This window comes from Chenopodium quinoa, unplaced genomic scaffold, assembly GCF_001683475.1.
Source record: "Chenopodium quinoa cultivar QQ74 unplaced genomic scaffold, ASM168347v1, whole genome shotgun sequence".
In the NCBI taxonomy this organism is placed as follows: Eukaryota; Viridiplantae; Streptophyta; class Magnoliopsida; order Caryophyllales; family Amaranthaceae; genus Chenopodium; species Chenopodium quinoa.
The window spans coordinates 98124-170212 of NW_018742903.1; the positions used below are offsets into that span (position 1 = coordinate 98124).

Genomic DNA, 72089 nt, shown 5'->3' on the forward strand with positions numbered 1-72089 from the left:
CTATGCCTCAGCACCTTAACATAACCACAGCCACAACACAACAACATAACAAGCCCACTAGCAACCTGGCTAATTTCACCAAGCAGGCAGCAACGACAACAGAGAAGGCAGCAAGCAGGAGAAAAACAGCACCTTCAGCAGGTCGCCAGGAAGGCAGGCAGCCTGTAGAGGCCGTGAGGCAAAAACAGTATAGGCAGTAGCAAGCAGCTAGCAGGGGGCAATGAAGGCAGCAGCAAGCAGAGGGCAGTGAAGGCAACAAGCATGAAGGCAGCAGCAACCAGTGAAGGCAACAGGCAGTGAGGCCAGCAGCAGCAGCATGCTGCCCAAGCTGCAGCAAGCTGACCAGGCAACAATAGTGGAGGCAGCAGGAGCAGCATGGTGACCTGGCAGCAACAGCAAGCTGACCAGGAAGCAACAGTGAAGGCAACAGCATCATGGTGACCTAAAAGCAGCAGCATGCTGACCAAGAAGCAACCAGCACGAAGCAAGCAGCAGCAGGAGGAAGGCCAGGCAACCTAACTGCCAATTTTAGCAAGTAACAGCAACAAGCAGCAACCTTGAACTTAAGCAGGAACAAAGGCATTGAGCATTGAAAACAAGAACCATACATGGGCCAAAATAACAGCAACAGGAAACTCAGTACAATACACTGGTGCGACAACATCATCCAACAATACTACAGAAACGACATCAAGCAGCAGCTAGCGCAGAGGTACTAATCAGCCTTACATAGGCAATATTAGGTGATGTCTATCGATATCTAAGCATCTACAGGCTACTTTGAACATAATGTCTTTGAAAGCTGACTCAACATCAGGGAAACTCCCTTCAAACATCGTCTTGTTTCTCTGATTCCACACACAATACACTGTTTCAGTAAGCAACATAAGGTGCAACCAGCTAGTAGGAGAAGTTTTCCTAAGATGTTTAGTCGCCCAATCAATTTCTTAACTGAAGCCCTGAACCAATTTTTTACATCCAAGCAAATCAAGGGCCTTTTGCCAAAGTCTCCTATAATACTGACATTGAAAGAAAAGGTGTTGCACATTTTCGTGCTCTTGCAGACAAAAGAGACATAACGGATCACAATTCACATGCCAAGTAAGGAGTCTATCTTTTGTTAGTAGCCTGTTCCAACAAGCCAGCCAAAGAATGAAAATGCTTTTAGGTGAAGCCTTGTTATTGCAAATGACCTTCTTTCAAGGGACTTTAGGGGCCTGAACTCTTAACTAATCATAAACCTTCCTTATCTACAGTATGCTTCCTTTTTGCACAGGACCCCATCCTCCAATATCATCGATAATCACCCTGCTTTTCAAGATCTTCTTTAAAACCCATGTGCATTTCTGAGGAATGGCAGCCGACCACACATCCTTGTTTTTCAAATTGTAGACATGGATCCACTTCACCCACAAGGAATCAGGTTTGTGGTTGATATCCCACAAGATTTTGCAAATTGCTGCTAAATTCCACTCAACTAAAGAAGTCACATTCCACCCTCCACACACCTTAGGGAGACAAATATTTGCCCATGATACCAAGGCTTTCTTAGTGGGATTAGAGGAACCGGTCCAAAGGAAAGCTTTGAATCTGCCTTCAATTTCTTTCAAAATCTTTTGGGCAACACAAAAATCTAAGACTAGTATGTTTGAATGCCAAATAGCACACTTTTAATAAGCTGAAGCCTACCAGCATAAGACAAATGCTTGACAACCCAGCTATCAATTCTACTAGTCACTTTCTAAACTAGAGGCCTGCATTGGCAGATAGTAAGCTTCTTGGAGGAAAAAGGAACTTTAAGATATTTAAAAGGAATAGTGCCAGTATCCATACCAAGAACCTGCTAAATAGCTTCCTGCTCATCAGAACTGATACCCCTAGCAAAAAAACTCACTTTTATCAAGATTAACAGTTAGACCAGAAGCCCTAGAAAATTTCCTAAAGGCTTGAAACAGAAGCTCAATAGAAACATAATCAACTCTAGAGAACATTAATAGATCATCAGCAAACATTAATTGCGTAAGAGCTAATTTTTCACACTGGGGGTGAAAATTGAAATTAGGATCGGAAGTCACCTCATGTAGACATCTAGACAGGTACTCCATACCAATAGCAAAGAGGAAGGGGGATATTGGATCTCCTTGGCGTAATCCCTTTTTAGAAGGGAAAGGAAAGGTAGGAACACCATTTATCAAAATTAAGAAGGAAACAAAAAAGATGCAAGCCATAACCCATCCAACAAATTAAAGAGCCTAGGGAACCCCAATTCAATCAAAATAGTCTCTAAATAACTCCACTCAATGGAGTCATAAGCCTTCTTTAAATCAACTTTGATCATGCATCTAGGGGTGATGTGCTTGTGGGTATGCCCCTTAATGAACTCAGTAGCAAGCAGAATGTTATCTTTTATATGCTTCCCTAGGATAAACCCAGCTTGAGCAGAATCAACAACTTCACCAATTACAGAAGCCAATCTAGCGGTGAGGATTTTAGACACTATTTTATACAACACAGTACAACAGGCAATAGGTCTAAAATCTTTGGCATAAGAAGGGTTTTTAACCTTAGGAACCAAGGTGAGAATAGTGCAATTCCATTGTTTAGGCATAATCGAAGAAGCAAAGAAAGCATGAACAACTTCCTTGATATCAGATTTAACAATAGCCCATGTATGATTATAGAATATGGAATTGAATCCATCAATACCTAGAGCTTTGTCTTCAGAAATACCTTTTATTGCACAGTCAATTTCAATATCAGTAATAGGAGCAACCAGAAAATTCGAGGCAGCCACTGACAACTGTTTCCCGGCCCTAACAATAGCAAGGTCAACACCCAGCAGAGAAGGAGACCTAGTTCCCATCAAGGCTTTATAAAATCTGACAATTTCCTGCTCAATATAATCTGGTTTCCTTAGAAGTTGTTGCTGCTCAGTGAAAATAGAATCAATTCTGTTTATTGCCTGCCTATGCTTCATCATTGATAAGAAATACTTGGAGTTTGAATCACCAAGATGCACCCAGTCCACCCTAGACTTCTGCTTATAGATACTCTCCTGCACATTCCTCAAATACTGTAGTTGCTGAATAGAAGCTTCCAGCTCAATCAAATTAGCATCATCAGGAGACTCCATCAGCCTATTCTGAACATCAACCAACTCATCAGAAGCTTTGTTAATCTGAAGCTGAACATTACTAAAGGACTTGGAGCTTATCTTTTGAGTTTCTCTTTGATAGTTTTAAGCTTATTCCATCTGAGCATCGCACCACCACTAGCTTCCTTCCTCCAAGCATCCTCAATCGTAATCTGAAAGTCCACATGAGAAAGCAGACAATTGAGAAATTTAAAGGGTTTACCTTTGCCGGTGGAAGAAGGAAAAACCTCATAAAGCACTGGAGTATGATCTGACAGAGAAGGTGCAAGATAAATGGCTTCAACATTTCGATACTGAGTTAACCAAGCAGCATTTATAAGCCCCCTATCAATCCGAGAGTACACACGAGGCCCATTACGAGCCTTATTAGACCAAGAGTAGTAGGAGCCCTTACTCTTAATCTCTACAAGCTCCATGTTCCCAATGAACTTTTGGAAATCCTTAGTCTCGTATGCAGAGATGGGATTTCCATTAATTTTATCTTCATCATCAAGAATAGCATTGAAGTCTCCAGCACATAACCAAGGAATAGGGATGACCCCTAGACTCTGAATAACAGCCCACATCCTTTTCCTATCATGGACAGAATGGAGGCCATAGACAAAGGTATAAGCAATTTGGGTTTGCAAATCCTTAGTACTAATAAGGTAATGTATAAAATGTTCATGGACAGCTAGCACATCAACATGAAGTCTGTCATTTTTCCACCCTACCCATATCCTGCCTCTAGTAGAAGCAGTATAATTGGCAATCCAAGTAAACCCAACAAATTTCTTTTGAATAGCCTCACATTTCTTCACTTTAACTTTTGTCTCAAGCAAGAAAATATAATCACTCTTTGTTCCTAAAAGTAGTTGCTTAACATCAGCTACCTTGCTAGGGTCATTTAGACCCCTCATATTCCAGGTAACAACAATCATTGCATCCAAGGGGGCCCACCCCCGCTTGGATCTTTGCTTGCTTGCTTGAACCCCCTGATCACCACTGACCGACTCAGATAAAACGGAAAACTGATTAGTGTTGCTAGTAACATTTTGAGAGACAGCCACACCCTTTCGTTTGTTTTTCACCAATTGCCATTCGTCAAGATTTGCTGGCTTGTTGATAGCCTGAGAAGTAACGACTGCCACATTCAAAACTCGAGTATTCTGTTGTAAAGGCTGAGGCTTCTTCATCACTTGCTGGGCATACGACATAGGCTTATCTTGCTGTCCAACACAAGCATGCCCAACCTTCTTACATTTCTCACAGAAAGGGGGTATCCAATTGTATTCAACTGTTAGCTCCACTAGCTCACCTCCCAAGCTTTCAACCCAAACAGATTTAGGCAACGACTTTGTAACATCAATTTCCATAAGCAATCGGGCAAAAGAAACCCTCAACTTCCTAGTTGTACACTCATCAGCACAAATCGGAACCCCTAGCAGACTCCCTATCTTACTCAAAGTCTCCGTCCCCCAGCAATTTAATGGAAAATTAGACAATCTAACCCATAAAGGAACGTTACGTAAAACCTCAGCACTAAAATAAAACTTGTCTGACCACTGTTTCACAATAATCGGTTTACCATTGTACATATCCGGTCCATTACACAAAACAGAATTTAAATCAACATGTGAGCAGAAATTGACAATAAAGTAGCCATCATCATGCCAATAAACTTCAGGCTTAGCAATCCTGTTCCATTGTTCAGCAATAAATCTATGAATAGCAGCAATTAAAGGAGAAAACCCAACAACATACAACACAGCAGCATTACTCCATTTTTTAGTATTCTTAGCAATTTCTTCAGTAGGTAATATAGCAATGGGCTTACCTTCTTTTATCAACGGCACCACGAAACTCAGAGCAGCTCCCTTCGCATTCAATTTACCCGAGTATCCCCACCTAGCACCTTAGGTACAACCACTTGGATAGCTTCTGAGTTGAAAGAAGGGTTGGAGATGAGTTCACGGACTGGCTGGGACACAACTCCGATTGCAGCGGAGGCCAAGTGACACTCCAATTACAAATGAAAGGTCAAGACTAAAACTAGCAAAAATAACTTGAACTGAAGACCACAAAAGGGGGCGCTCCTCGTGACTGGCTGGATAGCTCAAATTCAAACATTTATAACTTCTTCGTTTTTTTGCTCAAATTAGGCATATGACCTATCCTTATTTTGCAAAGCTCTCATACTCTACTTTCATCTCCAATTTGAATCAACAGAAAATTTCTTGTAATAAAACAAGAAGATATGGTTGGTTGAATTTGAATAATTGGTCAGTTTTCTCTCATGGCTAACACATGAAATCCTTGAAGCTTTATTCTAAGCAAACAAAAGGTTACTCGAATTTGATGGTGGTTAACCCCGAGAGGTGACCACCAAGGAGTTTAGCACGACTACGTGTCACAACTCATGGCACTTCTTCAACTTCCTCCACCAAGTTCCATGCACCCGCATCAAACCCATCCTCTTCAAAAGAAATTGCCCTTAATTTCGGATCATTATCACCAACATATTCCTCAAAAAGAAAAGGAGCAAGATCACCAACATTAAAGGTAGAATAAACTCCAAAGCCTCCCAAAAGTTTGAGCTTGTACGCATTAGGTCCAACCCTCTCCACAACTTCAAAGGGGCCTTCAGATCTTAGCATGAGCTTGTTTTTTCTCTTAGCCGGAAATTTTTCCTTACGAAGATGGAGCCTACATTAAATTCCCTTGGCTTCTTGAATTTGTTTGCTACTACTACAAAGTTGGGCTTAAGTAACATCCATTAGTAACACTTTATAAATTTCATGATTGTTTGATTTTTAAGTAACACTTTTGTAACACTGTGGTATTAGGTAACATTTTTTGTAACACTTTGATAATAGATAACACTTTAAAAAAAACTCACAGCCTCACAACTCTCTTCCTTCCACGTATTTCTCGGTTTCTCCATAAAGCTTTCACTTTCTCTTGAAATTGCACCTCGGCACCTCCTTTCCACCGCTACCCCCTTCTCGCTCCCGGTGCTCCACTGTAGCCCCCGTTCACCGCAGCTTACCTCCATCGCAACCCGTGCTCCAATTCGAAGACTTATGCAACCAGTGCTCCTAGTTGAAGAGACAGCGGTGATTGCCACCTCCAAAGACAGCGATTGGCGCGGCACATCCTGGGTTCCATCTTCGGCGGCTTCAACCTTAAAGTTTGGGTTAGGGTTAGTTTCGTTCCCTTTCCCTTCCATTATCAACAAGAATTAGAGTTAGCTAAATTTAGGGTTTCAATTCCCTCTCTCTAATCTTGTTGATGATTTCTTAATTTGATGTTGAATTTGCCTATTAACATGTTTAATTTCACTGTTTTTTCTTCTTTTTGATAATTGCTGATTTGATTTACTTTGTAATTTGATCTTTGTTGACTAATCTGACTAATTTTAATTTAATTATTTTCTTTTCTGAATTGATTCCTCATAAGCTGATAAGCTTGTCGAGAATTTAAGTAATTGTGGGCAAAAGAGATGTAGAAATTAAGGCAATGCCAGTTATAATCAGAGGAATGGTGTTTGATATTCAAGCTACTGCTACTATTCCTGCTACTGCCAAAACCACCACTCCTGGCAAGGTTTGTTTTTTTATTTTTTATTTTAATTATATTAAGCTCTAGTTATGGAATTGGGTTTTTATTTTTCATTATTCCGATACTTAATCTAATTAATTGTTACTTTTGTAAGAAATTTGTGATGATTGCATCAGTTGCCACATTTTCCAGGCTTTAATTTTGTGGGGTTAAAATGATGATTTGGCTAATTTTCCGTAATTACCCCATTTTTTCTGGATTTTGCTTGATTTTTTTTGGGATTTTATGTGTCCCATGAGTTTAGCTTTAAGTTCACTTCAGTCAGAAAACTCGGTGATACTCTGTTTATCTCTTTCTCATACATGCATAATCAGTTAATTATGTACAAACCGGTTATCCTACTCTGTTTCTCTCTTCTCTCACCATTATCCTGCTCTCTCTGCATTATGCTTATCCTCCTCTTGAAATTTAAGTTGGAAAACTGTTGTTAGTTGGGTATAATATAATTATTGTTGTTAGGATGCAGTTGTATACCTTCCCTCACCTTACTTTTGTCCCTACTCTTAAAAAGTAATGCTATACTTGACTGATGATAATTTAGGTAGATTGTTCTTTTAACTTGACAGTTAGGATGATGCATTATTTATAGGTTCAGTTTATTATTAAGCTCTAGTTAGGATGATTATGTAAAAGGTTCAAGAAAGTTTACTATTAAGCTTTTGTGCAAGTCGTGATGTTTCTGGTGCTGCAATCTTTTGCTATATTCTCTCTAAGTTGTGATGTTTCTGGTGCTGCAATATTGAGCTCTGGTCTTAAGTGTTCCTTGTTTTGTTAATCAACAAAGTGCATCATGTTTTCACAGCAACAACACATGATCAAGATATCTTTAGTTTCTACTCAGATGAAAGAGGTTGTAATGGATTTCAGGAAGTCTTATCCTAGTACAGGAAAATTGTTCCCCATTTACGACTTGCGGTTTTATCATTTAATATGATGTTGTCCATCGCCTCACTCTCATAGTATTTCTGTTATATTGGCTCCTTTTTCTTTTATTGTTAGATTTTCATGATAATTCAATGGCTCCCTATCTATCTCTCGATGTGGCAGGACCTACATCGTTTGCTCTTGTAATTGAGATGGCCATGAGAATTGTTGAGGAGAGTGGAGGACAATACCATGTTTTATTGATTATTGCACATGGGCAGGTATTTGCTTTCTTTTAATTTGAACTGTTGACTGATCAATTTCTTTGAGCTTCTGTTTTTTGCACTATAAGATCTTAATGGCCTGAAATGTTATGTAGACAAATGAACTTGCATTGCTCTTGGTATATGGTACTCAATTTATATCCCCTAGGGCTGTAATGCAATATGACCCAACATGATCAAGATAGATGTGGAAGGTTTGACGTTGTAGGCTTATGTATACTTTCTAGATTCCATTACTCACAACCACATGACCTTACAAATTTCTTGATTTGGGTCAAATCTAGCCTAGGTTTAGTAACTCCCATCTCTAAAGTTTAAAGAAGTTATGGACGAGGAGAAGCCACGTGTGTTATTAGGCTTTAGCTAGGTGCACTTGAGTATGGTAATGTCCCATATTACTTGTTACTTCTCAATTACCAAACTAAAATCTAGCAATCTGTTTTGAGTGTAATATGTTTTATATTTGTCCAACTTACTTGTTCCAATGGGGAGAATACAATTATATAAAGTGAGACATAAACCCATTTAACAGCAGGAATCCAAGACTTCTTAGGAGCAGCTGCAGCAGCCACAACCACCTGCTAGCTGCAATCGAATGACTGACTACTCTTCTTCCCACCCAACAAGAAAGGCGAGGTAAACCTATTTAGTACTACTATAGCAGATGTTGCTGCCATTTTTCTTGTTTCTTACCTGAATCTGCTGTTGATTCACGCTGTCACTCCTCACTCACCTAATAACTCGGGCTGTGTAATTGGTTTTCTTAAAGAGTATATCTAATATCAAGAATTGCTAATTCTGTCCATAACTATATAAAGTTCTTCAAGACCCCAAACCTTGGTCATTCCTTCAAGAAACTTAAGTAATAAAAGGCAAGAGAGAATTTACAATCTGATCTGCCATTCATGGATCAGAACTCCTAAGTTTGCTTTTTTTTTTTTTTTTTTTTTTTTTTTTTTTTTTTTTTTTTTTTAATATTTATTGTCTTTCTGTGGGAGTAGTGGACCTGAATTATTTTAGATGAGATATAACGTGCTATGAACCGCTTTTATTTCATTTGAGATAGATTAGCCTTGATGTCTTCCCTTTTTTTTTTTTTTTTTTGACGGGAGTTCTCTTCCTTTTATTTCAATAAAGGTAGAATTTTGATATTGACTATTGTTGGTTTCTATTTCTACAGCCTTGTTACTGCTGCCGGCTAATGTCACTGTCGTCTTCTGCTGCTGATGTCTGCTGGCCTAGTACTGCTGTCTTCTGCTATTTTCTAGCTGCTACTATATGGGCGCTATTATAAGCTGCTGTTACTGCTGTCTGTTTGCTATTGCGCTTACTTATTTTGCCTTTTCTGTTTTGGAATTTGGTGGTCTGATCTAGAGACTGAAGTTGAGTTTCTTTTTGTTTTCATTATTAGATTGTTTAGCCAAACAAACAATTTGGTGTTTATGGATGTTTTTTGTAAGTAACTATGAAATTATATCAATTGAAATTATTGTCTATTGTATATGTTAATTTTACATTTGTGGCTGTTGTACCTGTTAATATTATTTTATATTTACAAAAATAAAAAAGTTCCATATTTTAAATAATCATTGTAGTATTTGTAATAACAATGATTAAAAAAACAATAAATAAAATATTAATAAATGTTACTTATTAATTGACAAGGTGTTACATTGATTTGCAGAAAGTGATACATAATGTCAAATAAAGTGTTATTATATGTCAAAAGATAATTAAAAAATGTTACCTAATTATCGACAAGGTGATACATTAGTTCGCAAAAGTGATACACAGTCAGATTAAGTGTTACTATGTGATTGAAAAATGTTACCAAAGATAAGTAAGTGTTACATAAAAAATAAATAGTAACACTTTAAAAATGATACAAATAATATAAAAAGTGTTACATAAGAGGGTTTATGGTAATACTTTTAAAAGTGTTACTATACGTTATTCAAAGTGTTACATAAGACCTTAGGTAACATGGGCTGAAGTATCACCCAATAAAGTGTTACCTATTGTCTATCATAAACTTTTAGCATTTTATGTAACACTTTTTGGGTGTTACTTGAGGTTAGTTTTGTACTAACTCTCATTTGCTTTCTCAATCCTCTTCTTGACATTTTCAATTTTCATGAAGCTTTTTCATCATTTCAATTCTATCTTTTGCCTCAAAACTCAACTCCTTTTGAGGAATATTAGGAAACAAGTCGAGTGGTAAGCGGGGATTGAAGCCATACACTACTTCAAAAGGTGTTTTTCTCGGTAACAATGCAATGAGAGCACTTACAAGCAAATTCAGCTTGAGGTAGTTTAACATCCCAATCTTTCATGTGTTTGCTAATGATAGCTCGGAGAACAGTGGACATGGTACGATTAGTCACCTTCGTTTGTCCATCGGTTTAAGGCTAACTAGGAGTACTAAACAAGAGCTTGGTTCCTGGAAACTTCCACAAGGTCTTCCAAAAGTAGCTCAACAACTTAGGATCCCAATCCGAAAAAATGCTCCTTGGAATACCATGAAGCTTCACCACTTCTCTAAAGAACAAGGTAGTCATATGAGAAGCATCATCGGTTTGTGACAAGGAATGAAATGAGCCATCTTGCTAAAACGATCCACCGCAAAAAACACAGAATCGTTTTGCTTTGGAGTGCGAGGGAGAGCAACCATACTAAAATCATCCCGTCCATGGGTGACTATCTAGGAACCTGAAAAGGAGAGTAGAGTCCCTCATGGAATGGACTCTTAACCTTATGACAAGCCCCACAACGAGCTATTACATCTTTCACATCACTTAATATTTTAGGCCAATAAAACAGTTCGCGAAGGATATCATATGTTTGTACAACTCTAAAGTTTTCGGCTAGTCCTCCTTAATGAGCTTCTTTCACAAGTAACTTTCGATAAGAAAATTTGAGAATGCAAAGCTTGTTTCCCTTGAAAAGGAAACCTTCTTGCATCATGAAAGAACCATTGATCCCATCATCACACTGCTTCATCAACTAACCAAAATCCTCACCATCACTATATACAACTCTTTGAGCAACTCAAACCCTAAAAACTTTGGTTCAATAATAGTGATCATACAATGCCTCCTAGAAAGAGCATCGTTCACAACATTGCTCTTCCCTTCTTTGTACATAGAAGAGAAAGTGAAAGATTGGAGAAATTTAATCCATTTTGGCATGTCTTACATTGATTTTACGAGAACCATTGATGTACTTAAGAGATTCATGATCGGAATGTAGTACAAAAGGTCTAGGCCTCAAGTAATGTGACCAATGACTAAGAGCCCTCACAATTGCATAGAACTCCTTGTCATAGGTACTATACTTTGTTCTTGCCCCACCAAGCTTCTTACTAAAATAAGCAACCGGCCTCTCTCCTTGAACAAGTATCGCCCCAACTCCAAATCCACTAGCATCACATTCAAACACAAAGGGTTGATCAAAATTTGGAAGAGCCAAGATTGGAGCCTCACACAACTTCTTCTTAAGAGTATTAAAAGCCTTTTGAGTCAATGGTTTCCACTTAAAAGTTCCCTTCTTCATGCATTCGGTGACCGAAGTCAAAATGGTGCTTAAATTTTTCACAAATCCTTGATAGAAAGAAGCTAGGCCTTGGAAACTCCAAACTTGGGTGAGAAAGATAGGAGTAAGCCAAGATTAAATGGCTTCCATTGCTATGGTCTATTAAGATCCCTACATTAGAAATCACATAGCCAAGGAAAACAACACTATCCATCATAAAAGTACATTTTCTAACTTGGCAAAAATCATCTTACTTCTCAATGTTTCAAATACTTGCTTCAAATGTTCAATATGATCAAGTTCACGTTTGCTATAAACAGGTATATCATCAAAATAAACAACAAATCTACCAAAAAAGGGCAAAGTACCTCATTCATGAGCCTCATGAAAGTGCTAGGAGCATTAGAGAGCCCAAATGACATTACAAGTCACTCATACAAGCCTTTCTTTGTCTTAAAAGAGGTTTTCCATTCATCTCCTTCACGCAAATTTGGTGGTACCCCATTCTCAAGTCAGTCCTTGAAAACACCTTGGAACCATGCAATTCATCAAGCATATCATCAAGTCAAGAATAGGAAATTGATACTTGATGGTAATATTATTAATGGTCCTACTATCCACACACATCCTCCATGTACCATCATTTTTTGGAACCAAAAGAGCTGGAATCGAACAAGGGCTCAGGGATTCCCTCACAAATCATCTTTCCATCAACTCATCAACTTGTCTTTGAATTTCTCTTGCCTCATTGGGGTACATCTATAAGCCGGTCCATTAGGGAGTTGTGACCCCGGAATGAGATCATTTTGATGCTCAATTCCCCTAATAAGTGGAAAAGTGGGTGGGAGATCATCAGGGAAATCATTTTGGTACTTAACCAACACTTCCTTGACAAGAAAGTGGATTTGGTTCTCTCGCTCACTCTTTTGTGTTTTCCTAAGAAGACAAACAAAAACAATTTTCCCTTGATTTATCTCCTTTCCTATCTCATTTTCTCAATGAGAAGGTTCTTTATGATTGTGTTTCCTATACCCAATGGTTCTTTGTGTTTAATTGTGGGGGACAAGGGGTACAATCTTCTTCTTATCCATCGTGAGTTAATAAGTGTTTTTCTTCTATCATGAAATACATTTCTATCAAATTGCCAAGGCCTTCCAAGTAAAACATGACAAGCATCCATAGGCAACACATCATAAAGCACCTCATCCTTATATAATTTGCCAATTGAAAAAGAAAGAACACTACAAGAATACGTGCATTTACCGATTGGAAATACTGATGGCTTGGCCATTAATAAAAATAAAATTTACCAATGGTTTTGTAAAGCCATCTAAAATTTTAGAAATAACGATGGTTAGGCTATCGGTATTTATTTTCCGATGGCTTTTGTCCATCGGTAAAAAAAAAAGAAAAAAAAAAAACTATGATTTTTTTACCAATGGCTATTAGCCATCGGCAAAAAATATATACCAATGTCTTTAAACTATAGGTAAACTTTTTACAAAAATTTTAAAAAAAAATATCGGATGAAACCCTACCCACCCCCATCACCCATCACCCATCCCCCCTTGTTCTCTCTTTCTCGCTCCTCCTCTCACGTGTCTCTCCTCTTCTTGTTCTCTCTTCCTCTCATGCTTCTATCTTCTCTTCCTCTCACGCCTATCTCCTTCTTTCTCTCTCCTCTTCTCTTTCTCCTCTATTTCCTTTGGTTTTATTTCAGATCTACTCCCTCTCCTCCGTTGTTCTCAGTTTCTCAATTTTTCCTCTCTTTCTCTCGACCTCTTGTCTATCTCTCGGCATTGGTGTTGCAACCGGCAGTGTTGCGTTTTTTTTGCCCAAATTTGACCAAAAAAAACTCCTGATCAGGAGTATTTATGGTCGAATTTGACCATTTAAACCTTAAGAAGATGAAAAATGGGAAGGTAACAGACGATGGTTTTAGGCCATCAGTAAAACCGTCGATATCACGTTTACCGATGGCCAATACATCAGTATTTTCGATTTTTTTCGACGAATTGATCTCCGTTGACCAATTACCGATGGCAGCCATCGATTAATGTGATAACGATGGTTTTTTATAATTTTTACTGATGGATTTTGGCCATCGATATTAGGCTCAATTCTTGTTGTGGAAGAGTTTGTTTTGTTACCTTCCCCTCATTGTGATTGTTAAGCCATTGAAACTTATAGGTAGTAGGATGATCGATAGTGTCAAGATTGAGCTTGCTCACTAGTGTTGTTGAAGCCACATTAGTGCAAGAGCCATTATCAATGATAAGATTGCAAACTCGATCTTTGATAGTGCAACGAGTTTAAAAAATGTTCTACCTTTGCTCTTACGCCAAATGAGTGGAAATGGAGTGAAGTGTTCTTCTAACAACAAGGATTTGACCCTCATCGGCTTCTACTACAACCCTTCTCATCTTCTCATCTTCATATCATCATCATCCATTTCATCTTCTCCTCGTCATATATAGGGTCCTCAAAATCCCTCTTCTCTTCTTCATATTCATCATCATCCATTTCACGAATCAAATAGCTCTACTATTAGGACACTCATTAGCAAAATTTTCATAGCCTCTACAATTGTAGCAAACTTTCTTGATTTTTCTTTGGCCATCCTTGCTAGAAAAATGCATGGGATTCTTTCCTTTGTCATCCTTGACAATGGGCTTGCTTATCTCACCCTTTAATTTGGAGCAAAAGGATTCTTGAAAGTAGGTTTACGGTACCTAGTAGCACTACTCATCTTGTCATGCTTCTCAAACTTAAAAGTCTTTTGCATCAAATGATTAAAACTTGCATGGGCATGAACATCAACCTTTAGCCCAAGTTTCCTCTCAAGACCACCAATGTACCTAGTAATCTTATGCTTCCGGGCCTTTTTAATTCCACTCAAAATAGAGAGTTTTTCAAACTCCCTAGTATACTTCTCTACCGACATAATCTCTAAGCACAAAAACCTTATTCATATGTTTCTTCAATTTCTCCCAAGAAGTGATATTTGATTTTCCATCTTAATTTCCTCTTACGATTCTTTAAATTCTCATACCACAAAGAGGCATGTTTTTTAAGTTGAAGAATGACCAATTTGCAAAGTTTTTCATCATTATAACTCTTATACTCAAATATATTCTCCATACTTCTAACCTTAATGAACAAATTCATTAGGATCAAGATTACCTTTAAAATTCAAAAATTCCAACTTGATGTCTCGGTCACGGTTTTCCTCATGGTGTAGTTGGTGGGTGTTCCCTTATCCAGTGAGGAGAGTGAGAACCATCTTCTCCACTTAGACTTCTCCTTCTTCTAGGGCTTCTTCTATTCTCTAAGACTTCATGAAGCCTATTCAACTTTCTTTCTAGAGCATCCAATCTAGAGTGATCATGGTAACTTTCTTCATCTTCATAAAAGTATTTATTATCCATGTTTCAAGATGGAAAGTTTGTATTTTTGAGAGACAAAAGTTCAAATTTTGTGGGAACAAATATGAGATCTTTTGAGAGGGGAAAGGGAGATTAAAAAAGGTAGGATCTTTCTAGTCTAATAACCTAGGCTCTAATACCAAATAGATATAAAATAATCAAGAAAAGAGAGGAATATCAACTAATAACAATTCTATTGCAACAACACAAAATAAACATATCTCAAAAATCACCAAGTTCTATGAAATAGGGGTTGTTAATCAAAGCTAATACCAAGTAAAGCTATGATTAAGGTGTAACCACAAAGATTAAAAAATAGCAATCACAAAGATCTCAAATATTCACCAAGATTAAAGAGAAAGAAAATATCATTGATTTCAAAATTAGGCAAAAGATGTTCCCAAAAGCAAGCTTAGCCCTATTTAAAGGCTTTACAAACAAACCTAGAGTCTTAATATTACACCCTTTGATAACTAATGAAAGGCCAAGACTAAAATTAGCAAATATAAGTATAAAACAGACAAAGTCGTCTACTTAAAACATTAGGGCTAGACCGGCTGCTCTAGAGGGTAGCACCGGGCGCTCCTCACTTCTGCCAAACTTGAACTGACGACCACGAGAGCGGGCGCTCTTCGTGACAGGCTAAACAGCTAATATTCAAACATTCATAACTTCTTCATTTCTTACTCAAATTAGGCATATGACCAATTATTGGAAAACTTTCTGACTCTAATTTCATTTCCAATTTGAATCACTCGAAAATTCCTTATAATAAAGAAGATATGACTGATTGAATTTGTGAAAAACTGACATGTTTCCTCTCTTGGCTAACGCAAGGATCCTTAAAGTTATTCAAAGAAAACAAAAGATTACTCGATTTTGATAATGGTCAACCCCGAGAGGTGACCACCAAGGATTTGGCACGGCTAAGTGTCACAACACGTGGCACTTCTTCAACTTCCATCACCAAGTTCCATGCACCTGCATCAAAACTAAAATAGCAAAACATTAAAGAAAGTTTAAGACTGGAATTTTTGCCAAGAACTATCACTTAAAGTACCTGTTTTGCAAACAATTACCAATTAAAATATTTTTTTTTGAATAACTACCACAAATAGGAAAAAAAATATATAAATAGCACTACCACTTTAACTATTTCGTCTAGTGTTGTGATTATTAAGAAACAGATGAAATAACAGAGAACTTGGGAGGGAATTAGGCATTTTAAAATCTACCTTGACCCTTTATTAAGCATCCTAAATATGAAGTAGATAATAACTCAATTTTTTATTGCAATTCATATCAAAGTATCAATAAACAATGAAGATACGATTTATCAAAATCCACACAAAATATCAATTTCAAATACGTACTTTACCAATTCAAACAAACTTAACCTGATTAGGCCCTTTTCTTTTGAGCTGCTCTGCTACACTGAAATCTGCTCTGTATTATTCTGAAGATTAAAAAAACAAGGCCTTATTCAAACCACTCAAGGGGCAATGTTATACCCCTTTATTTTTATCCCCAAAAAGGGAAAAAGATGTGTCTGTCAGGTTGGTTCTTCTATTTTTCAAATTATTTAATTACTTATAATATATATTTTTGGGACAAAATATTTTAGTTATGGATTTTAAATAAAATGAGTTACATATTTGATCAAGACTTACTCAACCAAATTATACCTTGTGTCCATATTAAGCCCAATCATCCTTTTTATTTATTTGGGCCAATTATTTTTCACTCATATTATCTCTTATGAGACCCAAATATCTCTAATCTACCTCACTCTATAAATACCTCTTCAATCCCCAAAATCTTCTCCCACACAAAATTCAAATGGTCCAAGTATATTATTTTTTTTTATTTTCCCTTTTTCTTTCTTTTCCTTTTCTTTTTCTTTCCTTCTTTTCTTAATTTTCTTTCTTTTCTTTTTGGTTCTTTTTCCTTGCCCTTCACGTGAGGTTCTCACAAGGAAAACTTGATGCCCATGCTTCCTCACGGCCCCACCCATCGAACCCGCCACCGGCAGCCAGACCACGACGCCGGCGACCATGGGCGGCCACCACCAGCCGATCAGCCACCATGCATGACCCTCCTTATCTCTCCTCTTTTATTTTAATTATTTTGATAATGTATTTATGGGGTTTTGATTTTTAAATGTTCAAAATATATTTAATTAGTATCAAAGTCATGTTTTAATGAATTAAAAAGTATAATTTTAGATTTTAGCATGGGTTAATTTTCAGATTTTTAAAGATTATAAAGTGATGGTTTTAATTTATTCAAGACATGATGTTTAGGGATCTTTTATAAACTAATTTGGGGATTTTTTGTAATCATTGATTATAACTAATAATTGAGTATAAAAGTACGTTTTTAATGAAGGTTTAAGAGGTTTTGATTAGTTTAAAATGCTAGAAATTTGTTCTTAGTGCTACCTATAGAGTTTTGAAAAGGGGTTTTTAATTAACCATTATAAGGGAGATTATTTAAGGGTTTTAAAATAATTTTTAGTTTATTTAGAATGATTAAAAGTAAGTTTAAGTTGCTGGAAATTGTGTATACAAGGGTAATGAATGTATTTTTTATTGTCCCTCGTCTATGTAGGAGACTTTGTTCTACTTTGTACGACTACTTTAAGAGCTTATTCGAGGTACATACGCGTACTCGGAATTTATTAAGCGTGTAGAATCATGCTAGGATTTATTTTGATTATTTCTAAGAAATTAGTATCATGCTAGGAATTGGTTGGAATTGTTGGATTGAATTGGTTTTGTGGAATTGAATTGGATTGGTATTGGTTTGTGAGGCATGATTATTTAGAATGAATTATTGTTGGAATTGGTGATGTTCGAATATTGTATATGGACCACACTTTTATTATTGGCATGATTAAGAGCGTGGTTAATTGAACTAAATATTTAATTGAGTTTGGAATATTGAAAGGGAATTTTATTATGCTTTATTGATGCATTTAAGCATGGGAATTAAGCTACATAAGTGTCTTAGCACACAAGGATAATTTATATTGTTGTGCCTACGTACACTTATGGTTTTTATACACCGAGGGATAGGATTTGCGGTGCTTTATGCGCTTAAGGTGTTTCTACAGTGAGGTAGTTTTAAAAAGGGTTCAACATTAAATTAGATGTGGTCACTAATTATTCAAGATTTAAATTGGAATGTTTGATTGCTTGAGTGATTCATGTTGATTGATTGTTTTTATTGATTGTTTTATTGATTGAGAGTCATCACCAAGTCTAAAATGTAATTAACGTAGAGTGAAAGAAGTTACGCACCAAAACTCTTGGAACGTATATAGCTTGAATATGAACATATGGGGAGAATTATGGTGTTTTATATTTAACCATAGCTTCTATTGGGAGTACAGGACGTTGTACTTTCCTTTTATTATTATTATGCGCAGGGACGTCCGTCACTTTCATGTGACATTGGTGCCTACCCGGATAGCTCCAGGAGTAATTTACCCCAATTCGTTAGGGCAGGGATTTGGTTGGAAACATGTTCGATGCGTAATCAAAATAAATAAAGTAATGTGTCCATGTTTTGTCTATTGTTGTATGTTGAACTATGAGGAAAGGTAAGTTTTATTGTTATTGCTAGGATGCTATCATGTTAGTGTGTTTTGTTTACGCTTATCTACTCGGCATTACTAATTGTTGAGTTTTGTGTTTATGTTGGCTTTGTCTTTATCTTGGCCCTACGATGACCCATATCTTATGGCGAGTAGTAGGAACAGTTTAAAGAAAAGTTTTTCAGGTGTTGCAGCATGTTCATGTTTGGGATTGAGCAAAAAGCGAATCTTGTTCTAGGTTCTAGTAGAATATGAATGATTTATTTGCTTTGAATATTTATTAATTAATTGATGACACTAACGCATTGGTTTTAAATACTCGCTTGATTTTGAAAGGGCCTATAATGGCTTCAAGTTGTAGATTTGACTTCGTTTTACTTTGGTTTTACTTTACTTTTGTTTGGTTTGAATATTGGACTTTTTTCTAATTTGAAAAGGTTTTGAAAATGTCTTCCGATGTATGTCTTTGATAAATGCCTTAGCCGTTATCACGGTAGCAGTAATGCCTTAATTATTTCCTATTTCGTATTTAAAAATGACAAAATAGGTATTTTAAAGGAAGAAAATTTCTAGAGTGTTACAGGCAAGATCTATCTACACTTAGTAATTTGACTTAAGTAATTTAGAATCCTTAGCATGAATTTACGTGGCTACCATCAATACAAAAAAATTTCAAAGCAACTTAAAGATTTACTAAAAACCTTATTCTTTCCCATAATTACTTAATAAACCATTGATAAGTGCGTAATATATCACATTTTATTCCTAATATTAGTCTTATAACGACCTTATAATAGTTTTTTTATGAATTTATTTACTGTAGTCATTTTAGATTTTATTTTTAAAGAGTATTTTTATTTTATAGCTATTTTTTACAATTAATACTTAATATTATTTTTATGTGTGTTTTTGTAGGAAGACAAGAAAAAGGAAATAAAGAAAAGCACGTGAAAGATAAGAAGGAAGTCATCAAATAAAAAGACTTAGCAACAAAGACCACTAAAACAAGGAAGAAGCAAACCAAGATAAAGAGGAAGTAGCAGCTCTTCCATGAAAACCGAAGTCCAGCAACCTTCATCTTCATCTTCATCATCAAAAAAATAACCACTTATCCTATCTAAAAGCAAGGGGATCCTTATCCTAATTAAGGATTTTTCCTTCCAAATCCCAGAAAATTGGAGAGATTAGAGGGTATATTAAAAACCCCTAAACATACGAGAAGAAGAAAAAATACGGAGGGAAGCCGCGAAACAGAGTACAGTGCAGGAGGAAGATGAGTTCATCTTGATTGGGAGTTTAATTCTTCCTCATTCTTTTTAATTGTTAAACTTTGATTAATTATTATGTCAAGTATTAATTTGTCATTGTTATACAATTGGGTTGAATTGATTTTCATGGCTTGCTAGATTTCTTTGTTCTAGGTTAAAAGTGTAGTCTTTTATTAATTTATCAATGGATTGAAGTATTTTGTTTGGGTTTGATTTATATTATTGCAATTTGATAATCTTGATTTTAATTTGTATAGTTTATCTGGCCAATTGATTGTACGTTTAAGGTATCAAATTATTAGCGGGAGTGAAAGTTTAATATTAGTTCGTGGGATTATCAACGTCAAGTAGAATAAATTTAGGAATAGTTATTCATTTGAGGTGGTCTTTTATATGAAATCATGTTCTTAATGAGTTTATGATAATTGTTATGATCACGGAAGTAGACATAAGATTGATATAGACATACGTATTCTACCTTGGAAGAGGAGAATATATACTATAGGAATTTCGATCATTGCAATATGTTATTTCAACCCTACATTTAGTTTATATTCATTGGTAGAAAAGTAAAAGGTGAACCCAAAACCTAGAACTCCTCATATTTGATTATTATTCCGGCTACATATTTAGTTTTTAGTTTTTAGTAGTAGTATTTTAATTTTAATCCAACCATATTTTTGTCGTCTAAATAATATTATAGTTTCTTAATTTGGTATTTGATTAGACCTCCTTGAGGATACGATACCTTGCTCACCCTATATTTACAGTAATTGACCCGTCCACTTGCGGTAGATTTAGGTTCGATCAACCATTAGCAAGCATAGTTAGATTTTCACCCCCAAACCCTAACTAAAAGTGTTCTGAGGATCCATTTGGGTAGGAGAAGGGGAGCCCACTGTTCAAATAAAAATCGTAATCCAATCTAATATAATAAAATTAAATTTGGGTAAGTTACTAATTCTTATTGAACTTATTATAAATCATGTTACAATCATATATTATAGGCTCACTACCGGGAATATTAGGCTCATCAAAAAAGTCACACTCGAGTTAGAGAAATCGTGACAATTTGTATAAAGTGTCCTGAATATGAGTATTTCCATGATAGCCTGGACTTCACCATTAAACACATTTTCAACCACTTCCTCAGTATACTTTTTAAATCACAATAAATAATCTCACACGACCTCAAATACCATAGCAATGTACTGTAATTTAAAAAGTTTTCAAATGTATCAAATTACACTGCAAAATGGTTTATTGACACATTGAGAAAAACAAATAACTTGCGTTTCATTTGAAAGACACAAGAAAAGGGAGTTATACACAAAGGTGACCTAAACTCATCTAATCAACACTAATCAATGTTCATATAAGTCTCCAATAAAAGCACCATTTATTGACAACTATACCTAATAAAAACAAAACCTAATTATCACTAGACAATGTTAAGTGACAAGCAAGGATCATATTTGATAAAGTTAAAAACCAATCTTGCTTAAGCTGCAGATCGAAGTCTGTGATTGGTTATTAATGAGTTGATCTTTTTACAAAATCCACATGGAGTCAAGCAAACTATATAGCATGATGTACTCCGATTATGAAAAAGCTACATCAAAAGAGAAGAGCCTGATTAATTACCGACAAAATAATAGTAAATACTAAGTTAGGTCTTGTGCCACGCATGTACAGTGATTTTCAATATTATTATCAATTTAGCACTATTTTAATTAGTGTAAAAAAAAATCAAAAATAGTGTGAACTAAACTACTAAATATTTACTAAAATGAAACATAATCTTGAAAAGGCAAATTAGCTAAATATGTACTTAAGAGTTATTCATTTAATCATATGATTATATTTATGTATAAGTGGTACTATTATAGTATTACTTTTCTTGTTAATTAAATGAAAATTTTAAAGCTATGCAACTAACCTCGCGAATAATTTTTCTTTTTACACACTTTAAAATCACTCTACTTTTTTATCTAAAACCATACAACCTAAAATAAATATTATTTCATATCTTTCCAGCAAAATATTATTTCATTATTTAACTTTTCTCCTGTTATGAACTCTAATTAAATATCATAATAACTTATTTGGCAAAAGTAATTAACCAAGATCTTTTTTATTATAATTATGGATTGTAGTGTAATCTATATGATATTTTTCCTAATAATGTAATTACTTTTTTTTTTATTCTTTCTAAAATTAAAGATTTAAACAATAATTAACATAATTTCTACATTAAGGTCATTTACATTTTAGTCAATTTTTTTTTTACCTAATTATAACTTTACTTACAAAAATATTAAAAATTAAAAAAAAAAAAAGGGTTTTTCTCAAAAATAATACAAGAAAATTAAAAAATTTAAAGACACGCCAGGAGATGACACGTGTCATTGATGGTGTCTTTTAGTACTCCCTCCGTCCCATAATATAGTTCCTGTTTTCCTATTTTGGAGACCTAAAATGTTGATCCTATTTCTATTTTTAGATAGTATGTAAGGTCATTATACCCTCATTTTTTTTACTTTATTCATTGTACTACCTACATTACCCTTGAATTTTGCACATGCCTTGTACTCTTTTCCACTTTCTCTTTCTAACTATTGTCTATAATTGTACTTTTCACTTTTATTAATGTACTTCATCTACTTTCTCCTCCTATTTCTTAAATATCGTGACAAAACATAAACAGGAACTATATTATGGGACAGAGGAAGTATATAGTTATTGAATGAAGTAGAAATAGAAGAATGTTATGTATTTGTTGGTACATAATATGACAATTTGTAAATATTTTAAAAATTAACATTAGTACCACTGAGATGTGAAATGTATCATTGTTATTACAATAGTACTGTAAATAGTTAAAATTACACTAAAGATTGTTACAATGGTATATTTTTGAAGCTAATATATGTACCACTAGATATTAAAATTATGTCAATGGAGTGTAAAAATATAATAGTAGTTGTAATGGTATTAAAATCACTAGTGGTACAATTAAAACCTGAAAATTAAAGTGATAATAGGTTGTCTCATCACTTTTTTATTTTACTAAGTTACCATTATGCCCCTATTATGTACCAATAGGTACATAACTTTCCTCCCTTTAAAATGCCTCGTAGTTATTGATGGAGTAGTTTAAATGAATAAGGAAAAGCGTTAAAGATTGTGGTTCAACACTAGACCTGTTCAAAGTGCGAGTCGGGCCGTGTCAAGGCCAAAAAAATAGCCCATTCCTCAAATCGTGGCGGGCTAAGCTTCAAGCCGAAAATCACATGTCCAAACCCGCACAAAAAGGGCAGGCCATTTGGGCCTTTTCATATGGAGCCAAAAAAAATCATCTAAAAATGCATATAAAGGAGTGCCTAAGCCCATCTAAAAAATAAAAAGAACTTGAGCCATGTTGGAAAGAGCTACCGAAAGCCCGCCCAAAATTCAGGCTGAGGCAGCAGGTCAGGCTGACTTTGATGCAGCAGAAATGCATCATACTGCTCACCCAACTGAAAAAATCACCGTACAAAGGTTTGAACATATTCGGATTGTCTATTACTTGAATTTAGGTCTAACAGGATCCATATCATCAATTGAATCATGAAAATAAGTGCATTATACAAAGCTCTGGCCTTAACATTGGTTTAAGGTACTAATTTCAATTGTCCAATATAGTGCAGATCTGTGTAAAAGTACAACAGAGAGTCCCGAAAAGAGAAACTGAGTTCCACAAGATAGATTAAAATCAAGTGCCTTAACCAGTCTTACCACCATGTCTAAATTTTAGTTATTCCACATCTTCCTATGTTTTTTACAAGCTGTACCACCATGTCAGCTAGTACAATTGATGACTAGTATTGGAAATTTTGTACAACAATTATATTGAGAAATTTACCTGCTACTATTCATCAAACACTTGCAATCTGAATAGCATATCACCGTGTGAACAATGATCAAAATGAACAAATCCTGATTCAAATTTTAGGTAAACAAGAAAAAGGCAACAGCATAACAAAATTTTGCTAGTCACTACAACCAAACGGTCACTCAAAAAACCAATAGTATTATCACAAACTTTTAAAACAAAATCATCTCATACCATAAGACTACCGCTACCATTTAAATTAAGTTCCTGAGCCACTTACATGGGCCTCAAAACATAAAAAAGTAACAGAAATGGAGTGACAAAAGGATGCTTCATTTCACCAACTCAAGGCTAAGCACGTACTCTTTCTGGTAACAAAATTACTCTGAAGGATTTGTTTAGTCTCCCTTTCTCCTGAAAGAGCAACCCTCAGTAAGTCTGGCACGACCTCCTGTGGGCTGGCACAAAACTGTCTGGCAATTACCGCACACCACAACAGTCTGGGAGTGGCTAAAGACGGTGGTTCTGAATTTAAAATAAAGAACATTAATCAATATACACAGAAATCAACTTGAGAAGCAGAACCAAATTCAGACAGATCAACGTGTGAAAAGGCAGAATTCTGTTAAGGAAGTACAACCTTCCCAACCAAACAGCAATACTAATCATACATGATATGCCTACCGAGCAAAGAATCACTACCAGATACACAAATTACAAACAATTCTATTTGGGGATTTCTTAAAAATATTGTCATTGTATCATGATTGGTATTCAAAACAAATCTCACTTAAATGGCAAGGGTAAGAGATTGAAATCAGAACAGGGCACACATCATTTCCGTATTAAAAAAAAAAAAAAAAAAAAGGATACAAACATTGTGCTAATTTACACTTTAGGTTTGACAAACAGAGGCCTTATAAAGCAAGGGCTATTATAGAAGGAAAAACACGTCAAAATACAAATAACAGCAACCATCTCTGTAACTTAGGCATTCATCAGATTTGATGAATGATTAAATTGGAAATAAAACTTCCTAGCAATCCTTAATCCAAAAGAAATGGCCAAATTAAGAGTTTCAATACTTCTTTTTTAAAACCTTTCAACACACAACTCTTTCGAAGAAAGGCAAAGGCTTTAAATATTCAAGCCTTTGTTATCTATCTATTTCTACAATCACTACTCAAAAATCAAAGACGTACAATAGTGCAAGCAACAGAACACAACATTATACATCCTATTAACAGAGATATAATCAAAATATATGTTCCGAACCAACACAATTATAGACATATAACTATAAACAACAAAATTCAAACTTTAAATTAATTGAAATTCACCACCTAATCATGGTCCTCAATAACAAACTAAACACATGAAATTGCGCAAAAATGATGAAAATTAAAAACAAATATGAATAAAAGTAGAGATCAAAGACTTACATGTTGAAGCATCCCTGGCATTTAACATCCTACATCAACCCCACAAAAATAACACCAAGATATAAAAATAATTAGAAACAAATAAAATTAGATAAAATTGAAATGATAAGAAAAACAAAGGAATAAAAGGAGAGAAATTCATACCATGAAGAAGGAATTTGGGGATTGGACAAGACGCTTGAGCTTGTGCTTCTTCTTCTCAAGCTCCGCTGGTGGGTTCAACAAATCAACATCGTTTTGAAGAACCTATAAAAAATTAAAATTTCATCAAATAAACATCAAATAATCCGTAGAATACCCTAAATCCTTAAACCCTATACTTAATTTGAAGAAATAGTAATGAAATGGCATAAAATCATCGAATAGTTTAATCAAAAATTCGGCATAAACCCCTAAATCCTTAAACCCTAAACGAAATCTGAACAAAATAGTGATGAAATGAAAGAGAAATTGACGCAAATGAATATATTAAGATGAGAGGTATCGACAAAATTCACCATTTTTGCAGAGAGGAAGCGCTGAAGAGAGGAGAGAGAGAAGATGAAGGAGGTGGAGAGGTGCGAATGCTTAAAGCGGCGGAATGAAGAGAGGGTTAGAGGGGAGTAATGTGACCTAAATATAGAGAAAGTATAGGGTTTGTATCAACCGTTGGATCTTTAATTTTTACTAGATGAGTGCTTGGAATACCACATCATTTGGATCGAATGTGAAGCTTGGGCCTTTTGGTCATAGCACTTTCTTGGCCCGATTTTTACTTTTGTCCATTGGGGTTCTGCCGGGTTGTCAAAAAATGATCCAATTCGATTAGAATCTGGTAATAACCGAAGTAGCTTGAAAAAGAAATTTGTGCAATTGATTTGGAAAAATACAATTGGGGGTATCAAAACTTGACCCGACGACTAACTCGATCCAATCTGACCAGAAAAAACCCAATTCAGGTTTCGACTCATGCAGACACAATAATTTAACCTGAATAACTTTTAAATAGACTCGACCCAAGTATCTAAATTGGCACCTATAGATACAACTATACAATGGTCATGCGTAAATCATAATTTGATATGACTAGAAGTCCAAGACTAATTCAATCCGATCTGAAACCAATCTCAAACTTGATTCAACAACTCTAGGCATAGTTCTCTTTCTCCTTTGCTTATATGCTTAGTAAAGTTTATTTGTATGGATACAATTCTTAAATTATATAATTAATATATATTTTTGTTAAGATAAGAAAAAGAAACAATAAGAAACTCTCCTCACAAGAAGAGTTCCTAATAAGTTAAAGAAAGGACAGAAAGAAGACTAGATCGAATTGTTACACACTCAATATCTATACAATCTGTTATAAGGTGTGCACGATTGGCATCCTTATAGCTATGATAGATGATGTAGCTATTGAAATGAGTGAGGATTAAGCGCATGTCTTCAATAATGTACTCATTTTGCCAGAGAATATTAGGAAATCAAGTATTTTCGATGGGGAAGATGCTCTTCTTCTCGAGCCACTCATCATACAAAACTAAGAGTAAGTAAAAACAGAGGGAATTCTACTTTTTAGAGAATCATATTTTTTTTTTCTAGATCTGGAACGATAGGAAGAGACAAATATTATCTAATTTTGAGAGTAAGATGTATTTAGACGAGCAATAGACTTCAATAGGGAAAGGGCTAGTGAACTTGGAAGGGGCATTGACATACTTGCTTTCACATTATGATGATTACAATCGCATTGGGCCTGGCCTATGCATAAAAACTTGTACTCAAACCTACAAAGTAGTGTCAGATATATCGGGCCAAAGTGGGATTTTTGGGCTTTTTAAGACCAAGTTGGTGTTAAACTATAACTATGTTTTATCCTTGCCTAAACTAGCACTTTTTCGGTCGGGTCGGATCGGGGTAGCGGGTCATGCCATTGATGATCACCTCTATGCTTGAGAGACCATATATGTGGCTGGATCTTCTTGCATCAAAATTGGAGTTGTTTCACAACTATCTTGCTCTTGAACAGTGAGGTGACTAATCTCAATTGTTGCTAAAACTTCTTGAGTTTCAACACAATCCATCTTCTTTAGATGATCAAGTAATCGAGTGTTAATAAAATTCTTTCTAAACGAGCAATAGTAGTGTAGTGTTAATATGAATGTTGTGGATGTTTTCTTAAGAGCTAGAAGGACTATTCTAGTGAATCGCTAAACATCGCCCGCAATTCTCCATATAAAGCCCACAAATTTGTATTGAAGTGACCTTATTGCCCTTTTCGTTTTTAAAAAAAACCACTCTCTACATCACTCTAAAAAAACAGAAGGTCTACCTCTCTAAAAAAAATTTATTTACGACAATGTCGAGGCGGCAAGGGAAAGAGGTGGCGGCGGCGGCGGCGGAGGAAAGGCGGCGACTTGGTGGCAAGATAATTATGTAATTATTTAAATATTTTTTTTAAAAAAAATAAGCGGCGAAGGTGGGGCGCCTGAACTGGACGTCCACCCAGAGGCGACGGCGCCAGCTCCGACAGCCAAAGCCGATGGCGGGGCGTGTGGCTTGGAAGCCCAGCCACGGAGAGGCGTCTAAACCAGACGCCAGGCCATAGGCACTGGCTGCCAGATCTGGCGCCTCCGCCTACGGGTGGGCGTCCAGTTCAGGCGCCTGCCCACTGGCTATGGCTGCCGAAGCTTGCGCCACCGCCAGTGGGTGGGCGTCCTGGCTAGGCGCCCCACATGCCATATATGATTTTTTTTTTTGTAAATTAATTTTGTTTTTGGAAAATCAGAAATTTTGTGTTAATTTTAAATAATTTTGTTTTATGTCTAATTTTTTTTTAATGTGTTTGATTTTTTTTTTAATATTTATTAATTTTATGTGTTATTTTTATAAATCTAGTATATATATTTTTTATAAAATCAGATTAATTTTTTGTGTTAATGTTTAATTTTTTTATGTTTGATGTCTAAAAATTTTTTATGTCTTAATTTATGTAGTATGTGGAAATTCTTTGTGTTAATGTGTAATTGTTTTTTTTTTTAAAAATGTGTAATACATTAGGGTATTATGTGTGTATTTGTGTATGTGTAATATATTTTAATTTTTTTTTTGTTTGAACTTTTTAAAATAATTTTTTTTTTAAATCAGAAATTTTGTTTCACCTTTAAATATTTTTGTTTTGTGTCCTATTTATTTTTTATGTGTTTGATTTTTTTTAATGTTTATTAATTTTATGTTTATAAACATGACGATATGTTGTAAGTGTTGGTATTTTGTATGTGTAGGTAGTTATTTATTTTTCTAAAAAACTTTTGTATGTTTATATATTTTCTTAATTTTTTGTAGAATTCACTGGTTCATCATGGTGCGGGGAAGAATCTAGACCTTCTTAGTAGAAGCTATTCAGTGGAGAGGTCGGGGCATAGACATGTTAGATCCCGTGGTATTTTGGCCTCGGCTCGTAGAGAACGGATCCACCGTCGGGATGAGGATGAAGATGATGATGTTGAGGAGGGTGAGCAGGAGGAGGACGCATATGAGGATGAGGATGTGGACGATGGGAGTGGATCGTATGATGATTACGGTCCATTCAGTCAGAGGGTTGATGACATGTACGAGACACATATGGTAGAGGTGCGTAAGGGTAGGGGTGGTAGGTTTGTTAGTAGATCTGGCACATCATATGCGTCCACTGTGCCTGGGGTAAGCAGAAAACGGTCGAGGGCCATTAATGATTCTTGGGTTGTTAGGAGTGAGGTGCCCGGTGGGCCTGTAGACGGGAGTGTGATTCCTAGCTTTCTAGGACACATAGCACCCGTATTTGGGAGGACCAGGAGAGGCCTTCAGTGACGGGCTTGTTGAAATGTCATACCCGGGAAAAGACTTGTAGCTTTTTGCGTACATGGGCTGAGGCTTGGCCGGCGGAGAGCGAGATGTTCGAGCGATTGCAGGGCACTGGGGTGAATCACGTTCCTGCCACCATGCACGATAAGATTGACACTACGCTGATCATGGCTTTCGTTGAGCGATGGCAGCCGGATACAAACTCTTTCCACCTTTCGTTCGGTGAGATGACGATCATGTTACATGATGTCGAGGCCATTCTTGGGATTCGTGTTGACGGTAAACGACTTTGTGCTATGACTGATGCGGATCAGGCAGATTTGCTGGCGGAGTTGTTGGCGGTGGACAGGGCTGCACTGTACACCGAGGCGCTTGGTGTTTGGGAACACGGCGGTGTAAAGATCGCATCCGTGTTGCAGCGGTGTTTGTACCCCAGTGCACGTAGGACGCATGACGCACAGCTGGCTGCTTATTTTTTTCTACTCCTCGGATGTACCTTGTTTCCGGATAAGAGCGGCGGAAACAAGCTCAGGCCACGCGACATAGTTGAGGCGTAGGACCCCGACAGTGTAGGCCAGTTTTCTTGGGGATCGGCTACGTTGGCGTATTTGTATCGCCAACTAGGATTTGCGAGTCGGGCTGACGCGGCAGGTATCACTGGGTGTCTGACTTTATTGCAGACCTGGATATACGAGTATTTTCCTGCATTGCGACCACATCGTGACCCGGTTCCTATTGATGAGGGGATGTCGCGTGCTTGTGCGTGGAGTCCGCGCTCGGAGAAGAAGTCCGTTGACCGCCTCCGATCGATACGGTTATTGCTTGACAGGATGTCCCCCTTAGAGGTAAAGGTTATAAATTATTTCTATAATTTTTCAGTAATGCATTTATTATATGAATGTTACTAAATTTTAAAATTATGTGCAGGTGAACTGGATGCCTTTCGGCCCGAACCCTTGTAATAGGGTACCCAGGACCCTGTACACGGGACTCATTCAGTATCGTGAGATCGTGGAGGCGTACATGCCCCAGCGTTGTCTTCGCCAGCTTGGATTTGTCCAAGTTGTCCCTCCTCCCCCGGCATGCCCGATGAAGGCGGTCCGATCTGCATCGTCGAAGGACTACGTCGTGCGTTGGCCGGATATCATGATTGGGACGTGGGACTAGTTTCCGATGGTTGCCCGCTTATGGACTGCGGAGTTGCAGAGGCCGCCATCTGGGGTTCCTCCCATGTGTGACCACTACTACATGGAATGGTTCAACCGGTATTCGCACCCGAGGTTGATTGCAGACCTCGACCACAGCGATGCTGATTATATGCCACCACCTACTGCCGTGGAAGCGGTATGTCTCATAAAACATTTATCGTTGTTTTTTTAATTAAGTTTTATATGTTGTTATTGTATTTCATGTTTTATTTTTTGTTGTATGTATAGTGGATGGGAAAGATGATGCAAGACGTACAAAAACTCTCTGTGGAGAAGGACATCATGAGTGCACCAGTGAGAGTTGTTGTTGATAGTTTGGAACAGACCTTTGCGAATTGGGAGTCGGTGTCCAAGAGGGATTACTGATGGTTTTGGCATTTTATTTGTAGTTTCTTTTAAACATTAACATTTTAGTTTTTGAAATTGGACATTATGTTTGCACTTCGCAGAATTTAACATTATGGTTTAAGTTTGTAACATTTTAGATTATCGTTTTAGCTTTCAACATTTGACAACATTGTCGTTGCTGTTTTTAAATTTTGACATTACCTTTCAACTTTGTAACGCGCAACTTATCCATGCAAGATATAAATGTAGTAAGCAGTACAATATAAAAAATTAATGTTCTCATTAAAATAGCAACGTAAAAATAAGGTTACATAGAAATAATGTACACATGAAAAACTAAAAGGCAGCTGGGGTGTTCCATTCGTGGATCCGGTCATGATATAGCGCATCCCAACCCTCTACGCTCGCTGTGCGAATGGTGTACCACCGAGGTATAATCGGTGGCACAGGAAAATCGGATGACAGGTCTAGTTGGATGAAATGTATGTATGACGACCCAAGAAAAGCAATAGCTACCTCTCTGACCGGTGTAGTGACAGTCTCACACGAAGACCAAGGGAGAACCGTGGTACAAGGATTATAAGCTCGACTATGCAATCCCAGCCCGAAATGCATGACTGTACACTTGTAAATGTTTACAACGGCAAACAGATCTAGTGGCGCGTCAAAATAATGATCCTCCCCACCGAATATGCCGCAGAGCCCTATCCAAGTCATCCTGGTACACATGACGATAAACATCTCGGTTAGAGGCAGTTTCGCTGTACATCAACTGACGCACTAAACCGTAGTTGTCTTCGCCCATTTGAAAAACATCAGCCACGACCCGGAATCCGCAGTTACCATCTCCGAATACATCATTCCACCCTTCCAAGTACGACATGATGATGTTAGGTATCCTGTCCTTGTAAGGAAACTGATCAATATCGTGTCTTCCTATTCAACATATAATTAAACACAGTTAACAAGGCAGAAGTAATCTAAAAAACAATGTACAATGTAAATTAAAGTAAGCAACCGTACCAGTTCTCAGGGGCATATTCACAGACGAAGAAGAATGACTACGACTAGATGACGATGTCCGACCACGACCAAGACCACGAATGTACTCAAACGCACTCCTGTTCCGCCGTTGGCGACCTCGAGGACGCTCAACCCCTTCGTGTTCCTCATAATCTAAGCAAGACGTGTTGAACATGTCATGAAGTACATGAGTAGCGTCATGAATAATAGAAGGATGACTAGAGGACACTCGATCATACATCGAACGAAACTGCTCCAACTCCTCTTGTTCATGGTCGACCGTTTGAGTATCTGCATGCTCACCAATAACGAGCGTCCGCCAGAATGAATGAACCTGATCAACATGTAACGACGCCCTTTCTTCTGTAATAATGCGGTGAATGGTGCATGCGCAAGGTAATCCATGAGTTACTGAAATAGCACACCCGCACCGAACATACACTTCATCAGCCAAGTCCCTCATCCTGTTGTACTCAGTCAGAATCAACCCCAAGCAGTAGTGTGACACACGACCATGGAGAATCTTAAATATGAAATGGCTATACATCGTACCATGTTGCCGTCTGGAGTCCTCTAGAGAGTTCCTGATGCCGTTCTTCTGAGTTTCAATTGACTTGTTTAGTCTATCGAACAGTGTATCCAAAGCAGCGGTGGAAGAATCAATCCAATCCTTGGTAGCTCTATGAGCGCTCTCAACTCTACATGTTGTAATGTTCCCGAAATGAAGTACTTGGTTTGTCCAATATTTGACAAACTTTTCCCTGTGAGGTACCCACTGTTGCATCACATAGTTAACCGCTGCCGGACACCATTGGTACGAATATGTGAAGTTAGCCAAGGCTCGATCGTACTCTGCCTCTGTGGTAGCTTGTAGGATCTTCTGCCACTTACCATTCACCAATCTCTCTGCCATTTCCAAATTCTTGTTGAAAAGGTTGTAGGCTTTCACTTTCACGCAGTTGTTGATGTGCCATGTGCACAACAAGTGCTTCGACTCTGGAAACAACTCCCTAATGGGGGCAAAGAGACCTCCCTCACAGTCACTGACGATGGCTGCTGGATGAACATTAGGCCCGATGTAGTTTCTCAGCTTCTCCAAGACCCAATAATAACTTGGAGCCGTCTCATCCTTGATGATTGCATGACCAATCAGAAAGTTCTGGTTCGTTGGAGTCATCCCCATGATCTCAACCAGTGGGAACTTGTACTTGTTTGTCTTGTACGTTGAGTCGATCAAAATCACAAATGGCCAAGACTTGATCATATCAGCACAATCAGGATGCACAAGGAAAAGATGAGTCACCTCCGCTGTATCTTCATCAGAATCAAACCAGAACAGGTAACCACGTGATTGTGCCTGGTGTAGCAGCTGCTGTATAGGGTTCCTTCCCTCTGACCGTTCAAACCTGAGTTGCTGTCTGACGTTGTAGATGTGTCTTCGGTTTGGATGGTCTTCTGGAAATTTCTCTAACACAGATGCTAATATTTTAGCAGGCTTCACTTGAGCATCACTCATTTCTTTGACAACTAGTTTCGCAGCAGGACTTAAGCCGCTCAGCTGTCGTTGACCCTCTTCATATACTATCATCTCATGGTTGTGATACCCCCATTTAGAGTAACCAATCACTTCCCAACCGTCACGACTCTGTAGTTGTCGAACCTTTACTCTAAACTCACACCCACAACCTTTCCGCTTTGTATCAAACCGAGTGGCTGTACTGAAATCTCTTTCTTCTCTTTTGCGATAACGATCGCATCTCAAAATGCGATCCATTCTACCATCCCGTTGAGATTTATGAGTTACTACTACCAAGCAAAATCCAGCTGTAATTGCAACCTATTTTGCCCAATCAATCACTTGTTGAGCATCTTCGAATGGACCATCATGTCCAAATATCCCACTGTAATCATTTCCGTCTCCACCATAATCCTGCATCAATTATATATTATAATAAATATTAATTCAAGCTTAAATTAATACATTTAACACAACATTAACACATAATTAATATCTACATTTTTAATTTGTAAATTTCATTTCTACATTTAACGGATAATACATTTACTTTCTATATTTACACAGAATTAACACAAAATTAAAAACATAATTATGTATAATATTATTCATACACATACAAATTTAAAACACAATCATTTATAAAAGTATTCATACACATAAACAATTAAAACATAATAATATATATTAACACAAATCTAATTTCCACATCATAAATAAAAACATAAAATTATTAAACTTAATTTAAAAAAAAAAAACCATTTTGAATTTTCAAATTTAAAAAAAAAAATATATAAAATAAAAAAATCATTTCGAATTTTCAAATTTAATTTTTGTTTTAAAAAAACTTAATTTAAAACCATTTCGAATTTTCAAATTTTCAAACCATTTCGAATTTTATTTTTATACAATTTCGCCATTTCAAATTTAAAACCATTTCGAATTTTCAAATTTAAAACCATTTCGAATTTTCAAATTTAAATCCATTTCAAATTTTCAAATTTAAAACCATTTCGAATTTTCAAACTTAATTTAAAAAAAACCATTTCGAATTTTCAAACTTAATTTAAAAAAAAACCATTTCGAATTTTCAAATTTAAAACCATTTCGGATTTTTTTTTAATACAATTTCAAATTTTCAAATTTAAAAAAAAAACAAAAAAAAAATTACATTGCGGGGGCGGCGTCTGGCAGGAACGCCAGAGCCATGGAGATGGCGTCTGGCAGGGCCGCCACATCCATAGGACTTGCGCCTAGCCAGGACGCCTGTGTGGTGGTTCTAGCGTCTGGGATGGACGCAGGTGCCGTGGCTGTGGCATCTGGCTTGGACGTCCATGCAACGGTAGTGGCGTCCAATTTAGGCGTCGGCTCCACTACACAGGCACCTCTTTTAGACGCCGTTACGTACAACGTGAATTTTAGTGGTACTTTACCTCGTTTTCCGTCGACGACGACGTACCTCCGGCGTCCCTCGCAACTCTGGCCTGCCCTCCGGTCTCCCCCGGCGACCCAGTACGGCTCCACATTCACTTTGACTACAATTTTAGAAATGGGCATAATTGTCAAACCAAGTCTACAATTTTAAAAAGATTAGTTTTCCTTCCAAATATTTCCACTGTTGGAGAGATTAATTCTTACAATTTAATCCTTTCATTTCTCTCCCTTCCAATTTCCTTCCTTTCTTATTTGTTATCCAAATAAAAGATAATCCATCCCTCCATTTCCCTTTCCTTCTTTTCCCTCCATTTCCTTCAATCCAAACAAAGTGTAAGAGAATCAGTTTGAGATATTAAAGAAGTTTGTTTGTTTTTTATTCTATTTTTATTTTTCCAAATAATCAAAATTAAGAAATTGAATTATCTATATTTTTTAAATAAAAATTATCTACTTTTAATGTTTAAAACTTTAAATGTTTGAGTAAGACTTATAACATGTAAGCATGTTAGAGTGAGGAATAGTGCAATTATCCAACTTTTAATGCAGGTTAGTTCCAAACGTCTCTAATTTTAAAACAATACTTTCTCCGTTCCAATAATATTGCAACAAGGATGAAATTACGCATTTTAAAGCACATTTTATATGTTAAATATCTATAATTCTATAAGAGTAAAAATTATAAAAAGTTGATATTGTGAAAATATTTAATGAGACAAATCTGACAAGATTCCACATGACTATATTTTGCTTAACGTATAAATCATATTATATGGTCAAACAAGAGTGGTGAATAATACAAAAAGTCCATTGTTGCAATATTATTGAAACGGAGGAAGTACAAGAAAAGATGATAAATGGTCACACTACGTAAATTACATATTGGAAAAAATAAATTACCGGATGTAGTTAGACCTAATCTATAGTATTTGATATAATGTATTTTGGACTAGAGCCGTAGAAGGGGGTGTGCAAGAAGCCCTCTTGCATAGGGTCCCTAATTTTATAAGGGACAAGTTTCAATTTTTTTTTTTATTAATATTTTTTTATAAAAGCTATTTTCTGTTTAATATTTTTTTTTATAATAGCTTATTGTTCTTTAGTTTTAAAGATTTATTCCCAGAATTTATTTAAGTCTTAGCAATTCTCCAATTCACATGCGCATTTTCATGTCCCTTAATCAAGATTCCGTATTAATTTCTTCAATTTTATATTCTTCCATCAATTCAAATTAATACTCTGTATTTTCAAAATTACTAAAACTAGGGGGTCTATGCGCGCGTTGCACACAAATATTTTGTTGTTATGGTCGAATTGTAAAAGCCTGCCTTAATACTGGAAGCTTGTTAGGTAGACTTTTAATACATACTAAAGAGCATTGCCAACAATGATAAAAAAAACACTTTCTTATTCTCTCTCTACTCACTTTCTCACTCCTCTTGCTCATGAGCATTTTAATGATCATATTTTTATCCCACCAATGATAAAAAAAAAAATTAAAAAAAAAATCTTCACCATGACACCATTCTCTCGTACTTTTATTTGTATAATTACTTTTACTAATATATTATCATATGGTCAAGGTTGATTGAGAGATCTAACTAAACAAATTAATTGGCTTTAGTATAGAACAAAACATAGTTATGGTTAAATATTTAATTATAGTATACAATCAGGTAATTCAAATGGAAGGATATATAAAAACTTTATGCAAGAAATTATAAAAAATTTAAAGGTTCATATGTAGTATATACAAAAGCGTCTGAATTACCTCTTGGTATACAAAAGGGTTGTTCACCCTAGCTTACATAATCAAGCGCTACTATTACAATTTTCTTAAAAAGCAAACAAATTAACACAAGCAACTTAAATGCTAATTTTATCAAGATATTAAACCAAGTCTTTAGGCCTTCCTTAACTATTACATCATACTTATTAAAAATGTAAAAGCAAAGATATAAGGGTAAATACATAAACTAACTTTTTGAGAGATATATTAGCCTCAACACTATTCATAAGAGTTGAGTGATACTTTAGAAAAGGTAGGGATAAAAACAAGCTTGAAAGAAACGTTTATATCTTCATTGTATATATATATATAGGAAATATATATATGACCAAGTTATAATGAGAACTAGTCCAATAATAGAAACTAGGAACTCATCACAGCCGTCAGATTAAAAGGAAACAGACGGATCAGATATTTAGAATTCTGAATCATGCGTGCGATTAGCTCTACACTGTCTCTCTCCTCCGATCAATCTCTCTCCTCCATTGATGCTAGTGCTTTGAGTTCTCCATTAGAGCAGTCTTCGAGCATTCTCTTCTCCATTAAAGCAGCTTCCATGCTCTTTGTACTCCATTGAAGCAGTAAGATGTTTTTTTTTTTTTTTTTCTATTTTTTTTTTTAAAATTCAATGAGTTTCAATAACATTATTTGTATGTGTTTTATCGTGAATTTTGTTGTTAGTGTGGTCAATTTAGGGTTCTTAATAGTGAAATTTCGGATTACCTACTAATTGTTGTTATGTCATCCATGGTGTTGTATGTTTTGATGACAACTTTTTGAATGCACACTAACTGTTTGACAAAATGCTTCAATGAATTCTATTATTTAATCAATTTCAAATGTAGAAAGAAACCAAGTAAAAGTAAATTGAAAGACTAAACTTATGATTTATAATATATATGAGCAATCAAAATTAGAGGGAGTGTAGATGGTTGGGAATTCATTGAGCCAACACTTCAGGAGCTAGAATCTAAGATGAGTGAAGTTAGTTTTGCCTAATTTGATTTTTTTTCCTGTAATCAACATTAATTGATTGTGGTTGAGTTGGCAGCTCAAATGGATGGATGTAACATTGTGGCCAATTGTCAGAAATTTTCTCTTTAAACAAAACAATTTTCTTCTATTGTTTCCTCTTTTCATTTTTTTGAATGCTACTTGTATAATTTTGGTGATTAAAATGCATTAAAAGTAAACTAAAATTATTTAAATGTAAATTAAATCACTTTAAAAGTAAAATAATTTCTTGGAAGAGAGTGGGATGTTATCTTAATGCTTCTATAGAGGGGGATGTCAGGACTTTTCTTTAGAAAACATAATTCTCTTTGGCCCTATTCCTAGTGAGCTTGGATATATAACTAAGAATAATATAAGATGGCTCTACTTATACATTACTTGTCTCTGGCAAGATTCCTCATGAGCTCGATTTTCTACCTAAATAGGAGGTTCTTATAATAGGGGACAACTTGCTTGGTGGGGATGTCCCCAAATGTATTGGCAACTTGATTGAACTGAAAAGTTCTTAGGCATTGATTATTGGTCGTTGAATGGAAGTGTCCCATTTGAGATAGATAAGCTAAAGAAATAGGAGTCTCTTTATTTGCAACAGAGCGCTCTTACGAGTCCAATTCCAAGAGAGATTATTAGTGAATGTGAAAAGCCAACTATTTTTTGCAACCTCCAACAATATGCTCTAAGGAGATGTACCTGCATCAGTTTTTGCCAGCAATATTTTTTCTGGTACTCTTCCTACAGAGTTGGGAAGTTTGCAAGAATTGAATTACTTGAATCTGCTCGAAAATAGATTAAGTGGTGCCATCCCCTCATAAGTTAAGTCTTCTGCAAAAGCTAAACTTATCAAGAAATAACCACTCAGGATCTCTCAAGCTCTTAACTTGAAAATTAAAGAACCATGAGGATCTTGTCCTCTTGGATAATCACTTTGATGGTGATATTCAAGGGCGCTTCTGCATGAATGATTCAATGTTGCAGATCTTTTCTCTTTCAAGAAATGTTTTCTCAGGTGCTAAAAAGAATCTAAAGTGAAAAAAGACTTATAAACCTATTAGCTCAAGTGGTAGAGCACTATGCAAATGCATAGAGGTGTAGGTTCGAATCCTATATAGGTTATCTCTAAAAGTAAATATAACACATCTTAAAGTTATTCAAATTACCACAAAAGTAAATATAAGTAACTAAAAGGTAATCAAAATATGTCAATATCGGCAATATGACAGCAGTACAAATGTAGTTTTTTTGAAGATGGATATGCAACTTATGTTCTAGTGCATTGATTTTAAAAGGTTCAATTCACAACAAGATCATAATTAGAGTCCACTGAATGTAGCTCTGACAGGGGTAGTTGATGGTTGTGTTGTTGATTGTGCAAGTGTAGCCATTTGTGGTACATGGGCAGGTTATGTTTAAGGAAAAATTATATTGCTCATACTAAGCATGTAGTGTGAAGTGTGATGCTCTAGTAGCTCAAAATAGAAGCTGTGTAGATTTCAATGCCACTGACTGCTTAAGCATGACAGCATGTCAGATCAGCACATAGCTCAAAGATAGTTACAAGATGTATAAAGGGGCAGTAAGGAGTATAAGGGGGCAGTGGGGAGTAAGGCTTGTGGGTAGAGATTCCCTTCTCGTAATTGCTGGGTGAAGCCGGGTTTGTGCAATGTTAGAGTCAACACTAATGCTGCTATGTTTCCAGGTGTGGTGTGGGGCTTGGTGTTGTACTGATGTATTGCACGATGCTGAGGGCTGCCTTCTCGCAGTGGGTGTATAGTTTAAATTTACTCATGCTAGTAGAGAGTATGGATTGAGGAGGCTCCTCCTTGTGTAATAGATGTTGTTATGCTAGATTCTGCTAGCATTCCTTAATAAAATCTGCTACTGTGTTCTGTCAACAGAAAAAAAAAAAAAAAAAACAAGACGAGAAATACATCCGTTGTCTCTAAAAGTACATAAAAAAGAATAAAAAGTGAATAAAAAGGTCTTTAAAGTAAACCTTTTAGCTCAAGTGGTAAAGCACGATGCGGATGCATAGAGGTGTAGGTTCGATTCATAGGTTCTCTAGAACTGCATATAAAAACACTATAAAGTTATTCAAAATAGCTTAAAAGTAAATAAAAAAAGAACTAAAAAGTAAATCACATTAGCTCTAAAGTATACGAATAATAATTTAGCTTGAAATGATAAATGACTACGGAAACCTTGTTATATCACAAAAACACCGAGTCATTGATTTTCATAGCCTTACAAGATGAGTCAAGTTATAAGAAACAAATATATTGAGTTCAATGTAGAGGTTTTCAAATTTAAAGTAAATAAAACTATATCGAAAGTAAACAAAAGAAAAAAAGAAATCTAGTTATACAAATAAATTAAACTTTAATGCGAAGTCTAATATGTAGATTACACAAATGAACCTATGTGGGATTTGAACCCACATCTTTTGTGCAATTGCACAATGCTCTACCGGTTGAGCTAGTAGGCTAGTGTTTATTTCATACATTTTTTTTTTTAAAAAAAAAACCTCAAAAGTAAATGGAAAAACATCAGAAGTAAATCAAAACATTTATACAGTATACGTAGTACAATCATCACGAGGGGTTTAGAACTTTGGATCATTTCAAATAACTCAAATAGCTAGACTAATAGACCTACATACATACGATACTAATCCACCAGAAAGAAATTCAAAACTTATAACCTTGATTATTTGTTTATCCATTCAAAGTAAAGCTAAATAACTCAAAAGTAAATAAAAAAACTCAAAAAGTAAGAAAAAAATACTCAAAAGTAAATAAAAAAAGCATTTAAAGGTAGCATTTGTTTCCTTAATTTAGGAGAGTCCTATCCATATGTGTTTTCATGTGCTCACAGCCTCCCAGCCTCACACCGCTCACTACACACACACACCCAAACAGCCACACAACTAATATAACAGGGAAATTACCGAGGCATAGAAGAAAAATGGCAGATTAGGGACTGGTGCTGGTTGTACTACTTGCACTTATTCTGTTTATTCTAATGACACTAGGAATGCTGCTTCAACTCCCCGGAAACAACTGGTGGAGTTTGGAAGCTTGCAGACAGTGGAACGTCAATAATAGTCCACACTATCATCTAATTTTGCCTCATCACCATCATCCTCATCACACACAAGCAATCAAGGAATTCAAGGCCATTCAAAGTATTCCAAACTAATTATAAAAATAAAAAAACTAAAACTAAAAGCTAATATATATAAAATAGAATGACAAATGGTGCTAGATTTGAAACCATGTATATCCATCAACTAATTCTTCCTGATCCAGTTAAACCTTCTTAATAGAATGAAGACTACTATATCTTGAGAAATTCAAGGTTACAGAGCAAATTGCACTTTAAGGAGTACCACTGGTGGTGCAGGCATTTGTATTGAGTGTAGTGCAATCACTGGAATGGAATTTCAGCTACCAGGTAATAGTTCTCAGTGGAATTAAAAGGAGGCAGAATAGTGTACTCTCTCTCTGTTTTTTTTTTCTTCCACTAGTCTTTCTCTTCCCATTGTCATTTTTATTACCGTAGCATATGCACAGAAAACTAAAAGAGTCCAGGACACATAACATCTAATTGTAATATACTATTCTTTTTGGTATGAATGAAAGCCCCGTCTAGTTAGCCACACAATTATACATACCCTTGCAAGGATGCCCAGCCCATACAACCACATAACTACACACACCCTCGTAATGCCAAGCTCAAACAGCCACAAAACTACACACACCCTTGTCTAGGATGCCTAGCAGTATAGATGTATTAATCTAGGCTCAACAACTCACAATTCATGCCCTGTGAATGTTAGGCGAATTCAAAAGTAAATAGAAAAAATTCAAAAGTAAATCAAAATATCTTAAAAACAATACCAAAACAACTATGCAAAACTAGTTACAATTTGGGCAAACAACTAGGCTAATCACAGTTGTTCAAATTAATTGTAATGTTGATTATCACACCTAAGCTAGCAACATAGCATAACATTCATTCCATTAAGCTAGTCAGACATTTCATCAAACGCTTAGTGTGCAATAGATTAAAGCAAATAAGAAATAAATTAACCAGAGATACAATAATTCCAATCGAATTCCTAGTTACTAAAATTGAATTTTATAATCTGGGCAGTAAATCATGAAAGAACACAACAAAAAATTGCAATTACAGCACATGCAACAATCAAAATTCACAAATAAATCAAACAAAAACTAGCAAAAAACCCCCAAATTTCGACTATTTAATCTGATTATAAAATGCAAAAACACTAATTAATCAAATGAAATTAAAAATAGCAAAAACCCTAAATTCAAACTCGAATTAATCGAAACCAAATCGAGCAAACTTAAACTGAAGCGAGCAATCAACATACTAATAGATCGAAATTTGCGTACCTTAACAGAAACACGCTAGAATTTGATGAACAAAAGCGAAGAAATCGTGAGCGAACCCAAGAAAATCGCCTTAGATCACAGAGAATTTGGAGGAAGAGAGAGAAAGCATGAAGAAGAGAGAGAAAGTGAATCAGAACGGTGGATATGTTTGGGTATAATTCAATAATTTACCAAAATGTCATTACTAAGTTAAAAACGCGGACAACATCTCAGCCGTTGGATCAAATGAATCAAGGGTTCAGATTAGTTCTTAGTTCTCATCATTCACCTTAATTCTCACATAATCTCAGTTCTATATATATATAATACAAAACTCATATTGTCATGTACTCAAATTCCTTTGTGAATTGCTAATTTGAGTGACTTTGATCATTTTGTAGACAGTGCTTGCTTTGCTCATCCTTTGTTTGATTTATGGTAAAGTAATTTTCTTGTTTAACAATGTCAATTAATTTCTTTATTTTTTTTTTTTGTTTTTCTAAATATACTATATATAAGTTTTTAAATTTCATGGAGAAAAGATGGAAAATTCTACACGGTGACCTCATAAATTCAGCTCGAACTTTTTTCCAACTCTCTTATGTGGCACCAAGGTTTAGAAAAATTAATCATAGTGCCCTTTTTTAGGTTTATGACTTTTAGTTAAAATGGTTAACCTTTGATTTTTTTTATTAAAAAATTATTTAAATTATATTTTAAAATAATAAAATTAAAAAAAAAATAAAAAAAAAAAGTAAAAAAAAAAAGAAAAAAAAATTCCAAAAATTCCCAGCCACCCCACAAACCCTAACCTTGCCGGAATTCGGCCAGTCACCAACTCCCGACCACCGAAACCACCTCCCAGCCAACCCTCGACCACCGAAACCACCTCCCAGCCAACTCCCGACCTCCAAGTGAAACCACCACCTACGACTCACCTTCGCCCTCTAGTCAACCATCCCAAAACTCACCACAACCAACACCATCTTCTCTAACAATGAAACCCCACCAATTCAAACAACCACAATGCATGCACCAAATCGAACCATCCCACCGAAAGCCTGTACCACCACCCAAACCCCACCAATTCCACCTAATCAAAATCGGCTCAGCAAATCAAAATCTTCATCGTCGTTCGTCTGTGTCATCAGATTTGAGTTCGCAAGTGGGCGGTGGTGCATCTGGGTTTGTGTGAGTCGATTTTTCGAGTTAGGCGGTGGTGGTTTCGAGTTAGGCGGTAAGAATGGTGGCGATTTCAAAGTTTGTGGGAGTGGGTTTTCGTGGGTGATGGCGGCGGTTTAAGGAGGTCATTGGTGGTGCTGGTTTCGCTACTTGCCAGTGGTGGTTTCGCAACTTGTCGGTGGTGGTCGAGAGTTGGTGGTTGGCCGGATTCCGGCAAAGTTAGGGTTTGTGGGGTGGCTGGGAATTTTTTTGTTTTTTTTTTTTTTTATTTTATTATTTTAAAATATAATTTAAATAATTTTTTAATACAAAAAACTCAAAGGTAACCATTTTAACTAAAAAAAGTTGGTCATAAACCTAAAAAAGAGCACTATGGTTAATTTTTCTAAACCTTGGTGCCACTTAAGAGAGTTGGAAAAAAGTTCGTCTTCAACGTAGAAAAGCTAAATTCATGAGGCCACCATGTAGAATTTCCCGAAAAAAGTAAATATGCAATTTTGTGTGTGTGTGTGTGTGTGTGTGTGTGTGTGAAGGTTGAACCTGTTAGTGATGTGTCTAATGTAAATAATAATGTTAAAGATACTAATATAATGTTAATGTTGGTGTTATTGGTGACGTATTGACGTGTTTATTGCAAATAATATTAATGTGATGTAAGTGTAGACACCTAACAATGTCTCCCCGACCAAAATCCGATGATGAGGAAAAATCTTTCATTGCCATTTGGTTCGGCTTTAGTATTGAAATAAAGGAGTACTTGATTTTATATCTAAATCCATTTAATTTAAATTTTCTAGCCCGTGTTTATTTTAATCTTAAGCCCAATCCATTTATTTTAATCCTTATTTTTATTTTCCAAAACAATTTCTAAAAATCGTCAATCCACAAAGCAATTTGAACTTGAAACTAACTTCTAAAAATCTTAAACGCGTTCAAAATCCGTTTTAAACAAATAAATTTTCATAATCAGAACGTGTAAATGACTGATTTAAATAAAACAAGGATTCTAATCTAGCGCGTGGCGACAGTTTTGTCGCGTGATGCCAGATCTTGTCGCTCAGCGACGTTTCTATGTCGTCACGCAATAGAAACTGACCTGGTGCGATGGTTTTTCTGATTTAGACGATGCAATTTTTTTTTTTTTTTTTTTTATCTTTTTTCCCGTTCTTTTTCTATAAATGTCGTGGCCTTTCGTGGGTTACGGGCATTGTTTTTGTGATCATATTCTCCTTAATACTTTGATTTTTTTAATCTCCCATACTTCTAATCTTTCAAAATTCCTCCTTCAAGTGCTCTTAGACATCAATACTTCACCCAAAACTCTACCGACGGTCCACGGCGTGAAAGGTTGATCATAAACCTTGTTTAATTTGTTTTATTTATGTTAATTTAATTCTTTCGATTTATATATTTTATTGAAGGTTACTAACAGTTTATTCATGTTGTAGTTGCAAGGTTTCGCAATCAAAGTAAGTAGATTTAATTATTCCTTTGTTAAATAAATTATACAATATTTGTTATTGCTAGCATCATGCTTAGCATTCTTATTTTTAATTATTAGTATCATGTTTAGGGGTTATAATATTCTTGTTAGTATAATGCCTAGGATTTTATTAATAATTAGTTAGTATCATGTTTAGGATGATTTTAATTCGTTATCTAATTATTATCTAGTTGCTTCCAATATTTTTATGCATGGTTATTTAATATATTTGATTATACTCCGTATTATTATTTTGATCACCTATATTGCATGTTTAATTGGGAATGAATATGTAATTGAAGATCACGCCTAATAAGATAATTTGGACAACTGGTGTAGGTTCTTATTAATCTTGTTGCTAAATTCAAGTGATCACAATAATTAGATTTATGTGTGCATTAAATATTCAGATCAACTGACTTAGGTTAATTAGTTTGGAGCGAATTGAATCTTGTTTGTATGTCTTTTGGGTTGCAATTAATATATGTCGCTATAAGAATCGAGTAGAAGACAATACGGGTGACATTGGGTTCATGACTCAATTCATACCATCATCCTTGAATATCCGGAAATGGTTCAGGATCACTATGGAGTTAGTAATCTCATGGATTGTGAATGGGGTGTATCCTTCATAGATTAAATTGTTGTTGCCTTCTGTTTTGTCACTTTTCGTGGTTGCCTTTAATGATCCATGAACGATCTACAAGTTCCTTAAAAATTTGTTGGCGGCTCCTTACTTTTTGTCCCTATCGTTATATATCAAATCCAACTTCCTATGATTGCCAAGCTTATTCACGTATGCTCCACGTAGGCGCACTTCGAGCGACACCTACAATAAGTAATAGATGACTGATTAAAATATGTACAAGTATAATTTTTAAATTATTAAGGGCCCAATTTTATTTTAGAACAGGGCCCCATAATCACTAAGACGACCCTGTTTTGGACTAAGAGAACTCATGACCTGGGCTACAATAATAGTTTATATTTACAAAAAGAGAGAGTTTTTTTTTTTTTTTTTTTTTGGTCCCAAAGCTTGCTTGGAAGGAATAAACCTGGAGACTCGAGTATCTAAATTGGTTAGACATGACTACATGAGTCAATTAGTTGTAATTTGAGTGCATTTTTATTGGTACCGTGGTTATCAATCTAGAATAAATTACCCTTTCCATCCTAACTTCCAACAAAAACTCTTTCTTAAGTTCTCCTTTTGAGTTAGGATTCTCCACCATATATAAAAATCTTTTGATTTGGAATTTTAATAAAAAAAAAGGATGAAATGTTAAGGAGTTTTCTCTTATGACATTTACCCATAAACATTTGGATCCGAGATTATTTTCCAACCTATTTTTTCCATAAAGCCTTTGTTAAGCAACATTGTTCAGCAAAGCTCTACTCCACCAACATTAACGATTTCTTAGCCTCTAATAGCTTGAGATTTCAATGACTCTAATAATGTCCGTTGATTTTAAGTTGTGCTTCAATGGTACCATCACAATACCAACAAAGAAGTCTTCCGGTACCAACAAAGTTTATTGCGTTTGTTGGTACTAATAAATAAGTATTTTGGTACTAAAATGGTCTATTTAAGCACAATTCAATACCAACAAAAGTTGTTAGAATTCTTGAAAACTCAAGCTATTAAGGCAGAGAATTTCCCAACTTTTTTAGGTTTGCTAAGTTTATCCAATGCTATTAAAGGGATGCTACTTTTATCTTTGTTTTGCATCTAAAGAAATTATGATTATGCGAGTAACTTAGTCGCCGTTTTATTTGGTAGAAAAATAGAAATGCACACACGAGGGGAGAGCCTCGAGATTACTTTGTATAGGCATATGTCTTCCCGCTTTTGATAGGAAACTCCCATCGTTGGATTCTTTGTTCTCTAACATCACTTTGAAGTATTTTTTAGAGGATAATATAAGCTTAATTAAACTCCTAATCGGAGAAAGGTAGAAGAGCACACACATGAAAGGAGAGCTTCAAGATTGCTCTGTATAGGCGTATGTCTTCCTACTTTTGATAGGAAGCTCCCATCATTGGATTTTTTGTTCTCTGACACTTCTTTGAAGTCTTTTTTTAAAGGATAATAAGAGATCAAACAAATCCCTAATGGGACACGGTAATTGCTTACCCTGTTACCCACCCTCCCCTTGGTAAGTCATAATTCCAGTGTCAATTTTTAGCAATGTAAATGTCTGCGCCTACCAAACAAGGGAAATCATTTCCATGGAATTTCACAAGGAAAGTAACCCATTAAAAAAAAAAAAAACGTTAATGGGAAATTAATTCCTATGTGAACCAAACAAGTAAAAGGTATGATGATTAACTATTATGGCCTGCAAGCAACAAGGGCTTAAGAGGAGGCATAAAAGCTGTCTATAAAGCAGTGCGAATTCAAAGGGAGTGGAATACACTTGCTGTTCTTATGAGCGCAGACTTCCTCAAGTGACTACAAAATTGGTTATCAGCTGTTTCTATTATACTGCTGATCATACAACGATCATGATGACACATTAACTGAGCACGGAGATATTCAAATCGCTAATACACAATTCTACCACGAAATCTAGAAGGGACTTTGGGGTATGTATTTAATTGAAACAATCATATATCAACTCAATAAGAACCATTATTCTTGGTCATCCATGTATTGAAGCATCAGTATAGCCAATATCATACCGATTTGTTAGCCATGTCAAGGGAAAACATCTAGCAAAGCTATATCTTATTCAAGCTCCAGCCGCTTCTTCATGGCCTCATAGACCAGATAAGTAATACTTGCAGATGGAATCACTTTTAAAAGGTTGGGAAACAATCCTTTGTAAAATCCTCTTAATCTTTCCTTCTGAAAAGTGGTCCAGAAAACCTCAGACATCCCAGCTTTTGACTGGCTAGCTTGCATTCTGTAAACAGGAATCACATTAGGGTTTATTAGAACTTCTATTTGGATCCGAAAGACTGGTAACTAGGCATCAAATGGGATCATATAAAGGGCTGAAATATGACATTGTTACAAAATTTAGAAGTAAAACAAAATGAACATCCATAAATTAAGATGATAATCATCCTAGGGGAAAAAGGGCCAAGGGGGTAAGGTATGGCAGCTAAATCCTCCTCTTTTAACTCTCCTTCACTTCCTTTTTATTCACCGAACCATTCTAATAACATTACAAGATTTACAACATTAGATAATACATTCTAAATTTCTAATAACATTATAACATGTATATCCAAACTAACAAATAATAACCATTTCATATATTGAAAAGGTTTGGCAATAGAAATCAGATACTTACCTTGTCCTGACAACTTGCAATGGGTAGACACAAGTTGCTCCCACAGCACCAGATATAGTTCCACAACCCAATTGCACAAGAGGTCCAGGTTCTACAGAGATTATTAAAGGTTCAATTTGAAGTATGAACTAACAAAATAAGTAAATACTTTAAGCAACTAACTAACAGCTTACCACTATCTTGGAGAATATGTATTTTAGCCAAATCCTTCAGTGTTTCATAAGCAGCAAGATCAATGCCAGCATAAGGAACGATTCCCAGGAGAGATGGGACAAGGCCCTTGTAGAAAGCTCGTAACCCTTCTTTCACCCATATATCTTTTGCTAATGTACCTATTCTAGGAACTTTTCCATCCAGACATTCAAATGTCTGCAACCGCGTCTTCACAAGATCAATTGGATAAATTGTGGTCTGTGCAACAGCGCCAGCTAAACCACCAGCAACAAGGCGACCCATACCACCAATATCGGCCTTTTCTCCTCCTCTAGCATCCATTATGACTCCTTTAAGCAATTCATATGTGTAAAATCTGATAGCGCTTTCAGGTGCCACTTTCACAACATTTAATCCATTACCTCGAAAAAATGCAGGAATTTTCCCTTCTTTCCATATTTTCCTTACTTCTGGCATAATACGAGCATCCTTTGTCTGAACTTGTAAAACAACTTTCAAACGATCCAAAGGAGCAGTAGCGGTACGGGACGCAGCACCTGCAATACCTCCTGCAATTAAATATCTGCCAGCATGAACATGCTTGCTGACTCCCTCTGGTATAACAGTTTGTTCGCCAATATCAACAAGGCAGACCCTTTCCCAGTAATGATAGATATTTGCAATTGTTACTTCATGAGGATAAAGTAAAAGGAAGTCTCGCCATTCTTCAAAGGTTATAACACCATCATTATCCTTATCCACACGCTCAACAAACAGAGCAAGTTCCTCATCATTGATCTCGATCCCTACATAAGAAAGACTGCTGTGGCTTATAGGATGAACAGCAAACAAACACAATTTACAGCTCAAGGAATAAATGAACAAATAATAAACCAAAGAAGCAGCAAACACCATAAACTTAAACGGAAATTAAATCTAGGAGCTTCAAAATGTTAACTCTTATCTGAATTGTTTTAACCTTATACTAGATGTACAGACATGACATTACACACGGAAACCTCTTCAAGATGATATGTACTCTACGACTACTCGTATGACCCAAACTATCACAAGTAGGTTGAATATGCTCCCATAGTATACTGGCTTTAATTTACAGATATTGGATTATACTTCCAATAAATTAGTGATTTATCTTTAGTCAACTCAATGCAAAAAGATGGGAAAAGCTTATAAAACAACACAAACTCCTGGCAGAAAATGCACTTCACTGTAATTGTAACTCAATACCTGTTTACAGCAAAGATTTTGAAAAAAAAAAAAAAAAAAAAAAACATAAGCAGATGATGAGAATAACATACCACTCTGACCTGAAGGTTAAAAGAAGCTAGAAAATGAGCTAAGAAGGAGCAGTGAAAAGCTGTCCCCCACTCTTTCTCCATGTACTTAATTTAAAAACACAAAATCATGAGTACATAAGATTTCCAGCCAAAGCTTAATCAAAAGTTTTGTTAATTTGAATGGATATAAGGATTTATACTCCATATGTAAATTTCAATGAAAACACCAGATGCCATATGAGATCTCTACATCTATCAGTTTCTCACATTATATGGCACCCATACTTCTTCCCGCGAAAACTCGGAATTTGCTTTAGCGCTAAGTCTGCAGATCTTAAGCACCCTAACACCAAGTTTAAATAGAGATAAATGGAAGGAAAGAAAGAGAAGAGAAAAGGAGGGAATTATCATCCCTTATTTGGATAGCATATGGAAGGACGGGAAAGGAGGGAATTTGATTCATTTTCCTTCTTCTTTAATAAACCAAATCTTTCCAATATTGGAAAGAAAATAGAAGCTCACACTCTCCCTCCCCTTTATTTCCTTACCCTTCTTTATACTTCCCTTCCCTACCTTTCCTTTCATAATTGCTATCCAAACATAGAGCAATAGAAACAGGGGGCAAAAAGAAGAGAGGGGGGGGGGACCAAGCTGTGCCATGACCAAGGCAACGGCTACTAGTACTAGCTAATATGATTTCAGCTTTACATGTATTCTCAAAAGGTAAGCTATGAATAGAATAGGTAATAGTGGTTCATTGTAATACTAATGAGCTGATTCTATGGTGTGTATATATTTAAGAAAACCAAATGAACCAATCCAGTCCAAGTTGCATGCTTTGCTATAGCAGCACCACTCCAAAATAGCATTGATCCCATACAAAACTGGAGGTACATTTGATTTCTACATCTCCCCCAAAAAAATAAAAAAATAAATAAACAAAATAAAATAAATAGATTTCTCTGCAAATCATGGTATCATCTCATCTTAGCAATCAGCATTATTCTCATGTAGCATATTCCTCAAGATCTTTGAATGCAAGTGAAACCAGTTAAACCAAATTATGCTGCAAGAAATGGTTCTACATTTTTGTTCCCTTTCCATAAAGGCATACTCAAGGGCTGGTGCAAATTGAATCTTATAAGATATGTTGCCTTAAGTAATCTTCTTAGTGTTGGTCGTTAGACACCCCAACATTAACATGAGGTCTAAACCCAACAACTTAATTTACAGTTGAACATCATCATTAACCACTTATTGATGGGTAAATAATATAAAACAGGGAAAAGAGGAGAAACAGTTGAAGATTTTAACAAGCACTAGCAAACAAGTTAGCCTATGTACCGGAAAATAATTACATCCCTATCTTCTTTTAAAAAGTTTGAAATAACCAAGGGTGGAGCTGGATGGGGGGGGGGGGGGCTGGCAGGGGCCGCTCAATCCCTCAGCCCATTTTTTTTTTAATATGGCCCCCTTTAAACTTTAAGATTATATACTATTGAACTCCCTTTTATTACATATCATGCTCTTGGTTCACTGGTAAGTGATTGTAATTTTTACACAAGGGTGGCAGGTTCGAGTAATCATAAGGTCAAAAACGTGTTTTATTTTTTATTTTTTATTACTAATGTTTTATAGAAAACATTAAAAATAAACAAATTACCACTATCTTTTTCCACTTTCTAGACTCTTCAATAGTTCAATGTCGTTAGTTCATACTTGATGCTTCGTCTTCTTCTTCTTTTTTTTTTAAATTTTTTTTTCCCCACTAATTTGCTTAAACTTTCTTCAATTCCTCTTTTATTTTTTTCACTTTCTTGAATCAACACCTCTATAAGATATCAAAATTCAATTTTCTATATTCAAAACCAATTATCAAGAGGATTACAATTTCAACCCTAGAAATTCACCTTAATTGAATTGGTATGTTTTCTTTGATTCTTCCTTTATTTTAACTAGTTTCATTCACAGTTATTGTTTTAGTATGATGTATGTGACTTTTTTATAAATTTTGTGAGGAATTTGTTTGATTCATGACTTGCCCTTTTTTTTAAGTCTTTAATTATGCTTAACTGCTTATACAACTAATTTTCTATTTTTTTGGGTAATTCTAGACATACTTGATGATAATCTTGTAAGGTTTAACAGCAATGACAAATTGATAATGTTGAAATTTATAAACTACTAGTAGTAGTAGGTGCTGTACATTTATTACAGTAGTATACAGCAATAGAGCATGTCATTATGTTATGTATAATTTGCACGGAAAATGGCAATTGGCAAGATGCTTGCAAAAAAATATGAGTTAGACTCTTTGATTGATGAATTCGCTAGTTTGAAAGTTCATAGGGTACAATTAAAATAGAATTGTTTTTAAAGTTACTTAATACTAAGTGGAATCGGAATATTGGTTTTTGAAGTATACTTTGAATATATATTTTTGCTTTTAAATTTTTTGGTCGATTGGCCCCAGTGGATTTAAAATCCTGCTATGTCCCTGGAAATAACTCTTATGAATAGTGTTTGGACATTATACCCTTTAAAATATTTATTTACTTATTTGCCCTCATTAATGTAATTGTTTTTTTTTAATTCTTAAAAATAATGTGCGGATATTTATACCGTTAAAAATATTTGTTTACATATTTAACTTCATTAATGTTATTAACAACTAAAGTTGTAACATAAGCCAAATCGAAAAAGCTCTCCAAACATGACTAGCTATGGCGCACGCTTCACGCAAGCTAGCCGCCCTAGTTAAAACAAAAGTCATGCAAAAGTCTTCTATAATCTAGGGGTAAATTGAGCAAGAAAAAATGCAAGTTGACGTCCTCCAAATTATGGTAACTTGATCTGCAGTAGATATGGACACATGGTAATATGGACATTGGACAATGGTAAAGTTAGGCATTGGTGTTAAGTGATAAATTTGATAATTTTTGGCCCAATTTAATTAGGCATCAAATCCCAAATCCATACCGAATCTCATACTAGCGAATTAGGTAACACTAGAGCATAATAGGTGGTGGTAAGCTATTTGACAAGATTTCACTTAGGAGCTCAGTCATAACGTTCTTTAATTCTTTTTGTAACATTCAAAGTAACTACTTCAGCTTTATCCTTTTGAATTTCATATGATTCTTTTTTGTTTCTCGTCAAACATGTGGCATTTGTTCTGAGGTTAAATTGGAAATGCAATTATGAGAGTATTTGTTGGAGACAAACATATACAAAATATATACAAATATGAATACTTATATCATGTGCACAATTTTTTAGAGACACGGGAACATGGCATTTCAGATGCTATCAGCCTATCATATGTACCCATATCTAAAACTCATAGCATAAGCGACTCTTCCCATCCACAATACTATAGTCACTTGTAGACTTTTCTAAAACCCAAGGACTACCCTCTCTCTCTCTCTCTCTCTCTCTCTCCCTCTTCAGTTATCAAATAACGTAAGCTACTCAGTTGAGTAAACTGCATAAGTTGCTGTGCCTTAATGAAGGAAATTAGTAGCATACCCACTATGCCAGATCAGGTTATTAATGCTCATGTACACTTAACTGCTATTGGATAAAAATAAATGTAAAATTCAACTTTCAACAGTTCAACACCAGACATAATTATTGAAGCATGATACTAACCACGGACATCTTGCATTTTTTACAGAGACCTCAAGAGTTCAAAATGAATCAACCACAATTAAAAAAAAAGAGAGAAATCTAAAAACAAGTTGACCCTACAAACAATAACTCTGCAAATCGTCAACAAAATTTCAAAAGTAATATTTCACATTATTATTTTTAAGTTAACCATCGTCAAACACTTAAGAAATCTAATTCTAAGCATGGAAACTCCATGAAGCTAATCCAAAATGTACATAAACCACCCTACAACCAAAAACTATGAAGGTGAGCCATAGATGATTGATCTTCGTCACAAGAACTCCCCAACTAAGAAATGAATTTCTTAAAAATCAATGTCATAAATTTTTAAGTAATCCATTACATTTGAGAAATTGCAAGTATGGAACAATTCCATGAAGCTATTTAATAGTCAATTTAATAGATTATTGAATTCAGCAATTGATGACAGTGACAAGGAATAAAAATTCTTTTCAAAAGAACATGCTCCACTTTTCAAGAGTTGGCTGAGACAAGAGAATTTTTTCCATCGCAGTTACATCATATAAACAAAACTCAAACCTAACATATCAACTTTCAGCCCCAGACCTCATGCATAAACCTTGTACCGACATTATAACAATCACTAATTAAGATACCAACTAACAAGAAAAACCTATTAAATAGATACATACTAATTAATACCAAAAACGACAAATGGCCAAGCAAAACAGAACCGTAAGACCAGTATACTAGACATCAAAACAGAGAAAACATAATGTACACCAAGATGATGCCTGATAAGTGAAACATAATCGTAATGAGTTTACAAATAGTCTTTTGATTGTCTATGTTTGGAGCACAATGCCCATTTCGAATTATGCACAATAATATCAGATAAAAGGAACATAATTAAACAAGTACAATGAGATAAACATGTTAGTTTACCTGCTTTGAGAAGTGCATCATAGAGCTCTTCCGGCAAGATACACCCATTATGCTCCACATCAATAGTCTGAAAAATCCGATACAATTCGAGCTCCTTATCATCCATATACCTCCGAAACTCCTCATAATCAACCCGCCCATCTTTATTAGCATCACAAACATGCAAAAGATCCCTAGCATACTTATAATCAGACGGAATCTGCAGCGCAGACAGTCCAGTTTCAATCTGAACATTATCCAAAAACCCGGTACTCGATTTATCAAAAAAACTGAACAAACTACGAATCCGGAGCTCCCTTTCATCCTCAGTTTCTTGAAGAGCCAACAAAACATGATCCATCGAAACCGGCCCCGGTTTCTTCACAGGATTACAACCCTCACATCTCTTCGCATCATTATCTTTCTTAATCTTCCCTTCCATATTCAGAGAAATTTCCTTGTTTTTTTTCGTGTTAATCACAAATTACTTGTACTGTAACACATCTAACATAACAAAACAAAACCCCAATTCATTTATAGCAATAAAACCCGTCAAACAATTTCCCAATTCAATGTCACTCCCAATTCAAACTTCCCATAAGAATAAGGAATCAAAAAACCTAATTCCTCCAAAATTTGACCCTTTCAATTAGAAGGGTCAAATGGAGTTAACTTTATAGAATAATAATAATAATGACAACAAACACCTACCAATTTTCGTAATCATCAAAAATCACGACCTAATTTTAACCGCTCAATCAAATTCAAAACAACAACAATCCAAAATCGATTCAACAGTAAACCGACTCAAACTCGAATCACAAGTCGTCAAAATTCCGACTTTTGAAACCCTTACCAAATACGGAAAGGGGCAATGAATTCAACGACCCAAGTCGAAATCCAAGGTTTAAGGGGTGAATTGAAGGGGAGGAGAAATGGCGGGAGGGAGGTGGGATCTCGACGAGGTCGCCGGAAACAATGGAGGGAGTCAGGTCATTGACGGCGGAGGAAGGGAGGAATTGACGGTGAAGAGAGAGAAAGGAGCATTGAAGAGGAGAGAGAAAAAAGGGGGAATGTAGAAATTGTGATGCTGATTGATCGGAGACAGTGTAAGGTGTATGTATGACGCACAAAGATGGAGGGGGGGGGGGGAAACAAGGAAAGCTATGCTTTCAGATTTTTTATTTTTTTTAATTTATACATTACAAGTGTTACTGTATTAATTTTTTTTATTTTTTTGTTGTTGTTGTTTTTGTTTAATAATAAATAAAAAGGAGTTTTTTTTTTTTTTTCCTCGTATTTTATTTTACATTAATAATTTTGGTTGCTTTCCTCAAAAAAATAAAAAAAATAAAAAAAAATAAAATTGGTTGCTTGAGAAAAAGGAAAAGGGAAGGAGGAAAATAAGATCGTGGAATGTATGAGATGTTGCTGTGGTGGCATATTCTCGATCTTAGTGATGTAACCTGTAGCTTCAAGTTGAGGGATCAAGAGTGTTGTTTCTTCTAGTAACAAAAGTGTTAAGCCCTATTCACTTCATCTTATTTTTACTAAATTGCAAATATTTTTAGGAAAAACGTACTAATATTTGTTTTGTTCTTCTAAAATGCACCCATTTTTAAATCTTTTCAAAATAAACTCAAGTTTGTATTTTTTTTCTCCCATATCAACTCTTGCAGGTCACTTGACCTGTTATACCAGGTTGCAATTCACGTGTCATGTTCTCATTGGTTATTTTTTTATTACAAATTTTTTTTTGATAATAAAAAAAATTACTCCCTCCGTTTTTTTTAAATGTATCACTTGATGATGCGCGGAGTTTTAAGAGAGTAATATAATATTTATGAGTGGGTGAATAACTTATTATAATAAAAGTAAGATGGAGACCATGCAAAAGAAAGTATGTGAGAGTAGATATTTTTATTATTTAAGTGGAGACCAATGGAGAGAGAAAATGATAAAATAATTTGAGTAGGGTTTAAAGTAAGAGAGAGGAATGATAAAATATAGTATAAAGTTACTAAAAATAGAAGTGATGTATTTAAAAAAACACACCCATAAAAGGGAAGTGATGTATTTAAAAAAAACGCAGGGTGTTTGTATTTTTATTTTTAAATCAAATAATTTTTTTTTTAAAAAAAAACCCTCCCATTCCTCCACCACTGCTAGCCCCCCTCCCCTGCTGGCAACCGGCGCCCAACCCATTCCCCCGACGTTGGCGACCTCAACCCCTCTCCCTTCCCCACCCACGGCAGCCAGCCATCCCCTTTCCTATTCCTGCTGCCCCGACACCACCCCTACCCCCCTTTTCACAACCCGAAATGGCCCTCTCCTATTCCCCCACCTCGATTTGACCCCCATCCTCGTCCCCTTACCCAAAACGCCGCATCTAGCCCTATATAACCACCCCGAAAACAAGTATAACGGGTTTCAGGGTTTCGATTTTATCCATTTAGGATGGTTTCAGCGATTTTGGGTGCGGGAAGAGGAGGAAAGGGAGGGGGTGGGGTCGCCAACGCCGAGGGGGGTGGGTTAGACGCCGGCCGCCGGCAAGGGGGTGGGATTGGCTGGCAGTGCGGTGGGGGGAGGAGGGGCTGGCGGTGGTCTGAGTTTTTTTTTTTAATTTTTTAATTTTGTTAATTTTTTAATAAAATAAAGATAATTAAAGGGAAAATAAAGGAAAAGGAAAAAAATAACCGATTGTTCAGGTCACAAATTATTTGGGTTTACTTAGAGAACAAACTTGGTTTATTTTGGGTAAATTTAATAGGTTGGTGCATTTTAGGAGAATGGAGCAAAGGTTGGTTTGTTCTTGTTTAATTTTCCTTATTTTTATTGAATTGAAATTATTTTTGTTAAACTTAAACTATTTTTACTTTATATTTCTTTTTAATATTACTTATTTTTACTTAGCTGAAATTATTTTTACTGAACTGAATTATTTTCAATGAATATTATTTTGTAAGGTGAATTAAACGGGGCCTAATTTGTGCTTCATATCTAATTTTAACCCAAACTAGATAATTTGGTTTAGATTTATTAACTTATATTAAGCGATGTGGAAATATCTTGTAAATTTTTTACTCCCTCTATGTCCGAATAATTGACATATTTGACCTTTTACCACTATTCTGTAGGGATTTAGGTACTCTAAGCGGAATTTCATGAATCATATTCATATGCATTTAAAACAAGATCGCATTCATAACACACAAGAATCACATAATTATACCTTTGAAGCGTGATCTCCACGTAGCAGTTTGATTGACAATTAGGGAGAGAATAGAGCCCCAAGCGTTGCTCTTCTACTTAGTCCACGGGATTCGAATGAGCCGTCCACCAATACTATATTGGTCGAGTGAAGGGGAAACACCACGATCACCACTTTTATGGACAACCGACATCACCGTGAACAACCATCACCACCGAACACACATACTGGCGCAAGGAGGGGAGAGGGCCGTGAGAGAGAGAGAGAGTTTGAGGGGTTGGTTTCGTGTTTGCTAACTCGGGTTTGATTAACAAAAAAATTGTGTATCTGAAACCCTAGGCACCTAGTCTATTTATAATCATATTATAATTAGATTGGGAGCAAAGCCCAAAACCCTCTAACCTACTCTACATGGCCGGCCACCTAGGGGATGAGGCCCAACATGGGCCTCTTCCTCTTATGCTCAATCTAGGCCCTTTGTGTGACTTTATAGGATCCGTTCAATTGGGTTTTGGCCTATTTTACTAGCCCAAAGATCGTTATTACCTCTAGCTATGATATAATGATGACCTAAAAAAACGAACTTAATTATCTCCATAATCTGATCCATCATATACATCTAGTAATTGCACTTGAAGAAGACATAAAACCTTCAATCTCCCACTTGTCTGAGATAAGTGTGCAATGTTCAAATTCCTTAAGTCAATATGTGTCGATTTGATAATATGATTGCATCTCATGTCGAGATCATATTAGTCTACAAATCGTTTCTTGAAACCTGAGTTAGAATTAAAAAAATCAAATGATTATTGAGTAATACATTTGAGCGCAGCCACACATTTCCGAATTCTCCCTCTTTAAGAGACCATGACACATTCCCTAATTAAATAGGTAGACTCATTCCAATCTTGCAGTTACCAAAGCTCCACTCAACTTTTGAAGTAACCAGGAAACACCTTTATAGTCTCCTTTTACGAAATGACGTTTGGATGTACCACAGTTAAATCAATCATTGAATGAATCAGTATTCCACTAATGTCAAAGGAATCCACTCATATATCCGAAAGTTCTATACTTGAACTTCAAAGTAGGTTAATAGTTCGTTCATGCATCATTCATGCATATCCATGTGATTGATCGAGCATCTCTATGCCTCTATAGCCCATGAAACTGCGTTATCCAATCAATCTTACATGCCAGTCCATTTATTGAAATCATTTATGTCCAGTTTAATGATTTCGAACTAGGAACTTAAATAATATATGAATTTAGTTCACCTGTGGGGTTTTATTCACCAAATCACGTTTTGACGATCCCATCAATTCATAATTATTTTGAACATTTTATTTAATATCAAACCTTAATTAAATAAGAGAAATGATAATTTCTTGATTAAACATAATTCTGTAAGTTAATGTATTACTTATGTAATAAGCTTTCTCAAAACAGATATAACTTAAATTGCATAACTTGCTTCAATCCAAGAGCCCTAGTATGACTCTCATGCTTGGGTTGTGGAAGGGGTTTAGTTAGTGGATAAGAGATATTCTCATCCGTATGAAACTTTGCAGATCCTGACATCCCGCCTGCCATCGATCTCTCTAATGAGGTGATACTTCCTCTCAACATGTTTGGATTTGTAATGTGACCCTGGCTCCTTTGATTAGGCAATGGCACCATTGTTAATCCATATTGTCTCCTTAGCTGCTTCTGTCGCAGCCAAATACTCAGATTCTGTCGTGGAGTCTGCGACAGTGCTTTGCTTCGAATTCTTTTAGCTCACTATTCCTTCATTCAGACAGAAAATGTACCAGATCAAAATCTAAAGTCATTTCCGTCTGTTCGGAATTTTACATCCGTATAGCCATTCACAACCAGTTCACTTTTGCCACCATAAACTAGAAACATTCCTTTAGTCCTTCTCAAGTACTTAAGGATGTTCTTAGCAACTTTCCAGTGTACTTTTCCTGGATTTTCTTGAAACCTGCTTCACATTCTCAAGGCATATGCAACATATACATATCATGGCACTGCACGCATAATGGACCTTATTGCCGAGGCATAAGGTACATTACTCATACGCTTCAACTCTACTGGCTTTTGAGTGCACTGAGTTTTACTGCGTGTAATACCATGAGACATAGGAAGGGATCCTCTCTTAGAATCTTGCATCTCGAACCTATCAAGCATCTTATCAACATAAGTCTCTTGACTTAGTCCAATCATCCTTCGAGACCTATCTCGATGGATCTTAATTCCTAATATGTACTTGGCATCTCCCAAGTCTTTCATAGAGAAAACAACTCTTTAACCATGCCTTGACTAACTCAAGCATTGGTATGTCATTCTCCATGAACAGTATGTCATCTACATACAAGACTAAGAAAACTAGGCTGTTCCCACTAGACTTCTTGTATACACAAAGTTCTCTTTTGCTCTTAAGGAAACAAAATGTTTGATTGCCTCGTCGAAACGAATGTTCTAACTCCGTGATGCTTGCTTCAATCCATAAATGGATTTCTGAAGTTTGCAAACCTTTCTAGGATTTTCTAGATCTTTAAAACCCTAAGGTTGTGTCATGTACACATCCCCCGTCAAGAACCCATTCAAGAAGGCGATTTTGATATCCAAATGCCAAATTTCGTAATCGAAAAATGCAGCAATCGCTAGAAGAATCCGAATATACTTAAGCATTGCTACCGGGGAAAAGGTTTCATCATAGTCAATACCATGAATTCGCCTAAACCCTTTTGCAACCAGTCTTGCTTTATAGATATAGACATTTCCATATTTATCTGCTTTGATCTTATAGACCCATTTGCAACCAATAGGTTTGACCCCATCAGGCAAGTCTACCAGGGTCTACGCATCATTTTCAAACATGGAGTCCATTTCGGATTTCATGGCCTCAAGACATTTCTTAGAATTGGGGCTCGCCAAAGCTTACTTTTAGGTTGTACAGTTAACAGAACATCAACAAACTGTTTGTTTCTAATTCTGAGCGACCTACGATTGGTAGGAGCAACAATAAAAATATTCTCTTCAACTCTTTGAAGATTCAAGTGGAACGATAGGAGTCTCGCTAGTTATATTAGCTTGCTCCAACACATGATTCTCAAATTAGTTGACTCATGCGCCCTCACCTCTGACATGGTGTTATCCACATCCGTTTGTTGCTCATCTCGAATCTCTTCGAGAACCACTTTACTCCCACTTGGATTTATAGAAAGAAATTCTCTTTCTAATAAGACACCATCGCGAGCAACAAACACTTTGTTATCTGCATGATTGTAGAAGTAACACCCTTTTTGTCTCCTTGGGATAACCCACAAAGAAACATTTATATGATTTAGGGCTTAGTTTATTTCTTTATAAACGTTTTACATAGGCTTCACAACCCCATATCTTGAGAAAAGATAACTTTGGAACTTTTCTAGTCCATAACTCATATGCCACCTTTTCAACTGCTTTGGACGGGCTTCTGTTTAGTATCTTTGTAGTTGTTTTCTAATGCATATCCTAAGAACGATATGTGAAGATCAGTAAAGCTCATTATGGATCGAACCATGTTAAGCAAAGTTCGATTCCTCCTTTCTGACACATCGTTTAATTGTGGTGTTCCTGGATTAGTTAATTGTGAAAGAATTCCACAGTCCTTAGATGATCGTCAAAATCTTGAGTCAAATATTCACCACCACGATCAAATTATAGTGCTTTATTTGTTTTCCCTATCTGATTTTGTATTAATTATGGAATTCCTTGAACTTTTCAATGATTCCAACTTTTGTTCATTAAGTAGATAACTAGATATAGCCATATATATTTACTTAAATCGTCAGTAAAAGTAATGAAATATTTAAATCTATCTCTAGCTTTTGAACTCATTGGCCCACACACATCCATATGTATGTGTCTCAAAAGGTCATTAGCTCTTTCACCCTTTCTTATTAAGGTGATTTGGTCATCTTACCTAACAAGCATGACTTACAATTCTCAAATGATTCATAATCAAATGAGTATAGGAGTCCATCCATTTGTAATCTTTGGATGCGCAATTGTTTAATATGACCTAACATACAATCCCTTGTAGGTTGGGTTTGAATCATCCGTTTTTCACTTTTTATGATCCATGTATATCAATGTTATAAAACAAAATTAACTCATAACTAGCAAAATGAAAACAATTTATTACCTTGTCATGGACCAACCTTTGCCCATGACAAGCAAACCAAATCGGTATTTTAACAAAATAACTGAAAAAGTTGTCTCAACAAAAACCGGAAATAAGTCTAAAATCGTCATAGAACAATTAGAAATTAAAACTATGAAGCTTTCTCTGGCCACTTGAACACTTCTCATGCACCTTCAAGCTCCATTTCCATGCTAGCTTCACTTCTTTGCAATTTCTGCAAAACATGAATAATGTTAGCACTGCAACTTGGTATCGCATACCTAAGTGAAAGTTAAAATGTATTTCTATAACAAGAATGTTCGGTAACTCAATACCTTACACTTCATCGTAGTGGGGACATCCTTGTTGAAGCACTGGCTCATTCTCCTTTCATATAATTCTCTGCATGATTTTTGAGTAAATTAACCAATTTGATTGCAGAATCATCATCATCATGTGATAGTTTCTCAAGGTCAAAACCATCATGCAGTGAATGCAGAATTATATCATGAACCTCATAATCTTGGAATGGTCTCCCTAACATACTCATGTAATTGAATAGTTAAACCATCTTATCCATGTGAATTTGTACTGACTGTCATGGCATAAGCTTTCTGGTAATAATCTCACCAATAATCTGGAAAGTTTCATGTCTAATATTTCCAGCCCAAGAGTCGTCGTTACTAGGAATCATGTTAATGATTTCCTTGACATTTCCATCCAATTCCCCATTACCATGGGTCTTTGCTATTCCATTGCAAACATCACGTAAGCAATTGAATAGGAGATAAGATTCATAATCCATAAATCTTCTAGCCCAATCCTTCGGAATATAAGATAATATGACAGACACGACTCTCTTGGATTCTGAAACATTTCTTAAATATTTCTCAAGAGTCATGTCTGGACTAAATCTGCCCTCGATTGGTAATTCTAAACAAAATTCGAGCTTTTCGTTCCTTAGAAGTTAGAACACTTCTAAGTTCGTTTTCCCAATCGTTGAAGTTGAAAAAATTGAGCCTCGTTTTCATAGTTGGTGGTAAAGTAGTGTTGTTAGAATTGCTATTCATCTACGACAGAATAAGGCAAAGTTCAATAATAATATTTAATAAAATTAAAGTACCATAAACGAATTAAATAGGTTACTTTAAAGCACTTTATTCAAAATTAAATGATCCTAATTGAACTAAGTGATTCCAAGATCCTTTGTTTGTGTAATAGTTGACCGGATTGAGGCCTTACCATCAAGCATTGCATTTCCAAGGTGAGTACACTCTTTACTGATTGCAACTCTTGGTTGAATAATTACTCATCTCATGTTTAATTATTACCCTTTGCTTCAAGGTTCCAAACGCTTTAGGTAACCTTGTTGAGCACAACCAATTAAATGTGTAAAACGTGATCTACCCCAAGTTACCTAAGATAACAAGTGACACCCTGCGGAGGCAGACCCATCACTCACGATCGAAGGGTTGTTGGGTATCTAATTGGAAAAGCAATCTCAATATTAACGGGGCCTAAATTTATAATGTTGTGATTAATTAAGTGAACTCTAGCGCGTCATCAACAACATAAGTAAAATCTAGCATGCATAATCTACTAATGTATAAAATAAAACATGACATAGTATAACCCCTTAGTCCTAAGAAAACTAATAAAGCAAAAGCTCCCACTTGAACCTTCATTGATCTCATCCACCTTGCTCCCGGGCCTTCATTTCACGAGCTTCTTTGGACTAAACTATTTAAACAACTATTCTATTTACTTTAAATAAAAGTTACAAATATACTTAACAGTACGCAGACCGTATTTAGATTACAAAAATACATCACGATGCGCAGATCGTACTTAGAATCTATGGGCCATACTAGTCTATATATAGCAAAATAATATCATATATTATAAAAATGTCATATCATAAAGCACTCAACATGCTTGCCTAAACTAAAATATCGAATATTCTTAATTAAGACAACGCAATTCCTAAAATATCTCATATTATTAAATTCATAATTAGATAATATCATATATTATTCATTGCCATCCATAAAATATCATATATTTTAAATTTGGCATGAGATATAATCAAATCTTATTTTAATATGGAAAGATAAATCATATTTATTTTACATGATTATCCTAACTAATTTAGGAGATTTTATCCTAATTACTAGCCAATCAAATAATTTTAAAATTAATTATATCCTAAAATAATTATGGGATAATCATAGCATTTAAATCAATTATGATCCTTTTGGAATCTTGCTCAAAATATTTCAACAAATCCTATTCAAAACTAACAACTTTAATTATGAATAATTATCAAAATAACAACTTTTGAAATATGATTTAACCCCAAAATAAAATCCGATTTTATTTCGAAAATATTTTTAAAACAAAAAAACTTTTTTTTTTTTTTTTTGAAATCAGCCGCACCACCGCTAGCCTCCTTGGTTGGCCAGCCGGAGCCAGCCACGGTGGATGGGCGCTTCCTACCACCACTGCTGTAAGGCAGTAGCTGCAATAGCAGCAGTAGCAGCTACAAGTCACCGTGCATGGCTAGCCAAGGCTAGCCACAGTGGTTGGACACCTTGCGGTGTGCACTGCTTTATGGCAGCAGCATCTACGACAGCAGCGTGCAACTGTTGCACGATTGCTGCCCCTTGCTTGGACCACCTGCCTCCCACCCTCCTTCTTGGACTGACACCGGTTGGCAGCCACCGTGGCTGGGCCACCTAGCCGTGGCTGCCGGCCATTAAAACCCTTTTTTTTTAATTATGTTTTAATTTAATTAAAACAAATTTTGTAAAATTAAATTAAATCAGTCCAATAATCAAAATTAAATCCCAATTCAATTTCAAAATTAGGGTTCATCATAAAATTAATTCCAATTTAATTCTAACTCTTAAAATTAAATTGATGATCATACACAAAACATTTTTATGCATAAATCAATCTAATTAAAATTATGAAACATGAAACAAATCGAATTTAATTAAAAACAAGCACAAAAATCAAAATTTTAGGGCTATGATTTTCGAAAATTCGAAATTAGGGTTAGGGTGTTCGAAATTTTCGAGCATATTAGGGCAAAAAATCTGTCCTTTTTAGGGTGATTTGAGCATAATTAAATCACATTTAATCAATTCTAACCGTTAAATCACATTTAATATAATAATTTAACCATAATTAAATTAATTCTCCCTCTTAAATGATTATAAAATTATGAACATGGACTTTAAATAATCATATTATTATAATCAAGCGTGTTCATGCAAGAGGCTAACTGATACCACTATACGAATTTAGGTACTCTATCTAAGTGGAATTTCATGAATCATATCTATACGCACCTAAAACAAGATCGCATGCATAACACACAAGAATCACATAATTATACCTTTGAAGCGTGATCTCCACGTTGCAAGTTGATTGACAATTAGGGAGAGAAAAGAGCCCCAAGCGTTGCTCCTCTACTTAGTCCACGGGATTCGAATAAGTCATCCATCAGTACTAGATTTTTCAAGTGAAGGGGAAACACCACACACCACCTTTATGGACAACTGGCACCACCACGAACAACCACCACCACCGAACACACACACCGGCGCAAGGAGGGGACAAGGCCGTGAGAGAGAGTTTGTGGGGTTGGGTTTTGTGTTTGCTAACTCGGGTTTGATTAACAGTAAAACTATGAATCTGAAACCCTAGGAACCTAGTCTATTTATAATCATATTATAATTAGACTAGGAGCAAAGCCCAAAACCCTCTAACCTACTCTACATGGCCAGCCACCTAAGGGATGAGGCCCAACATGGGCCTCTTCCTCTTATGCTCAATTTAGGCCCTTTGTGTGACCTTATAGGATCCTTTCAATTGGGCTTTGCCCTAATTTACTAGCCCAAAGATCGTTAGTACCTTTAGCTATGATATAACGACGAACCAAAAGAACGAACTTAATTATCTCCATAATTTGATCCATTATATATATCTAGTTATTGAACTTGACGAAGACATAAAACCTTCATATTCGTCTATTCTTTTATTAACTTTGACCATAGTTATTCAATAACGATCTAAAAATAAATAGGAAAAATACACTTTAATAATCCCAACTATAAGTGATTTACTTTTAATAATCCCAACTAAGGTTTATTATCTAATAATCTCAATTATGAGGTTAGTTTACCTCCAATAGTCGCAATGACCAGTGACTTGTTAAAAGGGTAATTTTTTTTTAAATAATAAAAAAAAAATCAACGTGTTAGCATGTAATTGCTCTAAATTCTTTTTTTAAAAACTATTTTTTTAAAAAAAAACTCAAAACCCATTCCCAGCCACCCCCCTCCCTCTTCCCCCCACCGTGAAACCCTAGGGGCCTAACCCCAGGCCATCGGGAACTGGCCGGCGACTCTCCTAACCCCCTGTAAATGGTCGGCCGACCCTCCCTACCCCCAAAACAACCCAACCGGTTTAACCCAACCCCCTGTAAAAAAAACTTAAATGTCGCTCTCCCTCCCTTCCCCCATCCACGAAACTGCCCAAGGGGCCGTTTTCGGGGGTTGGGGAAGGGAGGAAGGGCTGTTTCGACGGTAAGGGAAACAAGGGGAGTTGAATTCGAGGGCGGGGAAAGGGAGGAGGGTGGTTTGGGGGGTGCGGGTGGGCCGTCTAAGGTGGTTTTGGGGGTTTGGGAGTGGTCGGTCGGCTGTTTCCGATAGGCTAGGGTTTGAGCTTTGGGTGTCATGGTGGGGGAAGGTGGTGGCAGTTAGGGTTTTTAGGTTTTTTTTTTTTTTTTTTTTTAATTTTTTTTTATTTTAGGCCAATCACGTGTAGAGCTGTCAAAAGTTGACCCGACCCGAAATACCGACCCGAACCCGATTATTAACTGACCCGTCTAAACTCGGAAAAATGATGACCCGAACCCGATACGACCCGACCTGAAACCAACCCTAGACTCGAGTTAACCCGAGTATTCGAGACCCGAACCCGTACATGAACCGACCTGGAGATGACCCGACCCGAATATAACCCGTAAAAATATTGACTTGAACCGAACACGACCTGAACCGAAATTGAACCAAACCCGCTTTAACCTGTTAAAACCCGAATTTAGCCTGACCTGTTACTTACCCGACCTGAATTCAACCCGACCTATTCCTAACCCGACCCGAATTTAACTCGACCTATTACTAACCCGACCCGAACTTCAACCCGATCTGTCACTAACCCGACCCGAAATCAACCCGACTTGTTATTGTCCCGACCCATATTTAATCCGATTTGTTATTGACCTGACCTGAAATCAACTCGACTTGTTATTTAATACATCTTTATTATTGTAGATCAGATACTGAATATAGATATATGCTATATATATTCTAAGCTACTCGTTATGTCGAAACTTCGTAACGCTAAAACTACTCTATGTTAAATTAACATAGAGTAGTTTTAGCCTTATGAAGTTAGCAAAATTATCTCCCTCATTTGCATAAGAAAAAATTGATATTAAGTGATGATTGTTACTCATGAAATAAAAGATATATTACTTGTAATTTTTTAGATGGGTATGTGTCACCGCCACTACCACTGCCACTAAGGGTGCATTAATGTCACCTTAAATAAGGTTTAATTAGATTTATTAGAGTTGATAATGTTCAATCAAATGTAAACATTAGGTAAAAATACAAGAGCTCTTTTAAATAAGCTTAAGTGAAAAAAATGCACAATAATAAAGACTTTTTTTAGACTCATGCCTATGACAATGTCAATGAACTTCTACTTTCCATCTCTCTTGAAGGTTTTTAATGTATAGATTGAGAAGATCTATATCAATTATAAGTATTAATCTATAATTACAAAGATAATGAGCATTAATATACACAAAAAGTTGATTAAAATTTTATATTTTTCAAACAATGAAATTCTAGCATCCATTTAATGTTATCTGAGACTCAGAGTGCTTGGTACTTGACAATTGCTGGTCTGACCCCAGGATCAGGTACAATCTCAACCAACATAATCCTTTAAAATTTGTCTCAAGTATTCTTCTTGCTCGACGCTACCTGCGAGTTCTTCCCACTGCAGTGAAACAAGAATTAATTCACAAACAGAAAAATCAAGCACATAATGAACGACAAAATCTGTTTTGTACAAGTAATTAAAGAATAACATGGTTTCAGTTCAATGACCAAAACAAAAATTTGGCTATGTACATTTTGTCGTGTGTTGAATGCTAAGTTTATATGAGAATCTACAGGAAGAATCTAATTGAGATGAAACATTCTTGGTGCAAAAGGACAGTGGTTCAGCCATCTGTCAATAAGAGATTTCCACTAGCTGTACAACTAGACTCAGTTTTATGCCTTACACTGAAGAGACAGGAAAATTATAGAATCGAAGGGAGCAGATGAAAGCGGGACTAGAGCAATTACGTCCAGCAATGGTATCTCCATTACATAATTGCACATCAAGGAAAAATAACATGAAATGACAAGTATTAAGAGGATTAAATGTTCTAGCAGAAATACTTAAAAGCACTCCAGAGATTAGACAGCTCTAAATGTTGAATTCTGTCAAATTGTCTGTTTACAAGTAAACAGACAGTGTGATGGAATCAGGATCATTAACTATATACCGATGTATGATCCTCAATACCCAGCAGCCTTTGAGCTTTAAGTGCTTAACATTCATAATTCATAATAAAATTACCAGTCATAAAGAGGAATACATCCTTTCAGTGAAACTTATTTCCGAGCAAGTATTTTTTTTTACATATTACACTAGGTTTGGTATAAAACAAATGATGCCAATAATTATGTACTAAATGGCCTCCTTCATGATCTAGCATATTAGAAGAGCCAGGTTATCTCATTTGTCAAACAATCAGCAAACTTGGATTGAAGATGATTTTGGAAAAGAAGTGGATGATCAATTAGTAAAAATTTGTTCTCTAAGAAATCACACAGGATAGCCACATTCAGTTTGATTGCCAACCATTTCTTAAAAGAAATACTATTCATGTCATAAAACAGCGAGGCACTTATTCCATAATATTGTAAGTCTAAAATTCTGACAAACCGAATGTATTTTTAGTTTTTCACACCAACTTTCAATTATGTAACCAGGTGTAATTGGGAACTTATAAGTCCAACTACAAAGCTATCCTTGTAAAAACACAAGGGGCGAGCGCAAAATATTGGAAATTCCGTGATTTGAATTGTAATTCTGTTATTTGCAAAACACAATATGCTCAATTACTGCAGCACAATTCAAACACTGAGATCACAGAAAGGAAGAATTACTAGGTCCAACCAAATAAAACCTTTCATAGCAAATATTTCAAAAGACTCACTTCTTGGTGAGAAACTGACAAAGGATTCCAGCCAAAAGCAGCAACATATCGCCTTTTCAACACAGTATTTCCAAGAGGGACTCCTGCAAACTCAAGTATGTTAAGAATCATACAGACTAAAATATATAGATAAAAACAAATTCCTTAGAAAAAAGCTAAGGCGTTTGGGAATTTGTATGGATGATGAGAATATTAACTTGAATTTCTGGAGAAATGAGTAGGTCCATCAATTTCAAGAGCAACATCTAAACCATCATTGATAGCACTTACAAATAGGAGGACCCATATCATTAACCATAACCAAACATTTGACTGAACTAGTTTTTTGTCATAATGTCCATATCAATCAAACCTATTTGCAAATCATCCACCCAAAATGTGTTTAACACAAACTTATTACAATAAACTAAAAGGAAAACTTTCGAGAGTTTTTTCTAAAAAAAAAACTTCCACGATGACAGCCTAAAGCGTAAGCATGTGTAAGCTGAAGCACATAACACAACAAAGAACTAACAAAGAAAGACAGTTATTTTCTGAAATCATCATCAGCTTCTAGTAATTGAATGAATTCAAATAATCTCAATCTGAAACTTTATTGTAGAAAGAGTAAGTGAAGCAAAAAAAGCTCAAATGATAGCAATTCCAATTATTTTAGATCACCAAATGATAGCAATTCATCATCACCAAAACAAGGTGGTTACAATTGAACAAGTATATAAACTAAGTAAAGAGTTTAAACTAAAATGCTGAAAACGACAGTAAGGCTCAAGCAGGTAGCAGGCTTGATTAATTTGAGGTTTTAAACCAGTGAGCAAATGAGGGCGAGTGACATCCACCTGCAAAAAGATAAGCAAACAAATAAGAGATTAAGAGACATAATAGTGTTATAGTGATTAAAAAAACATTACATTCATTTTAAAAAAATCAAATACAACTTACAAATCTGGCTATGCAGAAGTATCATCCACGTCCTTCTCCTTCTCTACCTCAACCCCATCTTTCTCCAACTCAACATAACCATACAGCCAATTTCGAGTTGTTATCAAAGCTTCGACATGTTTGTGCAAGAGTGAACTGCTCCACCTGTTTAAAATTCTGCCACCCATGCTAAAAGAAGATTCGAAAGCAACAGTAGTATTAGGTATCGCAAGATTATCTTTAGCTATACGACCAAGACTTGGGAAAGTTGTTGATTGCTCCTTCAATAGCCCAAAATATCAAATTCCTCATCAACATTACAAGGTTTAAAAGGCAATTCTAAGTATAATTCTAATTCAGATTTACCCATGTCATCACTAGCAACATCAACAACAAAATTCTAAAATCACAAATAAAAAAGATCAAAACTAAATAACCCAGAAAAGTGATTAACATATTGAATAATGATAATATTTGTCGTTATCTTACAACATAAACTCTACTAGTCTTGCGTGGACGATATGCATCTGAATTTGAACTACCTTGGGAAGAATAAGTAGGAAGAGGATCCTTGTAATGGTTAAACAGTTGAACAAATTCATAATACACCTCCTGGACTTTTGTTTCAACCATGTGAGCTTCATACAAATCCTTGAAAAGATTTCTCAAAAATTTAAACTTAATTCGAGGATCAAGAATTGCAGCAAAAGATAATAGCACAAAGTAATCAGACCAATATTTATCAAACTTGCAACGCATAAGATCTGCCATTTCTTTGAATTTGGATCTTCCTCTTTAGAAGCAGCCACTAATAGTGAATCAATTCTACAAATGTTGGCAAAATAAAGATTGGAGGTGGGATATTCAGAATCGGAAAACAAATTAGTAATGTCATAAAAGGGTTCAAGAAAAACACACATTTTTTCTACTATTTCCCATTCATGAGCAGTAAGTGCCAATTGATAATTGCTCTCTATCCTACCGAACATTTTCAGCGCCGGTAAAAGATCAAGAGCTCGACGAAGCATTAAGAAAGTAGAATTCCATCTAGTAGGAACATCCATCCATAGCTTTACACCTGTAGCTAAATTACAACTAGAAACACACCGCTCAAACCTTATAAGTCTAGCTTCAGAAGAATCAACATACTTCACATTCTCCCGAACTTTCGCAACAGATTCATCAATGACTTTCAAACCTTCTTTGACAATTAAGTTTAAGATATGGGCAAAGCATCTAACATGAAAATATTTGCCGTCAAGAGGTAATTTAGCCATTGCATCCAATTCAATTTGGAGTTTCCCAACCATAGAATCCATATTACATGCATTGTCAATAGTCATACTACAAATTTTCTTTCAATACCCCAATCTTTGATCAAACTAAAAACCAGATTATAAATTTCATAACCATTATGGGGAGATGGAAAATGCCTAAAGTTCAGCACCTTAGACCGTAATTTCCAGTCATTATCCACAAAATGGGCCGTAAAAGACAAATAACCACGAGTAGTACAAGCTGTCCATACATCACAAGTCAAGGTCACTTTACTTGATAAGGCCTTAAACGTATTACGAACATGTTGCTTTAACACATCATGCTCTATCATGCACCATTTCAATATCGTGTTTCTAGAAATAGTTCTAACCTTGGAATTCAAATATGTATGCAATTCCCTAAACCCCTCATGTTCAACAATACTTAAAGAATAACCATGCTTTAATATAGCTTTAGCAAATAACTTACAATATTCTTTTTGGTCAAATTTAGATGGATTAAACTCATTAGACTTATCTGAATCTTTATATTGTTGGCACCTATCAAGGTGTCTCTTTAGATTAGACGTACCAGTCGTACCACTATGTTTCTGGATTAATCTTTTGCAAAACTTGCATGCAGCATGTTCACCATTAATCTCAAAATTCTGCCAAATAGGAGATCGCTTTCCTTGAATTGGAGATATTGATTGATGGGGTTCAGGTGTTGGTGTAGCATTTCCAACACTCATGCATGTAATTGGTGCTTGCTCAACTTCAAAGTCACCCACTACACCAAACAATCAGGGAAAGATTAGGAGTAAGATCAATAAAAATGCATAATTTATAATGAATTAGAATGAACTATACCTCTTTCAGCTGCGTAATCAAATTCATCCTCAGCCATGATAGTTTGACCCCTTTAACACCAAAACATATTAACAGATTAAACCCCTAAAAATTATCAAGAACATCTAAATCTAAAAATTTGCCCGAAACGTTTTAAGCCCTAAAATTATTTAAAATCAAAATGCTAAGTATAATATTAAAATGTAAAAATTAACAGACTAAACATATAAATTGTCGAAAAACAATGTTGAACAATTATTAATCAGGAAGATTAAATGTTTAGATCCATAATTTATGAGTAAAATTCGAACCTGAAAATTCACTAGACGAAAAAGGTAATTTGGCACCGGTTCAAACCCCCCTAAGGCACCGGTTTTGAACCGTTGGGGATTTGAGGGATGCCAAATCCCCAAAAATTTGGCACCGGTTCAAAACCGGTGCCAACTAAAGCATTTGGCACCGGTTAACCGGTGCCAAATGTTTCGGGGTTTTCTGATGTCCTGCGGGAGAGTTACAATTCCGAGACTGGAACCGGACGCCTGTACGTGCAAAACAACGGAGACTCCTGGTGGTGGGAGCTCCGCCTCCAACGGTCAAGTTAGTACTTGATTAAGGAGTAATTAATGCGGAAATTAAAGTGATTGGGTCTCTCTAGGTGAGAGTGTTTAATGTAGGTAATCTGCTTTGTTAGCGTGATCAGCCTGTTATCTCTGTAATCCCCCTTAATGAGGATTAAGGGAGGTATTTATAACCTTGGGAAACGTGCCAATCCT

General features: G+C 35.7%; 4 protein-coding genes and 3 long non-coding RNA genes across 9 annotated transcripts; 2 read left to right on the forward strand and 5 right to left on the reverse strand.

Moving 5' to 3' along the window:
• Positions 1–3210: 3210 nt before the first annotated feature.
• On the reverse strand, positions 3211–5790 carry LOC110727244. The gene is made up of 2 exons (XM_021906811.1): positions 5592–5790; positions 3211–5048 (listed from the first exon to the last, which is right to left on the reverse strand). Exons 1-2 carry the CDS (start codon positions 5788–5790, stop codon positions 3211–3213), a joined length of 2037 nt encoding a protein of 678 aa, XP_021762503.1.
• A 211-nt stretch (positions 5791–6001) lies between these two features.
• LOC110727173 lies at positions 6002–9405 on the forward strand. Of its 3 annotated transcripts, none has more exons than XR_002512491.1 (5): positions 6002–6335; positions 6593–6739; positions 7802–7899; positions 8435–8538; positions 9083–9405. It is a non-coding gene; the product is annotated as an uncharacterized LOC110727173 (long non-coding RNA). The 3 variants fall into 3 exon arrangements; XR_002512492.1 differs by having other exon boundaries at positions 6003–6335; positions 8438–8538; XR_002512493.1 differs by lacking the exon at positions 8435–8538 and having other exon boundaries at positions 6007–6335.
• A 7126-nt stretch (positions 9406–16531) lies between these two features.
• LOC110727174 lies at positions 16532–19941 on the forward strand. Its single transcript, XR_002512494.1, has 2 exons — positions 16532–18694; positions 19372–19941. It is a non-coding gene; the product is annotated as an uncharacterized LOC110727174 (long non-coding RNA).
• A 3742-nt stretch (positions 19942–23683) lies between these two features.
• Positions 23684–25696, reverse strand: LOC110727175 (40S ribosomal protein S27-2). Its single transcript, XM_021906729.1, has 4 exons — positions 25538–25696; positions 25185–25286; positions 25041–25069; positions 23684–24123 (listed from the first exon to the last, which is right to left on the reverse strand). The coding sequence occupies exons 1-4, from the start codon at positions 25538–25540 to the stop codon at positions 23997–23999; spliced, it is 261 nt and encodes an 86-aa protein (XP_021762421.1). The 5' UTR covers positions 25541–25696; the 3' UTR covers positions 23684–23996.
• A 12695-nt stretch (positions 25697–38391) lies between these two features.
• On the reverse strand, positions 38392–41939 carry LOC110727176. Its single transcript, XR_002512495.1, has 3 exons — positions 41610–41939; positions 39188–39258; positions 38392–39079 (listed from the first exon to the last, which is right to left on the reverse strand). It is a non-coding gene; the product is annotated as an uncharacterized LOC110727176 (long non-coding RNA).
• A 4624-nt stretch (positions 41940–46563) lies between these two features.
• Positions 46564–54768, reverse strand: LOC110727178 (calcium-binding mitochondrial carrier protein SCaMC-1-like). The gene is made up of 4 exons (XM_021906730.1): positions 53582–54768; positions 47726–48511; positions 47553–47643; positions 46564–47159 (listed from the first exon to the last, which is right to left on the reverse strand). Exons 1-4 carry the CDS (start codon positions 54000–54002, stop codon positions 46982–46984), a joined length of 1476 nt encoding a protein of 491 aa, XP_021762422.1. The 5' UTR covers positions 54003–54768; the 3' UTR covers positions 46564–46981.
• Positions 54769–69494: 14726 nt separating this feature from the next.
• LOC110727246 (zinc finger BED domain-containing protein RICESLEEPER 2-like) lies at positions 69495–70554 on the reverse strand. Its single transcript, XM_021906812.1, has 3 exons — positions 70130–70554; positions 69701–70004; positions 69495–69611 (listed from the first exon to the last, which is right to left on the reverse strand). Exons 1-3 carry the CDS (start codon positions 70552–70554, stop codon positions 69495–69497), a joined length of 846 nt encoding a protein of 281 aa, XP_021762504.1.
• Between the last annotated feature and the right edge of the window lie 1535 nt (positions 70555–72089).

Excerpts from the sequence above, each read along its gene's own strand:
- LOC110727244 (XM_021906811.1), bottom strand. The coding sequence starts at position 5,790 with ATGCTAAGATCTGAAGGCCCCTTTGAAGTTGTGGAGAGGGTTGGACCT. Across the intron at positions 5,049-5,591 it reads AGAGGATGGGTTTGATGCGG|GTGCTAGGTGGGGATACTCG; the intron begins GTGCATGGAACT and ends GTTGTACCTAAG.
- LOC110727178 (XM_021906730.1), bottom strand. The coding sequence starts at position 54,002 with ATGGAAGGGAAGATTAAGAAAGATAATGATGCGAAGAGATGTGAGGGT. Across the intron at positions 47,644-47,725 it reads ACATATTCTCCAAGATAGTG|AACCTGGACCTCTTGTGCAA; the intron begins GTAAGCTGTTAG and ends TAATCTCTGTAG. Across the intron at positions 47,160-47,552 it reads TTGCAAGTTGTCAGGACAAG|AATGCAAGCTAGCCAGTCAA; the intron begins GTAAGTATCTGA and ends TCCTGTTTACAG.
- LOC110727246 (XM_021906812.1), bottom strand. The coding sequence starts at position 70,554 with ATGACTATTGACAATGCATGTAATATGGATTCTATGGTTGGGAAACTC. Across the intron at positions 70,005-70,129 it reads TGGGAAATAGTAGAAAAAAT|AGGAAGATCCAAATTCAAAG; the intron begins GTGTGTTTTTCT and ends CTGCTTCTAAAG. Across the intron at positions 69,612-69,700 it reads AGACTAGTAGAGTTTATGTT|AATTTTGTTGTTGATGTTGC; the intron begins GTAAGATAACGA and ends TTGTGATTTTAG.
- LOC110727175 (XM_021906729.1), bottom strand. Across the intron at positions 25,070-25,184 it reads CCCCAAATTCCTTCTTCATG|GATGTTAAATGCCAGGGATG; the intron begins GTATGAATTTCT and ends GGGTTGATGTAG. Across the intron at positions 24,124-25,040 it reads TGCCAGGGATGCTTCAACAT|AACCACCGTCTTTAGCCACT; the intron begins GTAAGTCTTTGA and ends TTTTAAATTCAG.